The sequence below is a fragment of the Theropithecus gelada genome, chromosome 1, assembly GCF_003255815.1.
Source record: "Theropithecus gelada isolate Dixy chromosome 1, Tgel_1.0, whole genome shotgun sequence".
NCBI lineage: Eukaryota > Metazoa > Chordata > Mammalia > Primates > Cercopithecidae > Theropithecus > Theropithecus gelada.
This window is the reverse complement of record NC_037668.1, coordinates 139163260-139232989: the sequence shown is the minus strand read 5'-3', so window position 1 is coordinate 139232989 and position 69730 is coordinate 139163260. Positions and strand designations below refer to the sequence as shown.

The 69730-nt window shown below is 46.4% G+C and overlaps 1 protein-coding gene across 2 annotated transcripts; it reads right to left on the bottom strand.

Moving 5' to 3' along the window:
- Positions 1 to 9306: 9306 nt before the first annotated feature.
- PARP1 (poly(ADP-ribose) polymerase 1) lies at positions 9307 to 56972 on the bottom strand. Of its 2 annotated transcripts, XM_025369600.1 has the most exons (23): positions 56656 to 56972; positions 50986 to 51151; positions 40963 to 41078; positions 39194 to 39408; positions 37452 to 37551; positions 35114 to 35230; positions 34297 to 34473; positions 31842 to 31989; positions 29872 to 30012; positions 28704 to 28946; positions 28359 to 28427; positions 27931 to 28063; positions 25453 to 25648; positions 22568 to 22696; positions 18884 to 18967; positions 16655 to 16777; positions 15937 to 16065; positions 14444 to 14542; positions 13513 to 13665; positions 12455 to 12582; positions 11610 to 11671; positions 10500 to 10614; positions 9309 to 10154 (listed from the first exon to the last, which is right to left on the bottom strand). In XM_025369600.1, the coding sequence occupies exons 1-23, from the start codon at positions 56773 to 56775 to the stop codon at positions 10073 to 10075; spliced, it is 3045 nt and encodes a 1014-aa protein (XP_025225385.1). In that variant the 5' UTR covers positions 56776 to 56972; the 3' UTR covers positions 9309 to 10072. The 2 variants fall into 2 exon arrangements, with proteins under 2 accessions (XP_025225294.1, XP_025225385.1); XM_025369509.1 differs by having other exon boundaries at positions 9307 to 10614.
- Positions 56973 to 69730: the final 12758 nt, after the last annotated feature.

The following is a 69730-nucleotide window of genomic DNA, read 5'->3' as shown; positions in this document are numbered from 1 at the left end:
CAAAAAAAAAAAAAAAAAAAAAAAAAAAAAATAGAACGAGGGCTGGACATGGTGGCTTACAGCACTTTGGAAGGCTGAGGCGGGAGGATCCCTTGAGTCCAGGAGAGAACAGCGTGGGAAAAATAGTGAGACCCCTCCTGTCCCCCGCATGCTGCACACACTGTCAAGGCTCTTGGATGGAGAAGGCCCCCAGCTGGACTGACTCAAGAGGAAACTTTATGAGAAAGTGACGAAGGCTCTGGGTATCCAAAAGAAGCAGAGGATCAGGTCTGTGGGAAACAGGAAGTAGAAGCAGGAAGTCCTATCTTCTCTCCTCTGAGGTGCGAGGGACATGGCCTCTGGAGAGCTGCTGGGCTCCCCTCTTCCCTTTGATGACTTCTACCAACTCACTGTGCAGAGTCTAACTTGGTCCACCTATGACATCTTAGCTCTAATTTTTTTACCACTGAAGGGCAGGAGTTGATGTTGTTTTTTGAATGGCATTTAAAATCAACTTTTATTTATTAAGGTGTAATTTATCTTCAGTAAACTAAAGTGTGCAACTAAATGGATCTGACATCATAATCGACACGCACATTTCCATCACCCCCGAAAAGAGACCCTGGAGGTGCAACAATTTTTTCTTTGTACAAATTGCCGAGCGTATTGACTGCTGGCTTTGGGTTATGTGAAGGGAGTTGTCACTTGGTTCACTCAATAAGCAGGATTTGTGTAGAGGCCAGGCAAGGAAAGGCCCATCTAAACAGTCATCTGTGTGACCTTGGGCAGGTTAGTCCCGCTGTGCCTGAGGTTCCCATATGTAGACTCAATCATAATGTCCCTCATGGGGTTGGTGTGAGGATCAAATTATTTATTTATTTATTTTTTTTTTTTTGAGACGGAGTCTCGCTCTGTCGCCCGGGCTGGAGTGCAGTGGCCGGATCTCAGCTCACTGCAAGCTCCGCCTCCCGGGTTTACGCCATTCTCCTGCCTCAGCCTCCCAAGTAACTGGGACTACAGGCGCCCGCCATCTCGCCCGGCTAGTTTTTTGTATTTTTTAGTAGAGACGGGGTTTCACCGTGTTCGCCAGGATGGTCTCGATCTTCTGACCTCGTGATCCACCCGTCTCGGCCTCCCAAAGTGCTGGGATTACAGGCTTGAGCCACCGCGCCCGGCCGAGGATCAAATTAAAAAATGTGCAACAGAATGTTAAAATCAAAGTTGTGGCCAGGCACAGTGGCTACACCTGTAATCCCAAAACTTTGGGAGGCTGAGGAGGAGGAGTGCTTGAATCCAGGAGTTCACAACCAGCTGGTCAACATAGTCAGACCCCATGTCTACAAACAATAAAAATAAAAATTAGCCAGGTATGGTGGCATGTGCCTGTAGTCCCAGCTACTGGGGAGGCTGAGGCAGCAGGATCACTTGAGTCCTGGAGATCAAGGCTGCAGTGAGCCAACTTTGTACCACTGCACTGCAGCCTGGGCAACAGGGAAACACCCTGTCTCAAAAAAAAAAAAAAAAAAAAAACCAACAAAAAATCGAAGTTTTAATGGAGACTTCAAGATAAAATATGTGAAAAGGAAACGGTCTGCGAAGAGCGCCATGATTTTTGGGAGCTTCAGCTAGGTGGGGGATATAAAAGGGTACAGAGTGTGGAAAGGGAGGGAGCATTTGCTAAGGCTATCCTAGACCAAGAGCGGAAGGGAGTGATTGTCTCCTTGGAGTTTATTGGTAACTCCTCAGCTGCAGGTGTGGTGGTCCGGGGTCAGTCCCCTCCTCTGGGAGACACAGGACTAACTGCTTTTCGGGGAGCAACTGGAGAGCTGCGTGGGGATTGCCTAGGCTCCCGGAGATGGTCAGGGCCAGGGATGTGTGAGTGAGTCCTGTGGATCAGGTGTGGGAGTCCAGTGGGAGACAGCAGGGTCTTGTCCAATGGAGACCCCAGCAGCAGGAAGCTGGAGTAAGTGACTAATCACTAAGAACTCCACAGGGGGCTACCGTAACAGGCACCTGCCTGGTTTAAGGGAATGCCCTTTGAGGGACCCAGCAGGGACCCCCTGAAAAGCTGATGAACGTACCCTAAGGAAGAGCCAGTGACACATGCCTGCCAGAGCTAAATTAACTGGGTGCTAGTGCAGGGAAGTCCTTTCCTATCCCCCAGCGGCTCCCTCCCTTCACCTTCCCTGAAACTGCCTAGAAAGTAGGACGAGGAGAGGCTGAGAAATGGAGGAGAAAGCAACTTCTTTCCTTTCCTACCGCAGGCCTCCAGCCCAGGCAGAGAGAAACGTTAATGCTAAATCAAGTTGAGACTTGATTGTTACCATGGACTAGACATCCCAGTTACTGAGCTGGAACTGTCTGAATCTGAGAGTCACCAGGGGAAACTGTCTTTTACAGAAGGGAAGGCCTGCAGAATTTTCTTCCAGTGGCAGGGGAAGGTGACTCCTTGAACAATTTTAAAGGACCAGTGGGAGAAAAATAAATGGTTTGTTCACACGTTGTGTTTGTTCAACATAAGGTAGTTAAGACGTGTTTTGTTGAGTGTCCATTAGTTTATCAGAGGTCTCATGCATTTCATCAGTGCTGTCACAAGCCAGGGCCTGCCTGGAGATGATCCCTGCCCCGGGGACCAATGCGGGAGATGCCCAAGAAGACCACACTGCAGTTCACTGGGCTTGCCCTTAGGGAGTTGCTAACCCTGCCCTGGAGATCTGAGGTCATCACAGGCCCTCGGGGCTGGTCCTGGTGTCCTGGGCACCACTGTGGCTGCCCATCCTAAGAGGGAATGGAATTGCCACCAGTATAACTGGAATCCAGTAACTGCTCAGGCAAAAGACTGTGGCCCCAGTCAAGGAAAGCAGGACCATCTCCTGGGCAAAAACATGAGTTCACAGCAAAAAGACAAGCTAGGGAGGAAAAGAATTTGGTTGACAGTGACCGCCGCAGTGTCATCAAAGCCTGGCTGAGCCTGTGAGATTAGCACTAAGTACCGCCACTTAAACTATTCTGGGCAACTGTTTCTATTTCTGTGACGGTTTACATCTTTTTTCGCAAAATCAAAGAATGTTAAGCAGCTGAGGGAGCCTCAGTGATGATCTGCACCTGAAGTTCTAAAGACCTTGAGCTCACGGGCCGCTGAGAATCTGATGGGCTTATGGACCCATTACCCACAAGAGTGCCTGTGTCTCAGCTTCTGTGCACAATTTCTAGGGTATGACATGCTCCCAGGCCACATTCTTCACTCCCTTTGTCCTTGCTGATGGCCTGCACCGTGCCTGTGTCCAGCCTTCTGGCAGCTGTGGGGCACGGGCATGTGCCCCAGCCCCTAGGCAATGAGATGAAAAGAGAGGACTATTGGGAACAATGGAGAAAAGTTTTCCTCCCTGGAAAAGGATGAGGGGGTAACTCTCCTTTCCTGCCTCTGGATGGTGGTGCTAGGTGTCCAATTGCCATCTGGCAACCATGAAAAGAAAAGCCAAGAGAAACAGAGAAGCAGAATTAACCAACCCTGCAAGGGTCAATTTAAAAAAAACTTTTATTAAAAAAAAAATTGAGACAGAGTCTCACTCTGTCGCCTCACCCAGGCTGGAGCACAGTGGCTCACTGGAATCTCTGCCTCCTGGGTTCAAGCGATTCTCCCACCTCAGCCTCTTAAGTAGCTGGGACTACAGGTGCGTACCACCATGCCTGGCTAAATTTTTGTATTTTTAGTAGAGGCGGGGTTTCATTATGTTGGCCAGGCTGGTCTTGAACTTCTGACCTCAGGTGATCCTCCCACTTCAGCCTCCTGAAGTGCTGGGATTACAGGCGTGAGCCACCACACCCGGCCTTGTTCGTTTTTTAGAGTCAGGTTTCGCTCTGTCACCCAGACTGGTGCAGCGATGTGATCACAGCTCACTGCAGGCCAGAACTTCTGGGCTCAAGTGACTGCGATCCTCCCACCACAGCCTCCCTAGCAGCTGGGACTACAGGCACACACCACCATGCCTGGCTAAGTTTTTCAATTTTTGTAGAGACAGGGTTTCATTATGTTGCTGGGCTGGTCTTAAACTCCTGGCCTCTGGCGATCCTCCTGCCTTGGCCTTCCAAAGTGTTGGGATTACAAGTGTGAGCCACAGTGCCTGGCTCCCACTTCTTGAAAAGTGAATGACATATCCTTACTGTTTAAACAGTTACTTTGGCTTTCCTTTTTTTTTTTTTAAGCTGAAAGCAGCTCAACTGACAAACAGATTCCCCGAAGACCACCCAAACCATCTTTTAAGACTTCATGGACCCAGTTTAGGAAGCATGACTAGTCTGGTCTCCTCATTCTACTGTCTTCTCTGGCCACTTCTCCAAGCCACTTTGTGTTGTCCCTGAACTCTTTGGGAGAACTGGGATGAAAGGCAGTCTTCACATATGAAGAATAATGAGGAAGAAAACCTCACAATGGAAAAGACACGTTCTTAACCTGGCTGTCTCAGCCTCTGTTGGGACCTTACATCTCTGAGCCTGTTTCCACATCTGCCTGCTTCACATTAGGTTCACGAGGGACTGCACATGAAAGTGCCAAAGTAGGTTCTTGCTGGCATCTGGCTGATTTCTTCCCAACCACAGTCGTTCCACAGCATGAAGATGTAGCCTGCCACCCACGAGTGGTTCAGAGGATGTTCCAGGAGGCTGAGTTGGCTGCTGCCTTCTTTCACTTTGGCCAGGGGAGCAGTGAGAGCACAGTGCACCCAGGATACTGAGACCCTGCCACCCGCCTGTCATCAGGGAGAAGAGGCAGGAGTTGGTGCCACCATCTGCTTCTTACCACCCTCCATCAACACCCTGCTGGCTTGACTGCCTGCTGGCTCCATAGCTGGGGTTCTTGTTGGTTCACAGAAACAAATCCTTTAAAATTGTATTTCTGGAATCTTATAAAGTGCTAGGCAGACACAGAGATCACAACTCCAAACTTTGTTATTGGCTCTAAACCAAAGTTGTACACTGGCTTATTCAAATCTAAAAAGCCCAGCCTGGTCCCTGGGTATCACATGGCTAAAATTAGCCTGGCCATCTGCTGAGACAGCAGCTGGGCTATTCTGAGCCCCAGCAGGCCTGCCTGAAGTGGAGCTGGGCCTGGGAGTAAGTGCCGGAGAGGCTGGACACTTCACAGTTAAGGGGACCACAGGCAGGGACATGGCGGATGAGGCCACACTGAGGGGAGGCCACACTGAGAGGGAAGGCCAGTGTCATGGTGATGGTTTCACAGCATAGAAAAAGCACAGGATGGTCTGTGTCTTGTTCTCTAGTTTCTCCTCTTACCTAGAGCTTCCTTTTTGGATTCAGACTTAGAGCTTCCTTTTTGGATTCAGACTTAAGCAAAACCACTCCAGGATTTTAGCAACAATGGCTAAGATTTATGGAGCACTTATTAGAGGTCAGGAACAACACGAAGTCCTTCTGGGGAATCAGCACACACACTCTCAAGACAATTCTAAGAGGGAGGTACAAGATCTGGGGGATTCAGAATGGCCTGTTCCTTTTACAGACTCCATGAGAAAGAGGTTTGGTTGAAAGCACCAGACAGGCATGAGCCCTGGCTCAGACAACCCCAAGAATATAGGGATTCCCTCCTGTAGGCCCTGACCCCTGCCTTACTTCATCTCTGGAAAGGACCAAGAGTATCCTCAGAATCCAGAATCCATTGAACTAAAGGGCAAGACATTTAGCGGTACAAATGTGACGTACACATTTATAGGTACCCTATAAGAAAGAACTCAATTTGAGTGTACGTAGAGCCATTGTAACTCATCATCAGAAGCCCTACACTTCGGCTAGACTTGTTCTGTGGCTTAAAACTGCAGCGTCTCGGTTGGGCGGAGTGGCTCATGCCTATAATTCCAGCACTTTGAGAGGCTGAGGTGGGCGGATCACTTGAGGCCAAGAGTCTGAGACCAGCCTGGCCAACATGGTGAAATCCCACTTCTACTAAAAATATGAAAATTTGCCGGGCGTGGTGGAGCATGCCTGTAATCTCAGCTACTAGGGAGGCTGAGGCGGGAGAATTCCCTGAACCGGGGAGACAGAGGTTGCAGTGAGCCGAGATTGCACCACTGTACTCCAGTTTGGCCTGGGCAACAGAGTGAAACTCTGTCTCAACCCCAAAAAAACAAAAAAACAACAAAAACAACAACAACAACAAAAAAGCAAAATCCAAAACCTGCAATGTTTCTGCCCCTCTAACTGGCTGCTTTGGTCTTTTTTTTTCTGTAATTGGTCATGAAGCTATAGTTGACATCTGTGACTTTCCTTTTGGTACCCATTCCTTATTTCCTTTGCCCTCAGCCAGAACCTCAGTTGACTAAAGTGACCCAAGCCTTCATTCCTAAAGGGTCTGAATTTTCCACAGTGCTGTCATTTTTTGGAGTTGCAGTGTTTTTAGTTGCTGTACTTCCCCTTGCCTTTACCACTGGACATGGTGGCACTAAAGACCTGAGAATCTACTGGACTCTAGACATAGTCCTGCTTGTCTCCCTGTGCAGCATCCCACTTTCCCCTTGGTAATGAGGATCACTCACTCCTGCCAGTAAGGTCACCCCTCTCCTCTGCACATTGCTTCAGTGGTACAAGGAGGAGCCCCAAACAGCCAAGTGGTAGCCTCATCTTCTAAGTCAATGAAACCATAATTGTGTCCCCTAGAAGCATCTCTCCCTTATGGACTAAGACCTCCAAACACAAGCCCTGTGAGTGGGGTATCAGATGTGGTAACAGCAAGAGGAACTACTCCCACTTCACCGACTGGTTCCCAGACCCATGTGCTTTGGCTAGGCGGAGACACCAGGTTGGTCTCTGATTTCAACACTCTACTGCATCCGTTAAGATCAAACCCTATCCTTTCAGGATGTTGTCTCACAACTGGCACCATCACGAGCCATTCTACTCTTCATTTAGGCCATTTCTGGGTGATGGGGCATGTGGCAAAACCAGTTAATTCCTAAGTGCAAGCCTGACGCTGAACTCTGCTGCAGAATGAGGTCGCTGATCAGAAGCAAAGCTATACAGAATGCCACAGTGGTGGGTGGCATTGAGTGCTGTGAGTCCACATGACCCACAGGACACACACCAGCTGTCTCTATCACCAGCGCTGTTCCCTAGTCCAGCGGGCAACATTTTTCACATACGGGTTAATTTCGCTGAGGAGGAAGATGTTTACAGGCCACATTTTCTTTACTTTTGAAGTCTCTAAAATATATCTTCTTATAACCTAGATGACCTACTCTAGGGAAAAGTAAAGAGAAATCAGAAAACCAACACTGACCTCTTAAACCACACAAATGGGCATATTTGGCACATGCCAAAGGGAAGCTGCCGTCTAACCTTCCACGCCGAGGCTGAATGGCAGAAGTGAGGGGCAGTGGGATGCTGCTAAGCACTGTACCAGACCTCCCTAAACCCCCATGGCCCCAAATTAGACTCAATTTGGAAGGCCCTGCCTTATGAAATGGTGGAAACACTATGCCTCAAAAAAAAGCAACCACCAATCTCTGAGGAGTCAAAACAGAATTTAAGGGAAAGGCAATGACACCATTGAGAAATGTGAACTCCTAAGGCACCTGGGTGTACTTTATAGAGTGGAATAAAACCAGCCCAACAGGTCAGAGGTGAATGATTCCCAATGTGCAGATCTTAACAGTTAAGATACAAGGTTTCTGAAGGCCAAAGGACAAAGCACAACTTCCAGGCTTTTGGTGTAGTTAAGCTGAGTACATACTATGCAGGCACCGGGGCAAGGCTACCAATTAGATTTCATTCCTAAAAGCAGTACTTGAGGTTTGCCCTGAGGCAAAGTTCCCGGCAAATCATTCTACAGCAGCTTTGCCTTAGTGCTCTGGGATGCTGAAGGAATGGTTCTCCATCTCTTGTGTAGCCAAGAGATAACCACCGATGCAGAATTCATTGGCTAGCACATTGGCTAAAACACTACTGTGTACGTAGTGCATCTTTTATAGATGTATGCATGCACCGCCGTGGAACAGTGTGCTCTGAAATGTCAGCCTAGTAATGCCTTGGGCAACTACTGCTGGCCAAGGGCACTTCCAGGCACAAAGGCAGGAGGAGGGCAGCTCATCAGGAGGGGCAGAGGGCAGTTCCTCTCGCTTCTCTCATGGAGCACCCTGAGTTTCTATGCAAGGTTGGCTTTAATTTTTAAATTAAATTCTCACATTTTAGCTGCTACCCTGAGATAGGACTTGAATTTTTTCTTTTTTTTTTTTTGAGTCGGAGTCTTGCTCTGTCACCACACGTGATCTCAGCTCACTGCAACCTCTGACTCCTGGGTTCAAACGATTCTCCTGTCTCAGCCTCCTGTGTAGCTGGGATTACAGGTGGACACCATGTCCAGCTAATTTTTGTATTTTTAGTGGAGATGGAATTTCATCATGTTGGCCAAGACGGTCTCCATCTCCTGACCTCGTGATCGGCCCACCTTGGCCTCCCAAAGTGTTGGGATTACAGGCATGAGCCACTGCACCTGGCCAGGACTTGAATTTTTTAAAAGCGAACAGAGAAAAGCAGAATGTGTAAACTAAAACATAAAATGCTAATTTCTCTCTTTTGAAAGGAAAATAGATTGAGAAATGTGAAATCTTCCTTAAAAAAAGAAACCAGTTTTGATTACAGGGAACCCATTAAGTAATCACTCCAACCTAAAAATACTTTGTTTAATCAGGTATTGTGAGGGTAATTGCCTTTCTCTGTGCTGATTAAAAAAAAAAAAAAAAAAAAAGGTAGAGTGCAGAATACTCAGAAGCCCAGGAGCCCAAGAGCCTGGATTGCTGGATAATCAGGAGAGAGGGTCTCCAGGTCAAAGGTGCTGGTCTTGAACTCCTGGCCTCAAATGATCCTCCCACCTCAGCCTCCCAAAGCACTGGGATTACAGGTGTGAGCTACTACCTCACTTGTCCCCTTCTGTAAAAGGTCAGAAGTGACATAAGACACTGGCCCTGGCTTTCAGGCAATTGAAATGTAAACCTTTAAGTATGATTCTCAAATGTAGGGTAGTTGTATGAGGCAATGTGGTGTATGAAAGGCAGTCCTCCGGAGAGCAGGATGAGTTGATCACCACAATGCATCTGATAAGTTGGAAAAAAAAAAAAAAAGTGTCTTCCTATGCCTGGTGCTTGTTTTTCTGCCCCTTAGGTGGGGCATTCCCATTGAGCAATGCTGTTTGTTGCCTGGCACGTTCTGGGGTTTCACAGATATGGGTAGAAACAATCCCCCCAAAGTCTCTTGGGACCTTGCACTGTGAAGATTAACCATATCTGTAGTCAGAATGAGAGCAGACACGCAATACACAAATAGAGAAGGCATCTGCATTTTTAATCGAGTATTACTATTAGCCCTTGGATAAGTATATTGGCGGTAGAGTTTTAATTTGGAAGACAAAAGTGCCCATAAGAAAGTCAAGAATTTCAAATGAAACTTTTAATACTACGTATTTCAAGAGCTCCCATGTTCAAGTATTCCTAGAGAAGGAAAGCTCTTTTTGTTTCTAAGTATGAGAAATTGTTAGCGTTCCTTCCTTTGGTCTTCCCACACCCCTCACAAAGAGGCAAACAAAATAAAAAGCGGACAATAAGTGCAAGATAAAAAAGAAAATCTAAATAGTATGAAATTAGTTTTTATTTTTAACTAAAAATAAAATGCTTAACATCTTTCCAAAATCGAAACTAAAGACGAACACTTAGAAAAGAGAGTGGAAACGTATTTTTCCTTCCCTGGGGAAACCAGTAAGGCAGACGTTCTAACGAAGCTTGGTTTTTTCCACAGGACTAGTCTATGCAAACAGAATCTCTCTCCAGCCTTTTCTCTATGTCAGTTTTATCTACCTGGCAAGAAAAAACAAAAACAACCCCCAAACAACCCCTCCCCACAAACACAACACAAAACAAGGGACTTGAAAAGTTGGAGAAAACCTTTAACGCATTTCTGTAAAATCCTTTCTGAGGTGGTTTAGTACAGGCACTATCCATGCGCAACTTAGTTGGCCAGGTGAGTTGGTGCAGAAGCGCTTCAGGTGAATTCATACCAGAGCCACCGGGTGTGAGTCGGCCACCTCTCCCAATTACCACAGGGAGGTCTTAAAATTGAATTTCAGTTTCAGCAGATACTTCAGATTTACCTGAGCAATATCGTAGACAATGTACCTGAGGGGAAGCTTGTTAAGGAGCCAACGGTCATACAACAGAGGGTACATGTGCCTCATCTCCCCCAGGCTGGCAGGACGCTCAGTGCCAGCCTGAAAGTCACTCTAAGTCTTCTTCAGGCAGACTGAGGAGAGGAGATCATCCTCTGGAAACTGGGGGAAGGCTCATACCTTGTTAGCCAGACTATGCACAGGGAGGGACCACGGTAGGGAAACAGTCACCATGGGACAGACTACAGGACAGCCTCTAATCCTTCTCTGCCCTGGGTAATCTGACAGCATGTAAGTGACTCTGTAGCTCGAGAACATCCCTTTGTGCTCACACAGCATACTCAAGAAAGGATACTCATTATATAGTAGACAGGTGTCATTCACACCAGATGAAATCCCGGTCCCAAGAGGAACCTCTACACCATCCAGACTAATACTAGCTGAAGGGTCAGGGGTAGTTTTGCCCAAACCTGAAAAACAGAAGTCACAAGTGACATGAACTGTGAGAGCAGATGTGGCAAAGGTTCCAGGGAGATGAGCTCTATTTGATGTTGAGTCCATGTGGCCTTTTTTTTTCCCTTTTTGAGATGGAGTCTCACTCTGTCGCCCAGGCTGGAGTGCAACAGCATGATCTCAGCTCACTGCAACCTCCGCCTCCCGGATTCAAGCAATTCTCGTGCCTCAGCCTCCTGAGTAGCTGGGATTACAGGCACCTGCCACCATACCCAGCTAATTTTTTGTATTTTAGTAGAGACAGGGTTTCACTACGTTGGCCAGGATGCTCTCGAACTCCTGACCTCAGGTGATCCACCGCACCCAGTCTCATGTGCTCATTTTAAAGACATGCTCTGCTCTATCTTTCTTCAGATATAAAACTAAGGCAATAAATCAAGGTTTCCAGGGCATCAACCTTCACTGAGTTTCATGAGAACAGTGGCAGTACCCTCCATACAGGGTCACATTTTGGCTTAACAGAATTCCAAAGCAGCCACTTCAACCAGGCAGTGGGAAGTTCTAAATCATATGCTGCAAATTCTAGCAATGCAAGATGCTCCAGGCTACAAGATGCTGTAGCTACAAGTTAGGTTAAAGCCCAAACCCATGCACCTGGTTACTGGTGCCTGCACCAAGATTCTCCTGGGGCATCTGTGATACCAGCTGCAGCCACAGAGAGAGAACTGTTTTTAAAAATGAACCTCCTGCTATAGAGCTTGCCTTTTTTTTTTTTTTTTTTTTTTTTTACAAAAATAAACAAAACGAACCTCCAATCACGGTCAGCTGCAGCATATTAACCACCACTACCACCCCCAAACAACAACAACCACACACACACCCCAAAAGGATAAAATGAATCTCCAGCTGTTTGACAGCCAGCCACAAGGCAGCCTTCTCAGGACAGCAAGCCCCCCGTTCTGTGCTGTCCAGGGTGCCTTAGGCTGTAGCAGCAGCTTTGGAAACACTTTACCTTTGACACTGTGCTTGCCCTTGGGTAACTTGCTGATATGTGAAGCGTGCTTCAGTTCATACCTATTCAAAAGAGGACGGGCTCAGAAGAGGCTTTCACACTGTGCTCTCAAAACCAACAGTTTGATTAGGAGAATAAGATCAGATATAGAGATGAGATAAAAGCCCACAAAACCCAGACCACCTTAACTGCTCAGGCTTCCTCCCGAGTTTCTGGAACTGCTCCAGAACCTGAAGCTGCGGTTGCGGCTGAACATAGTCTGTGCCCAGCGATCACTGCTATGGGGCCATTTTCAAGGAAAGGCCCTATATGGAGTGGTGAACGGCAGCTCTGGGTTTCCGTCCACATTCCACAGTCCCCAGACCCCTGGCCGTTTACATGACCCCGTGCTTTTGGTTACAGTTCACAGGACTAGGGTGGATGTCCAAATCAAGCTGGACTAATCAGATCTTTCTCTGTGGAGAATCTGGAAGTGGGATTAAGATTCCAGTTCTATTTGGGTTGGTCTAAGAAAACTGAAACACTGCTGAGTGGAGGAGGAGGCCATGGGGGATCATCCTTTGTGCAACTCAATCTCTCTGCTTCCCAGTCCGTGGAGAGAAGACACTGCCAGCTCTGGAGGCCTGGCTGCGTTCCTGCCCTTGCATTTCCTGAAGTATCCTTGTATCTCCCTTGTTCCCTTAACTTGAATTGGATTCTGTTATTTACAAGAAAAGAATCCTAATTGGCAGGTCCAGTAACTGTAGTGGGGAATTTCCACTCTCCCAGCCAAAGGGAGTTCTGCCTATAGCCCATTCCATCTGTCCCCATGAAATGCCATCGGTCCCAGAGCCAGGTTTACTCACATGTTTCCAAGGGCAACTTCTCCCAACACGATTAAGCCTATCGGGTCTCCCTGAGACGTATGGCAGTAGTTGGCACTCTTGGAGACCATGTCAGCGAAATAGATCCCTTTACCAAACATGTAGCCTGTCTGGAAGGTTGGAAAAGGGACAGCTGAGAATCTTCTGATGGGAAATTAGGAGCAGCTGTTCACTGAGTGCCAACATGAGCAAGCCACCCAGCTAAGTGCTGCGATCCATCACTTCTAATTCTCACAATGCCCATGCTGAGGAAACACCAAAGTTTTAGCTCACAAGCCAGGCTGCTCAGATCCTAGCTCTGCCAGGTGCCAAGGAGCTGCAAGAAGCTACGTAACCTTTCTGGACTCTACTTGCCTCTTTTAAGTGGGGAACATAATCTCATGGAGCTGCTGTGAGGATGGAATGAGCTCATCAATGTTACTTAAACTAGTGCCTGTCAACACCCAAGGAACGCAGGCTGGTATTTTTATTCCCTTTTGTAAGTGAAACACAAGGTTCACAAAGGGTAGGCCATTTGCCCGTTATACACTACTGCACAGCACCAGAGAGAATCATTTAAACCACTCTCCTCCTCGTTCTACAACTGTGAAACTAGAGGCTTGGAAGGCCCTGTCCAGCTGGACCCATCTAGAATCCAGCAGGTGGCATCACGACCCCTCGTGTCTGGGTAAAGCCTTACTTATTTATCACTACGTTTTCCTGCTGAAGACACTGACACTCAAGAGGTGGCCCGGCTGGGAAGTGGTAGAGGTAGGCCTGGACTCAGCTTGGCCTGTAGCCACGTGTCTGTTCTTTGCTCGTCAACACACCCGATTAGCATTTGCAGCAGGCCCTGGCCTGGATGCCCTATCTCCTTTGTTCCAGAAACTGTGTTTGAAACTCCTGACAGGATCAGGGTCAGGAGGATAAAAGGGTGAAGGCCTAAAGAAAGGATGTCTGGCAGAATCCCCCTAAGCCAACTAGGCCTCTTACTCAAAGTTCTTTATGGAGACACCCGCAGAGACAGGTATTGCCCACCCCTCACTAGGCCAGGCACATACCACAGGTGCTTCAGGCGGGGCTATCCGAAGACCCTGGGACAGGATCCCGGCAAAGTTGGTGGTCCTGGACCCGTGCCACAGCAATCTTCGGTTATGAAGCTGCTTAAAGGGCTTGTAGCGCTGGCATTCGCCTTCACGCTCTATCTTAAAGATCTGGTTGTAGTAGTAAACAAAGGGAGGGACAAAAGAAGCCATTTGTTACTCTGGTTGATTGAAAGATAGGACTGGACACAGGAGAAATGACTGGCTGTCCCTAAGGCTAGAAGACTTAAGGTCTGCTGCAATGCAGAAAATGTTTTCCACAAGGCTGGGATGGAAGGTCAAGGTCTGGCCCAGCAGAGCCCAGCCATTGCTAGTTAGTATTACTGTGCAGCAGATGTGCACTTGAGGAACTTTATCTTAGACCTCTGATAATTGTACGTTCTGAGACCAGGTTTGGGGATGGGAAATGTCCTTTAAAACATAATAAAAAGCCATCCCCAAACTACTGTATAAGATGCTAATTTTATAATCTCAGCACTTTGGGAGGCCAAGGCAGGCAGATCACCTGAGGTCAGGAGTTCAAGACCAGCCTGGCCAACACGGTGAATCCCTGCCTCTACTAAAAATACAAAAATTAGCCGGGTGTGGTGGCGCATGCCTGTAATCCCAGCTACTCTGGAGGCTGAGACAGAATCACTTGAACCCGGGAGGCAAAGGTTGCAGTGGGCTGGGATTGTACCACTGCACTCCAGCCTGGGTGACAGAGTGAGACTCCATGCCAAAAAAAAAAAAAAAAAGACTACTAATTTTTCTGCTGAACAAATGAGTCACTTCTTTGGATTATTTAAAGTAAGTAAACTGCTCTTTTCTACCCAGGCCCAGGTTGGAGGAGTGGGCAGGGAAAAGCTGGCAGGACACAGAAGAAAGTGGGGGAAGAAGGGATTCTTACATCGATGACTTCCAAGTCATACGCATTGTGTGTGGTTGCATGAGTGTTCTTAACATACTTCCTGATGATCTCGGCTTCTTCAGAATCTCTGCCAACCACCTGGGTAAACAGAATCTTGGGATTAGCACAAAGGAGACCCCAGGAGAGCTACAGAGGAGGAATGCTCAGGCTCAGTCGATGCACAGCTCAACACCACACTCCTCAAAGGAAGCCAGGCATGACCGAGAGCCTGTGTCCCAGGCCCGTGGGCTGGGCAGATCCTGGGCCAGTGGCTCCACTTTCCTGAGCCTCCACCTCTTCATCTACTTGGGCTCAGGGTTCCTTTTTGTCTTAAAATTCTATGTTTTGGGATATCAGGGAAGCTGGAATATGGGGCTCACTGTCAGTGAGCAGGGCATTTCCAGAACAAGCAACTGGCTCCTGGAAGAGAGTCCAGCTCAGCATGAGTTAAAACACAATGGGCCAGAGGAAGTCACAGCTATGATGTGCAATTAAAATTATCCCTGGCTCAGTGCACAAGCCTAACAAGCAGCTGTCAAATAGCTGACGTAATCTATGCTAAGTAAACCTGAGTATTATAGATGAGACTAGTTATGTTTTATTTTCATATTTATATTCAAAGTTCAGAAAACCTAGGAATGCTGGTCTACCTCACTGTCTTTTAATTAAAAGTCTTCAGAATTGTAAACAGAGAATAAGAATCCCTTCACAAAGAACCACTCCCACAGTTTTCCCATCAGGAAGGTGCTCCAGGGGCAAAACAAGTGACATGTGGCGTCTTACCTGCTTGGACTCACAGATCTACACTTTGTCCTAGGAAAGGAGCAAAGGCTCTTTCTTTAGTGATGTAAACACCTGGTACCAGACTCAACACACTAGCCCACCTGAACCCCTGCAACACTGCAGGGAATGGGCTGAGGACAATAGGGCACATGAGCGTGGAGACAGGCTCAAGGACAGGGCCATCTAGAAGCTGAGGCAAAAATCCCTCCTCTGTTGGTCTAAGCAGGGTGTTCAGAGACTGTGTGCGCCAACACAGGCCACTTTAGCTCCAGAGAAAAATGAACCCAAGCACTGTGTTTTTATTAGAGCTGCCATCAAGCATTTCCACTTCTGAAATGGACATCGGTAATAAGCCCTCTAAAAGTTCACACCACAAGGGTTTAGAAAAACAGAGTTCCTCTCTAGATTAAGGAGGGGGAAAAAAAAAGAACTTTTGGTATGACCCTCAAAAATCAATTTGTATGCCAAGCTGAGGTGCTGGCTTGGAAGGCTGCCTTGCAAGCAAGGTGCATTATCTACATGTGAAATGCCTGGAGGTTCTCAAAGGACCACCAGCAGCAATGTCCGGGAACTTGTTAGAAAAGTAAATTACTGGGCACCAGCCATCTGTGTTTTAACAAGCTTTCCAGGAGATCCTAACACACATGCAAGTATGGGACCGCTGCTCTCAGGATGAGGTTAAATGTTTGAGGAAGGCCTGACCCTGTTACCTTAATGTCAGTTTTGAGCTTCTCATAGTTGACATCGATGGGGTCCTTGCTGCTATCATCAGACCCTCCCCTGAGCAGACTGTAGGCCACCTCGATGTCCAGCAGGTTGTCAAGCATTTCCACCTTGGCCTGGAGGAGCAAAAGCAAGCCCCTGACTTAGATATCATGGTGAGTGAGACAGACTCACCCAGGTGGCAGAGAAAACCTACATGCAGAGAACGTTCAACACAGTGAAGGGCAAACCTTCCTGCTGGTCAGGGCCAGCCTGTTACCTGCTGCACGTAGTGAGCTCTCCTAAGGACTTCCTGGAATGCTAACAAGGCCTTGCGGCCTGGGGGAGTTGAGAGGTGGAAGAACTGTCTTTCCTCTCATACAAGCTGACATTTGGGACCTATAATGAAGGTACTTCAGACAAATGTTTCCTGAGCCAGGAGCTCTCTTAAAAGGCAGAGAGGGAAAATGGGGAGGAAGACGTTGTTATGAGGGAGAGGCTCTCCCTCTCCAACAGCTCTTTCCCCAGTGGATTTGGTGGAACAGAGGCAGGAAAAATGGCTCTGCCTCCATCAGTGTGGGTAGAAACCCACCTTCAAAACAAGGGCAAGGAGGTGGCCCTCCCAGCATCGGCGCTGCCCTCGGGGATCATGACGGGGAGGGACGGTTGCAAGGGAGTCACACCCTCGCCCAGCAGACCTGCAGTCCCTTCTGAACCCTTGCGTACCTGCACACTGTCTGCACTGTTCAGGAGCGGAGGCTTCTTCATCCCAAAGTCATGGGGGATCAGGGTGTAAAAGCGATTTGAGAGATCCAGGATCTGAGAGTCGCTGCTGCCCTGAGACACTGCCTGGAGACGAGGGGACAGAAGGAACACAAGACTGACGAAGCAGCTCCGAGCCCCCGGCCAGGCTTTCCCTTCTAGCAGGTGGGTGCTGCAGCAGGTCCAGAAGTAGCGTGGTATGTGCACATGCCAGGATGCATGGCAAACGACCAGAAGACCACCTTCCTGTTAAAGCTACACCACTGAGCAGCACAGGACCCCTATCCTCTAAAAGCACTGCTCAACACGATGGGCTTCTCCCATGCACTTTCATTTGTACAAAGAACTGTGCAGTTACAGACATCTGAAACCCCGCCACAACTATGCAAAATGTTAACTGTAAAATCTAGGTGGTGGGCTCATGACTACTGCTGTAAAATTTCTTCAACTTTTTGTATGTTTGAAACATTTTCATAATAAAATGTTGGGAGGAAGTTGCCCATTGCTATAAAATTCAGTCAGGCTCCTTGTCTCCACTGACCTTCATTGGCATTAGTTTTTACTGTACCTGGAGGTTGAAGTGGCCAGGCACAGAAAGGCTAAGCAACCCTTACACTTACTGCCAGTGTCAGTTGGTGCTCTATATGTAAAGGGTGTGCAAAAAATGCACAGAGATGAAGAGTGGGGCCATTGGGATTCCAGGAATTTGGCAGACAGCCTAGGTGACCACAAGAAGGTCAAGGGGGTATCAAGTGGCACCCAGCAGGTCTGAAGCCCCACGCCTGCTTCTTGCTGTAACATGGACTTCACCAAGTCGTACAACTTCCATCTGTGCTGCCCAGGTGGCTCTGGAAATGGGTAAGGATGCTATTCCAGCTCTTCTACCTGAAGACTATGGCATGGGAAGAAGCAGGGGCTGAGGAAAGCCTTGCAAGTTCTCAGTCAGTGAGGAATAAGGAGAGACGTTCACTGCTCAGAGCCAGCTGTAACTGGAGTTGACAGATCCGGTTCAGGGCCTTTTCTCCAGCACCAGCCAGAAAGCCCGCTGCCTAGGCCCACTTCTGTTTCCCGTGTGCTTTCCTTCTTTCTATAGGCCAAGCCTGTATCCACCCACAAACATAAGCGGAACCCTCCAGCTTCTCTGGGATGTAGCTGGAAGGTTCCAGGACTGGGAGACCTTGAAAGATGCTCGAAGAATGTTGAAATAACATGAATGAAAGAGGTTTCCATCTGATGACTTCCTAGTAACTGCACAATAAACTCTGCCTAACTCTTAAGGACACATAAAATAAAAACCACAACGCAGGTGACCCTTGAACAATCGATTTGAAGTGTGCAGGTCCACTTATACACAGATGTTTTCAATAAATACAGTTAGCTCTCTACACCTGTGGGCTCTGCAGTTGAGAATTCAACCAAACTCAGATCAAAAATATATTATTCTCAGGCCAGGTGTGGTGGCTCATGCCTGTAATCCCAGCACTTAGGGAGGCTGAGGTGGGCGGATCACTTGAACCCAGGAGTTCGAGACCAGTCTGGCCAACATAGTGAAACCTCACCTCTACTAAAAACACAAAAAATTAGCTGGGCGTGGTGGCGCATGCTTGTAACCTCAGCTACTCGGCATGAGAATCGCTTGAACCTGGGGGCGGAGGTTGCAGTGAGCTGAGATTGTGCCACTGCACTTCAGCCTGGGGGACACAGCGAGACTCTGTCTCAAAAAAGAAAAAGAAAAGAAAAATCCCCCCTCCCACAAAAAAATCTCAGGATGCGAGACCCACAGATGTGCAGGGCCAACTTTTCTCCTCCACGGGTTCTGCAGGGTGGACTGTAGGACTTGAGCATGAGTGAATTTTAGTGACCACAAGGCAGTCCTGGAAGCAATCCTCGAGGATACAGAGGGATGCCTTTACTTTTAAGAGAGAGGGTAACCAACGTCTTCAAGTTTATAGGCAGTTTACTATGCATCTGACAACTGAAAATGTTGCCATTCATTAGTTTTATGATAAACTTTTGTAAGTGGCAGGCACTTGCCATTTATTGAACTAAAAAAAATCTAAACCCTCGTGATATGCAGTTCAGTACTTCCAGTTTCTTAACCTTGAGTAAATGTTACCCCTGGCCACCCCCAGGTCTCGCCCCCTAAGTCAGCCAGGGGAGGTTCCAGGAGGCCCCTAGCGGCCCTGTGCTTACCTGCTGTACCTCACTGAGGATGGAGTACGCAGCCTGGATCTGCCTTTTGCTCAGCTTCCCCAAGGGCATCTTCTGAAGGTCGATCTGAGGAGACAGGGGATTTCGCTCTGAAAGCTGGGGACTGCGCAGTGTGATAGCAGGAGAGCTGGACCGAGCAGCCCACCCTCAGGCCCCCAACAGAAGCAGTCAGGAGCCTGCTGGGATTTCCTGAGGACACCAGTGACCCAAATCCAGAGTTTGTAGCCCCACTCCCCCAATGAGAGATGGTAGTGTGTCTGAAGATTCTTGCTCACTTCCTTTACGGCTCGGCTTAGCCAAGCCATAAGTCATGCTGACCCCCTCGCCCAGTGGCCTTCCCTGGGGTCCCAGAGCCAAGGCGGTTAAGTGCACCCCTCCCTGGGTTCCCAGCTGGAAAAGAACCAAGAGTTTTCAAGTGTTGAACACTATTTTTAAAAAGGACACACTCCTGAACTTACGGACTTACATTCAAATCAATGCTGTCCCTTTCAGATCAGTCACCTCCAACAAATATTGCTACTGCTCATATCTTGGGAACTGCCTGACATCAAGAGAAGCTGCAGCGGAAGAAGCATGAGATCTGCAGCCTTCGTTTTCCATTTGTTAAGTGGGGCCATTTCCTCAAAAGGCACTCATTCCCTTTTGCGAGCAGCCCTGCCTATTTGGCTCAGCCCCTGCGTGGAGACACCTGTGTACCAATGGGCCCCACACTGTATCCTGAGACATCATCTCTGGGGCTTTGCCAATAGACCCTTCTGAGATCCCCGGGGGCTGCGACTGCACCTTTCCATTTCTGCACGTCCAGCACTTCCTGCAGTGCTTGGAACAAAGAACTGAACAAGAATCTTAGAAATGGAACTGCTATGGTGATAAAATTAAATAAAAGGATGTGAAAAGTACTCACAGCTCATCAGGCACTGACCAAAAGCCAGCAGCAACAGCTTCTAATAAAATCCACAAGCCCTGACCTGGGCTTCCCTGTACACTCAATACTGCAAACTCCATCCTAAGGGAAGATCTGATTACTGGCAAGAATTAAGTAGCCACAGCCACATCTGGGGAAGAAGGTGGATAATCTATTTCAAGCCAAGAACAAGGTATAATAAAAGAACAGAGTGACTTTGGTATGGACTCTCAATCAGCTCTGAAAGCAGTTCTCAAGAAGGATTCCCAAAAGAAGTTCTGATGGCACGGCATGGCCAGAGTGAGGGCAGAACTTTGAAGGGCACATTTTCCAAGCTGTATAATTCTGGTGTTTATGTAAAAAAAAGAAAATACCTAGTTTCCCTAATTGTACGCCCCTCAAAACATACGCACAGACTAAAAATAAGAGGTGGGCTCCATCCACACAGGCTGCCCTCGCTACTGGAAAAGAAACTCAGGCACAGCGCTGGATGGTGGGCTGGGAGCAGTGGCTCCACAGCTGCCCAGTTTAGAGAGAAAGAGAAAAGTGGGAGAAATACCTTGGCACTGGGGACCCATGAGCCCCAGCTGCAGCCAGAAGGGGACTCCTAGGGCTGCAGCCTGGAACCCTGCCCTCCGCTGTGTGTCCTGACTACCTGGAGCCCATTCCCTTCTGGACTCAGGATGTGCCCTCCTCACAGGGAGAGTCAGGTTCCCCTGGTGCTAAGGATGAAGCCCTGAGGGCCACTGTGTCTCCTTCTCTACATGGTTACTCCAATTCCACGTGGACCCCGCTGAGGTCAGGAGCGGGCATCCAGCTTTCCACACACTTCCAGCTAGCTGCCTTCTAGCTTGTTTCAGCAAGCAACGCCCATGTCCCTTTTCTTCCTGCTAAACTAGTTACCTGTCCAGTGAAAAACATTAAAATGTCATTTCAGGCTGTGTGCCATGGCTCATGCCTATAATCCCAGCACTTTGGGAGGCTGAGGCAGGTGGATCACCTGAGGTCAGGAGTTCAAGACCAACCTGGCCAAAATGGTGAAACCCCATCTCTACTAAAAATAAAAAAAAAATTAGCCAGGCATAGTGGTGCATGCCTGTAGTCCCAGCTACTCGAGAGGCTGAGGTTGGAGAATTGCTTGAACCCAGGAGGTGGAGGTTACAGTGAGCTGAGATCGTGCCATTGCACCCTAGCCTGGGCAAAAAGAGTGAAACTCCATCTCAAACCAAACCAAACACAAAACAACAACAAAAACAACATTTCACAGGAAAGGACTTGGCTTTGAAAATAGCTGAGAACTTCTAAGAATCACAGATAGACCAAGGTGGGGGAGACTGGAAATGATGTGCAGGACTTCAAAACGTGAATGAAACGAGGCCCTCTTCTCCCTTACCGTAGCACCTCTCAACCTTTCCCTCCCCCTGTCCCTCATTCTCAGTGAGCCCACCCATAAGCTGTTCACACTAGTAGACCTCATAAACAAGTCAGGTGACACAGCGATTTGAACAAGCACAGCGAACAAGCCCTGGCCATTTTTAAAACCCGTTAGAGGATGTAACTCAACACTCCACTCTACAACAGCACAGGCGTGAGCATTCCTGCCACGCTGAGCTCTTGGCTGGGAGATACTGGGTTGGCCCTGATGTCCATGGGGCTTATACTGCCCAGTTTTGACCCCCTGTCCTCCCAGCTCTAAGGCAGGCCAGGAGGCTCTAGGAGGAAGGACTTGGGAAGACAGCAGAACGTGAGCGTGAAGGGAGCAACCCCATGGAGAAGGGTGGAATGCTTTAAGGCTGATCTGAGACTCTCAACCTCCACTGGTTCCTAGGAGCCCAGGACAAAGGGAATAACCATATGCATCGCAGCTGCTTGTTTTTCAGAGCAGCCTGAAGCTTCTGGGTTCATTGGCTAGGGAAGAGGAGAGGGTGTTTGCTGGCCAGGTGGGTCCATCTCTGCTCTGAAGGCCCCCAGGGTCAGTACTTAAGACCTCTGATGCTAGGAGCAGCAAGAACAAGGGGTCCACCCTTTTGCACTCATCTCCCAGAGGGAGAGCGGAGATGAGAAGGAGGACAGACAGGAAACACAGAGCCTCTGGCTGCAGTCTCTGCCATTCTGCCCTGGACAGAAGCATGACTAATCCAACAACCATCACCCCCACCCCACTGCCGACCTTTTAGAGAGTGGTATGAATTTTATCTTATGAATAAGTGTCACAGCAATTTTCTTTTACTCTAAGTGGGCTGTCTTGCACTTCCCATGGTAACTCCAGTTGGTTGGTTTGGTTGGGCCACAAAAGAAGCAAGACTAATACACCCTGCCGCAGCATGAAGAAGGGGAAAAATACAAAGGGTGGGCTGGTCACAGTGGCTCACACTGTATTCCTAGCATTTAGGGAGACCGAGGTGGGTGGATCACTTGAGCTCAGCAGTTGGAGACCAGCTGCTTGGGCAACAACATGGTGAGACTCCATCTCAAAAAAAAAAAAAAAAAAAAAAAAAAGTACAAAGGGGACTAGGGACCAGGGAACAGCTCTCTCCAACACATCACATGCTTCACTGCAAATCAAACAACCCTCTGCAAAAGTGCAACCACTCCAGGCCCCAGCACTCACACAATTTAAGATTGAAGGACAGGTACGAGAAGCTGACAGCCAATGTATTCTGTTTTTGAAACAGAAACAAGAACAGGCAGAGCTCTTCACTAGCTCAGCAAATCATCATCCACAGCAAATGCTCACAGATAAAATGATAAAGCGCAATAACCTCATATTCCACCATGGCTTTCTTCATACTTTCCACATCAAAGATCAGCTTGATGAGGTCCTGAACTGGCTTGGGGAGCTTGGACTTGGTGCCAGGATTTACTGTCAGCTTCTTCACTGCCTCTTCATCCTTCAGGAAAAAAGCACATTACCAAGAGACCCAAATCAACAACTCAACCAAGGTGTCTGTGTCTGTGGGGCCGGGCTGCAGACAAAGGACATAGGCTAGAGTGCCACCAGCAAAAAAAGCTGAGTATTAATCAAAAAGGTATGGAAACAGCAGCCAGGATGAAGGTGCCTGATGCTGTACACGGGTCAGACTCTTCCTGTGCCCGCCCCCGAAGTTTTCTTGGCGGATTCTTATTCTTGTTGCCACTGCAGCATCTGCATGGGCTGACCCACCCTGGGGTTGCTGGTCCCTGCCTGGGAACCTGCCTAGTGCCCACTCATGCCCAACCTGGAAGTGCTGGGCAACTGTAGAGGCAAACCTTGGGGCAATAGGACATGAAACTGAAGGACAAATTATTTCTCTTTTTTTCTTACACTTCCTCACACTAGGGCCAGTTGCAAGACTAAGTTTATATAGCCTTCTCTAAATTCCCAAAGGACCAAGCAACCAGTCCCATGCGCTGCCAGCCAGTCTGACAGTGTTAAAGCACGTCGTAGCATTAACTGTCCGTCCTCCTCCTACATTGCCTAATAAACTATTGAGGCTCCACCCCCACTGTCTGAAGAACCCAGGTTATGTCAAGATCACACTGTACTGAAACTGCTTTAACTCTTTAGACTTGAACTGTATGAGGGCATAGACTGTGCTCTGTCCAGCACAGTGTCCCTAGCAACTAAAACGGAGTTTGGTATTTGGAGTGAAAGGAACTGACATTGGGCTTTGAACCTGGAATCAGACTGGCTTACCCAAGCAGCAGAGAGCTAACTTGTGTTGTTAGTGTTCATGGCTGCTGCTCTCACCTTCATAGTAGACCTACTCTCAGTGTTGAAACACCATCTTAAATGTACTCTGTTATCTTCTGGGTATAACTTCATTGGAAGGCAAAGTATCTATGTGTGCAAAACCCTTATTTAAGTGCATATACCTTATGACCCAGTAACTACTTGTAATGACAACAATCACAGAAGCACATAAATATTTATATGTATATCAGCATCATTACAGCAAACGCCCAGAATCAATCTAAATAACTTCCTGCTAAGTTACTCTGATTCTGATTAATGATGAATTCTAGCCACACATGGGATGGGATTCAATGCAGCCTTAAATAATGCTCTGGATTGGTGCAGCCAGTGGCCACTACAGTAGCCACTGGCCAAACTGAGGCGTGCTGTAGGCACAAAATACACACCAGATTTCAAACACTTAGTAGAGAAAAAGCCAAAAGGGAAATTTTCTCATTAATAATTGTTGGTGCTGATCAGGTGTTAAAATTAGAATATTTTGGATATATGGGGTTAAATAATACCAAGATTAATTTCATTGGCTTCTTGCTTTTTAAAATGTGGCTATAAAAAATTTTAAATGTATTGAAATGGCTTGAATTATAAATTCTATTGGACAGCACTGCTCTAGAAGACATAAGGAAATGTTCCTGGTACATTAGGGCAAAAAGCAGATGGTTGCAACATGGTACATATGGTGGTGGAAAAGGTACATATGCAGTGAAAGCTGACTGAAAGAGATATCTACCATTATTTTAACTGTGGTTAATTCCGGGCAATCTTAATTTTTTGTGCCTTAGTAAATTCTCAAAACATTTTAAAACAAATATTTAACTCAGTAAGGGGCGCTACCGAGTCAGGCCAAATCTGTCCTGAAAGTCTGCTGTCTGAGCCTCATCATTGTATAAGCAAGATGTAAATCCTATTTTTAATATAGAGAGTTCATGAGGCCCTCTGTAAACTAAAAAATTCCCCCTTTCACACATACTAGGCCTCAAAGATTTCGAATTAAAATCTCTACCCACCTACAGGTCTCTCTTTTTGTAAATAAATGTGTTTTCTTTTCCCTGATTAAAAAAGTGATAAATTCCCGTTTTCATAAAGGCAAGCATTTTGCAAAGAAAAAAGACAAAACAGAAAAGTTAAAATGTCAACCAACAGACAAATGAATGCTGTGTGCTAACAGATATAAGGAGACGCCCACAACTACAGATAGAGACAGCACTAGGAAATAATTTGGGACTAATAAAGTGTGACCTAGCAGAGTAGGTCAAGTTACTATAATTCTGTTGACAGACCAGGTCACATGATGGAGGGTCACCACGGGTTCAGATGAAAAGCCTTATCTGGAATCTGTGAATTATGCCCTATTGTTTCAGGAGTAACTGAAAAGACTGTTCCTCCTTGATATCTCAAAGATGCTACCACAGTTCTCATTTAAGCTCTATCTCATACTTCAAGGTGTTGACTGTGTAGAATGGTTTTTCTGCTGTCTACTGAGATGATCATGTGGTTTTTGTCCTTCACTCTATTCATAAATTACATTGATTTTTAAATGTTGAATCAACCTTACATTCCTGGGATAAATCCCACTTGGGAGTGGTGTATAGATCCTCCTATGCTGCTGGATTCGGTTTGTGAGGATTTTGTATCTCTATTCATAGGGTTTCTGCATGTCTATTCACAGGAAATTGCTCTGTAGTTCTCCTGTGCTGCTTTGGCTCTGGTATCAGGGTGGTACTGGCCTTCATGCAATGAGTTGGGAGGTATTTTCTTCTATTTTTGGGGGAGAATTTGTGAAGGACTAGTATTCTTTCAACATTTGGTAGTATGTTTACTATGATGCCATCTGATCCACAATGTGGATTTTCTAGAATAAGGTGTCCCTTCCTACTCCTAGAAGCAGACAGTGTAAGGGCATTATATGGTTACCTGGCCGTAGTCAATCTCCAGGGGGTAGAACTTTTTGGGATACTTTGTGAAATTTTTGGAGTGCCAAGCGTTCCCGGTTTTTTCTTCATATAATTTCATGAAGTGCTCAATGGCATCCTCCTTGGACGGCATCTGTTCCAGTTTGTTGCTACCGATCACCGTCCCCACACGGCCCCAGGACCTGAATATCCAATACCTGTGGTGGGAAGGAGGGTGTCAGATGCACAAGTGTGGGTCAGCTGTCCCATTTCAGGAGAAGTTCCCCTTTCTTGCCATTACATTCAGGTATGGAAGAATTTTACACACCCCAAAAGGACAGTGATTAACACAGAACAAAAGAAACTGCTATAACAATAAAGGGTCTTTATCTTACCTCTCATTAAACTTTCAAATCATATTGACTATAAAAAAATGCCACATAATAGTTTAAACTTGGTTCTGGCAGCCAAGCCTGAGGAGTGAATCCTGGAGTCTGTAGACCTTTGCATAAAAACGATTCTACTCCTCTCCCCAAAGAAATACAAAGTACTGTCTGGAAGTCATGTGTTCAAGGAGACAACCCTTAAAGCTGTACCCTAAAAATAATTAACTTTCAACTCAGATCCGAGGCTAAGATACGATGAAATGAGGGGCGCAGTGGCAATGGCTCCTCAGTTCCGGTGACCTAGAGATGCAGGCTGTCGGCCAGGCACGGTGGCTCACGCCTGTAATCCCAGCACTTTGGGAGGCTGAGATGGGCGTATCACGAGGTCAGGAGATCGAGACCATCCTGGCTAACATGGTGAAACCCTGTCTCTATTAAGAAATACAAAAAGCTAGCTCGGCGAGGTGGCGGGCGCCTGTAGTCCCAGCTACTCGGGAGGCTGAGGCTGGAGAATGGCGTGAACCTGGGAGGCGGAGCTTGCAGTGAGCTGAGATCCGGCCACTGCACTCCAGCCTGGGCGACAGAGCGAGACTCCGTCTCAAAAACAAAAAAAAAAAAAAAAAAAGAGATGCAGGCTGTCATGTTCAAATTCCATCTCAATTGAGGGTGCACATCACACATATCCAGCTGCTGTGCTGCTTAGCTTTGGATGAGCTAATTTTTCATTAACTCAAAGCAGAGTTAATTTTTTAAATTAACTTTAAATTAAATTAACGATGTCCACCAGGCCGAGGGTGGCACTGAAGACCTTCCCACCTTTCTCCAGGACAACTCTGCTTAATTTAAAAGTTTTAAACTCAAAACTTAATTTTCATTTCATAAGAAATACAGATATATCATAAACCCACATACAAGATTTGTGTACATTTTAAAGACAGAACTATAGACTTCAAAGAAAATTGGGGACTCCCTGGCCATTCTCTGGGCTACTGCACGGGGGTATAACAATTCATTCTCTGCTTGGTTTTTCCTGTGAAAAGTTTTGGGAAGCACTACTTGGATCTATGTTGAAAATTTTTTCTGACCCTAACAGCCCACACCACCCTTTCACTTAACACCAGCAAATCTAAGCCACCAGAAAAATGTACACATCCACAATCAACGTTAGAATTTAATAAGAGTTCCTTCCATACGCCTTTCCACTGACACATAAATCCTGTTTTGTGTTGGCTGTACCACAGGGCAATGAACTCACTAGCTAAGGACCACTCTGCCTAGATACATAAGGACAAAAGCCAGCCCACCCTCTCATCACCTCCCAGCTGCTGTACCCCACAATCCAGAATACACCCTTGCCTGTCTCATCATGTTAATAAAAAAAAAGGCCAATCCAAACCTCTTTAGTTACTAGGGAGTTTGAACATTAAAAAGTAAGTTCAACGCTTGCCAACCTTTATTTGCTTCAAAGTTTTAAAACATATGTAAAATTAGAAAATCCTGATTCAAGCAGCTGAAAGAAAAGCCAGCTGGGGCTGGGTGCAGTGGCTCATGCCTGTAATCCCAGCACTTTGGGAGGCTGAGGCGGGAGGATCACTTGAGTCCAGGAGTTTGAGACCAGCCTGGGCAACAGAGTGAGGCCCCTGTCTCCATAAAAAATAAGGCATGGTGGTGTGCACCTATGGTCCCAGTTACTTGGGAGGCTGAGGTGAGAGGATTGCTTGAGCCTGGGAGGTCCAGGCTCCACTGAGCTGTGATTACACCACTGCACTCCAGCCTGGGTAACAGAGTGAGACTGTTTCAAAAAACACAACAAATAGTTGGAAAAACAAACAAACAAACAAAAAAACCCCACCAAACAAAAAGAAAAGCCAGTGGGAGAATACGTGAAACCATACCTTAGGACAACTGTACAAGGACAGCAATGCTACTGGTTAGTAGGTGGCTTCTTTCTCCCCTTTAAAGAAAGGCCTCATGGTTCGTTTTTGATCTCTGTGATTAGATTTCATTCCCTAGGCACTGGGCCTAACGGGTTTCACAAGGCTGATGGCACAGCATTGACTGATGCAGGACGGGCCCATGTCTCTGCACAACCAGGCTACATCTGCAGAACTCACCTGCTTTCCTTGTCGTCCTCCAGAAGCTGCAGCTTGTAATAGGAGTTGGTTCCTTTAACGATGTCCACCAGGCCGAGGGTGGCACTGAAGACCTTCCCACCTTTCTCCAGGACATGCGCAGAGTGTTCCAGTCCTGTCCCGGAGGCAAAGCACCTACAGTTTTCTCTCCCCTTGAGGGGCTAGTGCTCTCAGGGAGAAGGGGTTTGCAGGCCTGAGGTTCATGCCTTTTGGATACACTAACACCACCTTCAGGAGGTTCCCCCTGAAATGTGTGTTCTCAGGACTGGGGGAGCTGGTGAAAGAGGCCTGAGGGGAAAGCCACGACCACACTGCCCCAGGTGTGCTGCAGGCATTCGGATGTGTGCTCCTAGTCTGCTGGTGGGGGGTGGGGCACGTGGCCCACTCGGCTGGCAGTCCTGTTTGCTTACCAGAATCAGGATCCACAGCTGCTCCTCCTTTAAGAGTTAATTTCATTCTCTTTTCAGATTTGTTGATACCTTGGAAGGGAACAGAAAAATGTCAACACGAAGTTAAACGTAACTAAAAAGGGGAAGGTAGAAGGCAAATGAGTCGTTCTCATTCGCATGATCTGTCAACTCGGCATCTATATACACACTCCTCCCACCACCCCAAAGCGCCTGCCATTCTGTTTCCTGCTCTGCAGCACTCAACAGGCCATGTCTGGGACACAAAGGGACAGGTTCTGTGCAGGCCAACCTGGCCACCAATGTCCCCAGCTTTTGGCCCTGGAGGGGGCAGCTTGGGGCCCTCACCTTCCTCCTTGACCTGGCCCTTGCTTTTTTTGGAGAGTGCAGCCCCTGACTTCCCTTTTGGGGCCACAACTTCGACAGGCTCTGCCTTCACCTCTGCCCCCCAAGGGGACAAGATGTGTGCTAAGAACAACTCCTGAAGGCTCTTGGTGGAGGCGGAGACGTCCTGGAGGAAGTCCTCAGACACAACTCGGATGTTGGCTTCCTTTACTTCCTCCATCTTCTTATTCATCTTTTCCACCTCCTCTGTTCAAATTGAAAGGAAAAAAAAATGAAATATAAGTTTAAAACAAAACTGAAACCTCAAATTACTATAGTTATATTTACTGTGTAATTCCAAACCCTCAACATCCACAGCTCTCCTTTGTTTCCAAGTCTAATGCTCCCAAAAGTGTTTTTCATTCAAACGATCATCTTGATCAGCAATATTCCCCCTTTTCTAAGGTATGATGAGCCAGGGCAGCCTTCTCCAAGCCATTCTACAGCACGATGTTAACAGACACTCCAAGGAAAAAACACCCTGATGTCAAATATGTATGGGAAATCCTGTGTTGTATTTCTCTGGTTCCTGAAGACCTACAGTGGTAGTCGGCATAATAGACCCACACAGAAACCTGTTTACCTTTTGTTTCACCCTACCTTTTCCAAACATACTTGAACCATGAACTTCTGTTTTGGCAGAGATCTACGCACATCTTACAGAGCAGTGCGAAGTGATGAGAATACAGGTTGAGCAGTTTCCCTTATCCAAGATGCTTCAGACCAGAAACTTTTCAGACCTTAAAATACTTGCTTCGTATTTACTGACTGAGCATCCCTAATCCAAAACTCTGAAATCTGAAATGCTCCAATGAGCATTTCCTTTGAGCATTACGCTGCCACTCAAAAAGTGTTGACTTTTGAGGCAATTTGTTTGGATTTCGGGACTAGGAAGACTCAACCTGTAGTAGCTTACCGTCTTTAGTTGGGAACATGCAACACATGTGAATCTATAGCACAAAGCAGCGACACTGAGGGCAAATACTCGTTTCCCTTCGTAAAGAACCAGAGCGATGATGATGTTAAGATCCAGTTTTGGAGTGCTGTGATCGACTCTTCCTCACTGACTCGTCATCACAATCATAAGATACAGAAGCATTATCCCTGTTGCACAAATTCAGATTCAACTCACTTTTGGTGCTGATGCACAGGGAAGCCTTATTGGGTGTCCCTGTCAACTTCCCCCCGAGTTTCTCAATCATAGCCTTCACTTCATCCTTGTTCCGGGAGAGCTTCCCAAGAGTCAGGATCTTCATGTTGGATAATGGCTTATCTGGGATGAAAGGAGAGAATCATTCAGCAAGGCCAACTCTGGTGCTGCTCCCCAGTAAGGGGAGGTAGAGGAGCAGGCGAGCCAAGCAGGGAGCTCCTGGGGAAAAGCCTATGAAAATACACTTGCGAGAAAACAGGACGGGACAGCAAGCTGCCACCTGAGCACCTACAGATGTTCCTCAACACAGAAAGGACTGGGCAGGGAGCAAGCCACAAAATGCCACTCCATGGCCAGGCCAGCCTTGCTGGTGTGAGCCGGGCAGCTGGGGATTACCCCAGGTCCGCTCCATGGTCAGGCTAGGAAGGCTGCATCTGCAGATGAGGGACCAGGATGGGAAGAGGGGTAAGGTCACATGAACCCCCAATTCCTTCTGTTATTCTCCCAAACTGCAATTCTTATTAATTAACCCCATTTTAAAATGAGACATGTCCATGACAGTCCCTCAAAGCAGTGGCCAGCACAATCACACTGAGCTGAGCTAACCGATTCTAGGTGAAAAGCAGCTGCCTGGTGTGCACTGACCCAGGCCAGAAAGGCCTGGACAGGGGTGTGCCTTCTGTTCACAGCAAACAACACAGTGCTGGCGACACGTTTCCAGAACTGGAGATGCTGCAAGGAAAAGTCCTCACTGCCTTCCCTGTGAGGGCAAACCACCAGGAAACACTGACAGTTTAACTGAAACTGGTGAGGTCTCCAGAGAACACAATTATTGATTTATGCTGAATTGCAAGTCAGGGGAAAGCAGAGGAGGGAACCCTCCATGGAGGGGTCAGAATGCCAGCCCCCACCTGGCCCTTCATGTGGGCACCTGGACCCAGGCTGCCAGCAGCACAGTGGACTCGGGATGACCACCCACACACACTGCAGTGACCACTGGTCCCCTCTCAGGATATGAAAAGGAGGTCAACAACAGGTTTATATTCAAGGACGGAACCTTCATCCTCCACCCACCAAACTGTGACCTTTGCCATCAGACTATGCCACATGTCTCTGAGTAAATAAGCAGCGGGTCACTTCTCCTGCCAAAAAATACATTGCTCTCACTGTCTTGGTTGGCTTGGGGCATTTCTCACTAGTGCTGATCAGTAACTCCCTCTGCATACAACAGAGACTCGAGCATCACACCAGGGTCGCGATGACTGGTGGGTGCAGGGCGGCCTGGAGAGTGAGGCCTGGGATGCTGCTCTGCAGTGAGGTCAGGCAGGAGACCCTGCGCGGTACTCCAGGTAAGGCTGTCGACCTAGCCTTTCTTAGGAGCCCCTCTCCTAGCCTCCCAGAATAAGTCACTTGTTCTTTTACAATGTTTATTTTATTTTTAGAGAGAGGGTATCACTCTGTCGCCCAGGCTGGAGTGCAATGGTGTGATCATAGCTCAGTGCTATGACCTCCCTTGACCTCCCAGGCTCAAGGGATCCTCTACCTCAGCCTCCTGAGTATCCAGGGCTAAAGGCACATGCTGCTACACCTGGATAATTTTAAACATTTTTGTAGAGATGGGGGGGGGGTCTCGCTACATTGCCCAGGCTGGTCTCGAACTCCTGGCCTCAGCAATTCTTTTGCCTCAGCCTCCCAACGTGCTGGGATTACAGGTGTGAGTCACTGCTCCCAGCCGATACTATGTTCTTAATACCCTCCCACCTTGCTGTGGTTGGGGGTGTAACAAGCCAAGGGAAGAGGCCTATCCCCTGCAGGACAAGGCTTCCCCATGGTGGGGTCAGCAAAGAGAGACCCTTGATGGATACTTTCTTCACCAGCTCCACACCACCAGCAAGTAGTGGGCAAACAATTCCTGCAAAGCAGTTCTAAGACTTGGGCCCTAAGAGCTGTACCTGCTGAAGCAGAGGAGTTCCCAGCAGCAGGCGCCGAGGCTGTGGAGGGTGGGGGCGTGGCCACCACCGGGGCGCTGGTTTCTGGGGGGAATATACGGTCCTGCTTTTTAACCTTCAATTTCTTGAGGTAAGAGATTTCTCGGAATTCCTAAAAAATATTAAGTTGTAGTTAAGAAGCTAGCTCTCCCTTGAAGTAACCACCTCATAGACCAAAAAGGATTTGGCTTGTCCAAATTAAAGAATCTCTTTTTTTCTTCTTATGATAAAGAGTAACAAAAAATAGAAAAATGTGAGGCTTCCAGAATGAAAGACAGTATTATTGCTGCTACAGTACTTATTTCCGGTACTTTTACATTTATGATAGGGGTGGTATTGTGGCTGCTTTAAGAGAAAAATCTTTCCCAGAAAAAACAAAAACACAAACCAGCAGCCAATTTGGTCAGGAACCACCGCTGGAACTGCTGTATGACTATAGCCTCCCTGGCCTCATTCCTGAGTTGTTCCCTTTGAGAGTTAATAGGCCTCTGTGGGATCACATGCCTACTCCAGAACTTCAAGACCCCCAATAGCATACACACTGGGAGATTATTACCCAAAAGGAAATCACAGTATTCGCTTTCCTTTTTAGAAGAAGGAAAAATGAATGCAGAGAGCCCTACGGTATTCACTATAAATTCTTCCATCAGCACAATTCACTCTTCACTCTGAGTGATTTACAAGTGGCCTTGCTCTAAATGGTCACTCAATAAGTATCAAATACATGAAGCTCAGGGAAAGAGCCTGTGCTCCCGGGTCTTCGTCCAATCAAGAAACTGCTCTTTCCATCTATGCCTGTGTTCAGGGAGTCAGCTGGATACAAGAGGTCACAGACTGCTTCCAACACACACTGACCACCTAATATGTGCTACCAACCATAGTTTGGTTAAAAAGACAGTTTCTGCCCTTGAGAAAGTATCTCATTTGTGACTGAGCATCAGCTATAGGAAGGTGAACTTTAACACAGGAGCTAAGCTATGCCAGAGGTGTGCTAAGGTGATGTGAGACAGGGAACGCTAGCATGCACCTGGAGGCAGTTATCTGCTAAGCCCACTGGGAGCTGAAAACACAGGGGACTGCCTAAGCACAGCCATCTGAGTAACACATGTGCCCTACTGCTAGGTACTCCTAAAAAGAATGAGCAAGACTGGCGGTGGGGTGGGGAGAGGGGTATGTGAGAAGGAGGAAAAGGGTGGCAGAAAGAGGCTGCAGATGGCCAGCAGAGCCGCATCACAGAGGGCTCTGAGGACAAGCTACGGAGCTGGCCTTGATTCTGTGGGACAAGTGCCTGGAGGCAACAGTGTCACTGCATGGGCAGCAAGTAGTGCCAGACTGAAAACTTGTCTCACACATGCACATAACCTTTAAAAATGTATATAGATGCTCAAAAATTGATATATAAAATACAAGGGATAGCACATTGCTTACTGCCATCTTACTATTTCCCCATCGAAGATAGTAAAAGAAATACAAATACCACATAAGGGTCTGGAAGATTTGCATACCCAGAAAAATCGGGGAATCAGTATAAGATTTTAAGGGTGGGGAAGTGCTAAGCTCAGATTTATTTTACAGGAAGCACTCAAGTAAAGGCATAGAGAGAAAATTAGGGGGGGATCATGCAATCATGGCAGTGAACAAGTGAGTCAGGGGCTGGTGGAAATGGAGTTCAGTTGTAGGTGTAGAGCAAGTAATGTCGACTGTTACTCGGGTAACGATTCCTGAGGGTGTACTGTGTGCCGCTGTTCCAAGTGCTCCAGCCAGGAGCAGGCAACAGCGAGGGAAGCAGCTTGGTGAGTGGCAGAGCTCTGCACCTACCCAGGCTGCTGGGCCTGGATCCTGCTGAGTCTGAGCGGGCACAGGCGAGGTCCTTGGAGCAGCCAGCCCCACAAAGATACTGCCAGAACCCCACCAGCATGGCTCCAAAGGGGGTTCCCCATGGAGGTATTTTGCGTTGAGAATTCCATAAGCAGTTCCATTAAAAAAAGAGAGAACGTGCAATACTAGGAGATATGTGAACTCTGGATCCAATTCTTCTGCTGGCACTAGGCAAGGAAACGTCCTTGAAAAAAACTTGTATCAGAAAGCAAGAATTACTATCCATTTCTTCCCCATATGTCCCTCAAGCCTAGAACTGTGCCTGGCACATAGGAGGCATTCAATAAATAAAAATTATTCATGGTCTTCGCAAGCAACATTTTACACCAAATGCACAATCCATACTTAGAGGAGCTTTGGTTCTACATTTGTGTAGTTTGCAAACATATAATTTTATATTCTGGTTAACAGGATGACATAGCTGTAAAGAAGTCTGAGGAACAGGGCCCTGCAATCTCAGGGACCTGAAGTATGAACAAGCGCAGAAAGTGGGGCCAGGTTTTTCTCCCAACAGATCCCAGGATCTTCCCCCACCCCTTACCTTTGGGGTTACCCACTCCTTCCGGTTGGGTGTCTGTGTCTTGACCATACACTTGGTCCAAGCAGTGACGTCCCCAGTGCAGTAATAAGCATCACTCTTGAAGACCAGCTGACCCGAGCATTCCTTGCAGGGAAGGAGGGCACCGAACGCCATGCCATCGGCTACTCGGTCCAAGATCTGCAGCCAGTGGAGAAACGTATCAGAGGGCAAATGCGGGACCACAGAAAAGGACACTTACTAATGTGGGATGGAGGAACTTGCACAGATTTCACTCTCCACAAAGAGACTTCTTGCTGTGGGGCTCTTAACACCCCACCCCGCCCTTCGTTTACAAAGGAGCTTGGATTCTTGTAATGTAGGAGACCTTATTTCCAAGTGTTCCTGCAGCTCCCCCATCCCTCAGTGATTGAGAAATGAAGGGAGAGCCCAGAGCATCCACTGGCATTGCACAAAGTACAGTGCCAAGTCAACTCCCAAGAATGACAGCAGAGAAGGGCCAGCTGGGGACACTGATGGGACGCCATCATGCCATCCCTCAGGAGGGGGCTCTCAACTCCACAGGCCTGGCACTCTAGAACAAGCACTAACATGTGGAAGATGTCTAGTGGGGCATGTGAATGCCGGCCCCATCCATCCCAGAAAAATGGTGACCACGATGGTGGTGATGACCGTGCAACACAACCACGATTTATACTCCTTGCAATTAATACCAGCAGGTGTTCACACGGAGGGCCTCCCACACTCCATTGGGACAGTCACTCCACAACGACGGGGTCAGCCTCACATGCGTGTCCCACTTAACACAAAGGCAGCTCACCGCCGACTCCCCAGAAGGCACTTGCTGCTTGTTGAAGATGAGTAGCTCCTTCAGGTCATTAGTCGAACACACTTTCTTTAGCTCGTCCTTGATGTTCCAGATCAGGTCGTTCTGAGCCTATGGACAAGACCCAGTGGCTGAGAGGCCAGCTCTTTTCAAAGGAAGAATTCAACTGGAGGAGGAGCCCCGGTCAAGCTGAGCCTCCAGTTATACCCTGGTGCACCAGTGAGCTGCCACTCCAAACCTGGGTGATCAGCACAGGATTTGACTCCTGGTCATGCTCCTGTGGACACCAAATTAAGCCTGCTGTGTGGTCTCTCAGAGAATACTGTGGAAGGTGAGGAGGAAGCCCTAAGGGTTTGGGGGAGATTGCACCAAGGCTCCTGGAACCAACTCTCAGAAACCAATCCCCAGAGACACAAGGTAAGAGCCTGGAAGTGCTAGGCTGAGCCCAGGGCCCACGTTTATCAGCAACTAGAGGAGGCAGGGTATGGCTGTTCTCCACCAATCTTGGAGTAGGAATGATTCACAAACACTAATTTCCTTGATGGTATATTATATTCAGTATCACAGAGGAATGTATTTAAACTCTTCTGAAAATGGAAGTTTTAATCTTTATTAAAGTGACTACTCTTGGTTGGATGCTTTTACGTGTCATCTCACTTATTCTTTTTCTTTGAGATGGAGTCTCACTCTGTCACCCAGGCTGGAGTGCAGTGGTGAGATCTCAGCTCACTGCAACCTCCACCTTCTGGGTTCAAGCAATTCTCCTGCCTCTGTGTCCTGAGTAGCTGGGATTACAGGTGTGCAACACCACGCCCAGCTAATTTTTGTATTTTTAATAGAAATGGTGTTTCACCATGTTGGCAGGCTAGTCTCAAACTCCTGGCCTCAAGTGATCCGCCTGCCTCAGCCCCCCAAATTGCTGGGATTACAGGCTCGAGCCACTGCGCCTGGCCTCATCTCATTTATTCTCACAACAATCAAGCTTGCTGAGGAAGCTATCAGCCTCTCCATTTTAAAGTCTGAGGGAGTCTCCTCCTTCCCCAGGAAAACAGGCAAGTTATTAACCATCTCTGCTCAGATTCCACCTCTGTAAAATGGAGACAAAAACGCCAGCCCTATCATATCCTATAGGGTTGCTGTTAGTACCAAAGGAGGATTTTAACTCCCCTGGTGAAGCTGCAGGCACACACGTCTGCTCCATTTCCCAGGTTCATTTTTAAGGGCTCTCTCGACATCTCCTCTCCGTTGCACACAGCATATGCCGGGACACCAGGAATGGAGACATGGGAGGATGAGGAAAAGGTCTAGTGGTACAGGGTTAAATGGAAGAAGTACAACAATGTCACCTAGATGACCAAGGGTAGAGAGCCAGCAGACACAGATGTGCCACGGTGGGAACACTGAGGGGCATTTTAATTTTCTGACTCTCTATACATCTCTGACATCAACGGGGAAGAGAGAAGGACACTAACCTCACTGAATGCCCAATGTGAAGTGGCACCACGGTTCTCCTGCAGCCAGTTTTGGTGCATGACAGATGCTTTTTTTACCGTAAGACAACTGAACAAAATGTGTGACTCTTACTTAGCAACTAGAACTATATCAGAAATTGCTTTTAGTTTTAGTACTACTAGTAAAAACTGAATACTCATACAAGAGACACAAGCAGACGGTTCATGGAAATCATGTGCTCAAGGAGAGACCAACTGTTCTCCCCCAATTTCCCAAACACTCAGCATTTTCTGATTAATAATTTTTGCTTTGCTTCAACACATACATAATCAACACAGGGATGAATCTTTCTGGTCAAGGACCACTGATTTAATGGATAGTTTTCTCCTGTCATTATCAGTCATCTGTTCCTTTTTAAAAATGAGAGATCTTCATTTAAAAAATGTAGAGACACTTGATCTCTTCAAGCCATTTGTCTATGCTAAGAATCTTTGGCATCCTTTAATTAAGTATTCAGTTTCCAATGTTTGCAAGTGACCACAAAGGTGCAGGGTGTACAGTAGTGCATAATTTGGCCAAAACATGAATCTCTGGCATCCCAGTAAGAGGCTGGTGAGTGGGAACAGAGCACTCAGCCTTTGCTCAAGCCTGGCTGCAGGTTGGACACCTACAGCCTAATGTGGGTTCTCTTCCAAATAAAAATGGTTTCCTTGGGAGGAGGGAAAACAATCTGGGGAAAAAGTCATGCTATTTAATGACAGCCATCAATTTGCTAAAGTTCTTAATAAGTGGGACACAAGTCCTTGAATTGTCTTCTCAGAAAGAGAAAGAGAATCCAGACAGCAGCATGTTGAAAGGAGACACAGAGCTGAGAACTCACCTTTAGAGCTTTTTCAAGCTTACTATCTTTGTCTTTTTCTTTTTTAGATTTCTTCTTGGCCACTTCATCTACTCCATCCACCTCATCGCCTTTTCTCTTTCTGAAGGAGACACAGGATATGAGAGCCAGAGCCATTAAAAATCTGACACCCAATGACTTGCGGTGATACAGTATCTTAATGTCATTCTATGACTACTCACACTTGTCACTCCCTAATCCCTGCCCCACTCAGTGCCCTTAGGTGATCACTGTCTACTCAGGGAGTACTTGCAACCAAGATGGCAGAAGACACCATCCATTTCAGAACATACTCTCCCAGCCAGGGAGAGGCGCTAGGGTTGTTCCAGGGACTTAGAACAACCCATTACAAGAATCCAGGGCTCAGGCCCCATCTGAGGTAAAAACAAAAACAAAAACAAAAAAAACCACCTACGTATCTCCTGGCCTGGAAGGTTCTAGCAGGGACTAGGCTAGAGGTAAGCCCATGGCTAGGGGGCAGGGATTGCAGAAAGACAAAGCACAAGTCCAGGGGCTAGGCCTTTCGAGCTAAAACACAGAGCAAGGGAAAGAGGCTGCTCACAGAGGTGGGGCCGTACTGCCACATAAAGCCCAGACAAGAAGCGACAGTCAAAGCAGTGCTAACCAGCCTGCCCCAGCTTGCTCAGCAAACATGGCTCTGAGGCTATCACCTGCCCCTAAAACACAGGGGCAGGACAGCCACAGTGGTCTGTCTCAGCTATCTCACAGACCTGAGCACGAACCCTTGCACTTTCCTCAGCCATAAAATAGGGAAAAGAATACCATCTGCCTCACAGAACTCTGGTGACAGGCAAATCAAACAGTCCAAATACAGGGCTCGATACAGTGTCTGGCATACGAAATGTGCTCAACACATTCTGGCGGTTATCATGGCTTAAGTGGGAGCTGATGGACTCCAACACCTATATCACGTGCTACAATGCCCTGTGGGCTTTTTGACCCACGGCCTGATTTTTCAATTTTCTTGCACATTCTAGAGCCCCATGTGTTGCTGCAATGAACAGGCATTGTGAACTGAGATAATGTGTGATGGCTGCTCGATGGTTGCCCAGTCACCGTCCAAGGAACAGGGTGCATACCAGGTTCTACCACACCACCCCTGGTGTACCTGTTAACAAGCAATTCTCCAGACTGAGGCTGAGGGACCAGCAGAGGGTAAACTGGAGAGAGCAAGAGGTGTCCATGTATTTAAGATGCTCACTGATGGTCCTTCCCATTCTAAATTTTAACACCATGCAAAACCCTTATCATCCTTGAACTCTAAGCCAGGAAAATCATCCACTGCCCATCCCCTAACTAAAAATGGTCACAATTCTCCCAGCATTGTTAAGTGATCGACCCAGGCAAAACAAATACTCACCCAGGGAAGGAGGGTGGTCTTTTAAGTATCTAAAGGGCTGTCGTGGAAAAGTGTAGTTAGCCTGTCCATGGAGATCAGATGTTGGAAGGGGAATAGACCACTAGGAAGCAGGTCTCACAGGGCAGAGGGCTCTCGGCAGAGGCCATGGGAATCCCTGGCTGTCCTTCCCTACCCTGTCCTTTGCCCCCAGATCTCTGCTGTCACCGTTCCTAGTTTGCATCTCCGTGGCTTACTGACAGTCAGTGAAGGGAAACAGAGGAGTGATATGGAACCTGTAGAGCCTTCGGGCCTCCCTCAAGCCCCTCACTGAACCCCCAGGGCAACCCCACAGCGCTCCACCCACCCTTCGCTCTTGACTCCTGGGAGCTGCTTCTTTAGGGCTTCTTTATCCTCTGCAGCAAGGAGGCTGAAGCCCTTGAGCTGACTCGCACTGTACTCGGGCCGGAAACCCAGCTCCTCCCTGTTCTTGACAAAGCAGTGTGGGTGGTACCAGCGGTCAATCATGCCTAGCTGTGGCTTCTCCGGGTCCAGCATCTTCTTGGACAGGCGCACCTGGCCCTGCAGGAAAAACCGTATATGGTACCAAGGGAGCAACGAGGAAGGATGGTGAACATGATATGGACAGCCTGTGCTCCAACCAGTGAGGGGCTGCAGGTACAAGTCAAGATCTGCCCACCAACTTGAGGACTCATGGGCTTTTGAGAGGTTTAGCTCTCTCAGGTCATCAAGGATTGTGTGTTACCCTCAAGACTCAGGGTTTCTTAAATTCCAAATGGCTGGCGACCTACCTACCTGTCTGGACATGTGATGAATTGCTAACATTCCCCTTAAGATGCTTCTGTTGACCTGAGGCAGGCATAAAAACACATGGTATGGTGTGCTGGGCAGAGCTAGAGCCTTGCACACCTGCGTGGGCTTCCAATGCAGCATTTTTTTTTTTTTTTTTTTTTGAGATAGGGTCTTGCTTTGTTGCCCAGGCTGGAGTGCAGTGACTTGCTCTCAACTCACTGCAACTTCTGCCTCCCAGGCTTAAGTGACCCTCCCACCTCAGCCTTGCCTGGCTAATTTTTTTGTAGAGATGAGGTCTCACTATGTTGCCTGGGCTGGTCCAGAACTCCTGGACTCAAGCAATACTCCTGCCTCAGCCTACTGCACCACCGCGCCCAGCCCCCAATGCAGCACTTTTGTATTAGCAGGGATTTTCTGTCCATTCCCACCCAGCTACGGCCTCCTTAGTCTCTTTACAGATGACACCCTCTAAGGACTAATAACCCCACAGGCAAGAATTCAGTCCTGCCAGCCTGTGCAGGTCCCCGTCCCCAGGCCTGATATTCCCAGGAGAGTTCCAGGCCCGGGAGGCTCAACCCAGAGAATGCAGCAGGAGGGGCTCCTGACAATACATAAAGCCAGCAACCCAGCAGCACACACCACCTGGCATTCCCCTTGAGGCAAAGAGGATCTTAACATTTGCCTTAAATTTTTGGTGGTTGAAGGTAGCTGGAGAAGATATAGCAATTCCATGTTTTCGTTTTCTAAATACCCATTGGCTCACCTCAATTTTCTGTACAAAACCTCCAGGAGGCAGAAACTTTCAATTAATGCCTCGAATGAATCAATTAATACGTGCATGTCACATTAGAGAAGGGTGAGAAGGCTGCGGGGCACAAGCCTTCCCTTCTACCTGTGTCTCCGTCCATTTTGTCTGACTGGCTGTCAGCCTTCAAGGACTAGAACTGGTGGGAAAGCCTGGTTAACGAAGATCCTCTGATTAAACAGAAAAAGGCTGGAGGCTCATACCAGGGTAAACACACTCCTTACACCTAATTCTACCATAAAACACAGACAGTCTTTCCCCAGCCACTGTTGGATCCAAAAGACACCCCTTTTGTTAATGCTTTCCAAGAGCAGATGCATACATACAAGAGAACTGGACCAGACCTGTCTGGAAGTCACTGTCACATCTGGTCAACACTAAAGTCTTCAGTTTATTTTTAATCACGTGCGTTGAGCTAGCACCCTAAAGCCCCCATTTCTTCTCTTCTCTTGAGACAGACAATGACATCAATGCAAGCAATCCATAAAGTTCAAGGATCTGAGCCCCCAAGACCTTACCTTTTCTATCTTCTCCATACACCCCTTGCATGTGCTTCTGTTGGACTTGGCATACTCTGCTGCAAAGTCACCCAGCGTCTTCTCTGCCTTGCTACCAATTCCATCCTGGCCTTTGCCTGAAGAATCAAACAGACAGCAATGCTCATCTCAACAGCTCCAAAATGCAGCTTAGAGGAGCCCCCTGTCCTCTTCTACTTCCCCAGGATCCTTCCACTAGGATACCTTGTGACTTGGGAGACTATGATTGGTCCATCTCATCTGTCTGTAACAACCATGGTCAGCTAATAGAGCTTCTTTTCTGGAGATAAATGACCCTTCTCCTTAAAAGAGCAGCACATTAGGGGGTGATCTGCTGTCTGACATTCCGTCTCCTCCCCTTCCTCTGGAGGCCCCTCCCGCACTTTAGAAAGCACTTATTAGGTGTTTACCTTAAAAGCCTCGGAAGCATACTGACGTCTCACTAAGCCTCCTAATTTCCATTATACTTTTATTTACCAAAGTGTGGAATTAAAGGAAATATTTTGATATAAGCCAGACACAAGTATATGTAAGAATTAAATATGTGGTAAAGGTATCATTTCAAATTAGTGGGAAAAGGTTGAATTATTCAATGAAGACTTGTGGGGATCACTGGCTAGACATTTGGGACAAAAACTAGATTATTTTCTTATTATAAAAATAAATTCTCAGGCTGAATCAGGTAGTAAGATGCCTAAGACCAGGAATAAGATGAAGCTATCTTCCCATCACTTCTATTCCATATTGTATTGGAGGTTGTAGTAAGTGCATTAAGGAAATTAAAAAAAAAAAAAAACAAAAGGTATAAGTTTGGAAAAGAGTAAGTAAAACCATCTCTCCTTGTAGATGATTCTATTTGATGTTCCTAAGAGATATCTTGAGAAATCTATTTTAAAATCTACTAAATTAAGTGAATTTAGCAAATATGCAGGGCACACTGTCAATATACAAACATACAAATATGTCTAATACTAGCAATAAACATACTGGAAAAGGCAAGTGCACTGTTATTTAAACAGCGTTAAAATACATAAAACACTTAGATAAATTTAACAAAAGACTTGCAAGATCTCTGCACTAAAAGCTCTAAGACTGCTGAAATGAAACAAGACCTAAATAAATGAAGAAATGTATCATGTTCATGGACTGTTAAGATGTCAATTATCTGCAATTTGATCCACGGATCCAGTGAGATGCCTATCAAATTCCCAGCAGCTGTATTTGTAATAGCCCCAAAATGGCAACAACCCCAAAGTCACCAACAGTAAAATGGATAAACAAACGGATATACCCAAACAAAGGACTACTCCCCAGAAATTAAAAGAACTAATGACACACAAGATGACTGGATGAATCTCACAGGCAGTGCGCTGAGTGAAGAAAGCGTGTAAGAGGGTATACAATTCCTTTTCTTCCTGAAATTCTACATCAGGCAAAATTAATATATGGGGAAAGAAATCAGAACAGTGGTTACCTGAGTCAGGGAAAAATGGCTAGCAAAAGTACACGGGAACTTCCCAGGGTGATAGAAATGTCTATAACTCAATGGGGTATATGCCAGATGTGTATAAGCATTTGTCAAAACTCACTAAACTGTATACGTAAGATCTGTGCATGTAACTACTGTAAATCATTTTTAAAATTCCAGATATAATACCAAAGACATATCACAAATGAGAAGACAGACATGACTATACAAACGTTAGTGAAAGATGAAACTTTAATGAGGCAAAAAAATACAACAGACAAAACTAAAAGAAAATGTCAAACTTGGAAAAATATTTGTAACATGTTATGACAAAGAATCAGTATCTTTTACATTTCCTTAAGAAAAAGACAAGGCCAGGCATGGTGCCTCACACCTGTAATCCCAGCACTTTGTGAGGATGAGGCAGGAGGATCACTTGAGCCCAGGAGTTCAAGACCAGCCTGGGCAACATAGAGACTTCCTCCATTTAAGGAAGAAACAAACAAACAAAACAGCCCCCAAAGCAAACCCCAGCATGGTGGCGCATGGCTGTACTCCTAGCTACTTAGGAAGCTAAGGTAAGAAGATTGCTTGAGCCTAGGAGTTCAAGGTTACAGTGAGCTAGGATCGTGCAACTCCACTCTAGCCTTGGGTGACAGAGTGAGACCCTGTCTCCAAAAAAGGAAACACTTAGGAATGGTATGTTAGTAGAGAAATGTGTATATTATATACTGCTGGTATAGCATGTGCAACTGAAGCAACCTTTCTGGAAGGCAATTTGGCACATACATAGAAAGCCTTAAAATTGTTCATCCCTTTGAACAGTAACTGCACATCTTAGAATTAAAGAAATAACTGTACAGGTGCCTGGGATGTACAAGAAGTTTGCAGCAGCTCTATGTGTAATATAACTAAAAGGTTAAAATTCTAGTCTCAAAAGCAAGACAGGGCTGGGTGCGGTAGCTCACACCTGGAGTCCCAGCTGCTCAGCAGGCTGGAGGATTGCTTAAGCCCAGGAGGCCAAGGCTGGGGTGTGGGCTGTGATCATTCCACTGCACTCCAGCCTGGGTGACAGAGCAAGACCGTGTCTCAAAAAAAAGAAAAAAAGAAAAAAAGCAAGACAGACTGGATTTGAATCCTGGCTCAGGAATTTTCTACCAGTACAACCTTGAGTCAGTTACCTAACTTCTCTGTGACTGAACGTCCTCACCTGTAAAACTGACAAAGACCTATTGCAAGGACACAATTAAATTAATATGTCAAGTACTTGGAATACTGCATGAAATTTAGCAAGACCTCACTAAATGACTACTATGCACTTTAATCTGTAACTTTTAACATGAAAAGAGTAAATATCAAGTTGTAAAAGTACTAACAGGTCAACATCACTAGTCGTTAGGGAAATGAAAATCAAAAAACCACAGTGATCTCACACTTCACACACATTAGCATGGCTATATTAAAAAAAAAAAAAGTGTTCATAAGAATGAGGACAAATTGGAATCCCCTTGTCTTGCTGGTGGAAATGGAGGAGCTGTTGTAGAAAACAGGATGGAGGCTTCTCAAAAAATTAAACATGGAATTACCATGATTCGGTGAATTCACTTCTGGGTATATACAGCAGAGAAGTGAAAGCAAGGTCTCTAACATATATCTGTATACCAATGTTCATTATAGCACTAATATTCATTATCATTATTATGAATATTATGAATACCATTCATAATAGCCAAAATGCAGAAACCTGGCCGGGCGCAGTGGCTCACGCCTGTAATCCCAGCCTGGCCCATGTGGTGAAACCTTGTCTCTACCAAAAAATACAAAAAAATTAGGTGGATGTGGTGGTGCATGCCTGTAATCCCAGCTACTCGGGAGGCTGAGGCAGGAGATTTACCTGAACCCAGGAGGTGGAGGCTGCAGTGAGCCGAGATCAGGCCACTGCACTCCAGCCTGGGCAATAGAGTGAGACTCTGTCTCAAAAAAAAAAAAAAAAACCAAAAAACAAAGTGCAGAAACCGCCTAAATGTCCACAGACATACGAATGGGTAAATGAAATATGGTATATTCATGCAATTAATGTTTATTATGTCTTTAAAAAGAAGGAAATTCAGACACATGCTGCAACACGGATGAACCTAGAAGAACTATGCTGAGGGAAGTAAGCCAGACACAAAAAGACAAATAACTGCCTAACTCCACTCACATGAGGTGCTAGAGTTTTAGCTTCACAGAGACAGAAGAAACAGTGGTTACCAGGGACAGGGAGAACAGGCAGTTACTGCTTAATGGATTGGGAGTTTCAGTTTGGGAAGATGAAAAAGTTCTGGAGCTGGATGATGGTAATGTTTGCCTAACAATGTGAATCTACTTCATGCCACTGAACTCTACACTTAAAAATGGTTAAGACAGGTCAGGCACAGTGGCTCATGCCTATGATCCCAGCACTTTGGGAGGCCAAGGAGGGTGGATCACCTGAGGTCAGGAGTTCAAGACCAGCCTGGCCAACATAGTGAAACCCTGTCTCTACCAAAAATATAAAAATTAGTCAGACGTGGTGGCGCACACCGGTAATCCCAGTTACTTGGGAGGCTGAGGCAGGAGAATCGCCTGAACCCGGGAGACAGAGGATATAGTGAGCCATGATTGTACCACTGTACTCCAGCTTGGGCGACAGAGCAAGACCCTGTCTTAAAAAAAAAAAAAAAAAAAAAAAGTAAAAAAAATTTTTTTGTTATGCCTATTTTGCCACCAAAAAAAAAAAAAAAAAAATCAACTAAGGAAAGTGATACTTAGAGTAGGATCTCAATTCTGCAGGAAAGAAAATCACACACACTCACAAGCAAATTAGTATTTTCTAAGGAGATATCCTACATGTTAATAAGTCATTTGTGAATTAGAGGATTTGGGATGAATTAAACTTTTCATATATTTAAAAATAGTAAGTTAGGCTCTCTGGATGAAAAGTCCCTGGACAATCAGTAGGTAGTATCCTAACTGTATGGTTATGATAGTTTCACAAAAAGACATATTTTCAGTAAAATTATTATGCCTTCTCATATTATAAAATTATACTTAAGTCAGCCTGGCCAATACAGCGAAACTCCATCTCTACTAAAAATACCCAGCCAGGTGTGGTGGCACACACCTGTAATCCCAGCAACCCAGGAGGCAGAGGTTGCAGTGAGCCGAGATGGCACCACAGCACTCCAGCCTGGGTGACAGAGATTATCTATCTATCTATCTATGTACTTAGGTATATTTAAATTATAACTAGATATAACACATCTATGCCCCTAAACCTACAACTTTCCCTATCCTGAACACAAAAGAGAAAACAGCCACAGAACAAGAAAAACGTCAGCCAGGTGTATTTGCTCATGCCTGTAATCCCTGCGCTTTGGGAGGCAGAGGTGAGATTGTTTGAAGCCAGGAGTTTGAGACCAGCCTGGGGAACATAGCAAGATCCCTTGGGCAACATGGTGAGACTCTATCTCTATTTAAAAAAAAAAAAAAAAAAAAAGTTAAAAAATTAATTGGGCATCTGTAGTCCTAGCTTCTTCAGAGGCTGAAGTGGGAGGATTGCTTGAGCCCAGGAGTTAGAGACTGCCAGTACATTCCAGCCTAGGCAACAGAATGAGACCTGCCCTCTGCTAAAACTGGCATACTCACCCTCTGAACCCTTTCTTACAAATTTATTTACTTTTTAAAACTCTCAATTCTGAGCCGTTACTAATCTATTTGCAGCAAGCAGCTGGTCAGACATACCAACAGCTACAAGGAGCAGCTGCAAGAAGGACAGACAGTGATACGGTTTGGATCTGTGCCCCCACCCAAATCTCCTATCAAATTATAATCTCGAATGTTGGAGGTGGGGCCTGGTGGGAGGTGACTGGATCACAGGACAGATTTCTGCCTTGGTGCTGCGTCACGATACTTTTGAGTTCTCCTGAGATCTGGTTGTTTAAAAACGTGTAGCACCTCCCCTCTCACTCTCTTCCTCCTGCTCCGGCCATGTGAACTGCCGGCTTCTCCTTTGCCTTCTGCCATGACAGTAAAGACAGTAACAAGGTTGGAGGGCTGATACTACCCAACCTAAAGAGTTACTATGAAGCCCCAGCAGTCAACACAGTGTGGTACTGGCAAAAGGATAAGTAGATCAGTGGGACAGAACAGGGAGCCCAGAAACAAAGCCACACAAGCACAGTCCACTGATCTGTGACAAAAAAGTAACGGCAAAAATGGGAGAAAAGATGGCTTTTTCAACAAGCGGAGCTGTAACAACTGGACATCCACATGTGAAAAAAAAAAAAAGGAATCTAGACACAGACCTTACACCCTTCACAAAACGTAAAATGGATCACAGATCTAAATGTAAGACACAAAACTGTTAAACTTCTAGAAGAAAATCTAGATGACTTCGGGTCTGGTGATGACTTTTTACAAACAACACCAAAAGCCCAATCCATTGAAGAAGTAACTGATTAACTAGACTTCATAAAATTAAAAACTTCTGCTCTGAGGAAGACCAGCCACACACTGAGAAAAAATATTTTCAAAAGACATAAGATAAAGGGCTGTTATCCAAAATATACCAAGAACTCTTAGGAATCAACAGTAAGAAAACAATCTGATTTTAAAAAGAGCAAAACCAGGAGTTTGAGACTAGTCTGGGAAACAAGGTGAGGCCCTGTCCCTACAAAAAACTTTAAAAAATTAGCCAGGCATGGTGGTGCACACCTGAAGTCCCAGCTATTCAAGAGGCTGAGGTGGGAGACCGAGGTCAAAGTTGCAGTGAACTGTGATCACACCACTGCACTCTAGCCTGGGCGACAAAGCAAGACACTCTTAAAGAAAAAAAAGTGGGGGCGGGGGCAGGCAAAAGACATTTCACCAAAGATATACAGATGGTAAATAAACATATGAGAAGATGTTCAAGATAATTACAGTATTAGAAAAATAAAAATTAAAACAACAATAAAATACTATACATCTATTAGAATGGCCAAAATGCAAAACACTGACAACACCAAATGCTGGCAAAGATGTACGATGATACGAATTCTCATCCATTGTTGGTGGAATGCAAAATGATTCAGCTTTTTGGAAGACAGCTTGGCAGTTTCTTACAAAACTAAATATACTCTCATCACATGATCCAGCAACTGTACTCCTTGATTACCCAAAGGAGATGAAACTTATGTCGCCAGAAAAACCTGCACATGGATGTTTCTAGCAGCTTTGTTCATAATTGCCAAAACTTGGAAGCAACCAAGATGTCCTTCAGCAGGTCAATGAATAAACAAACTGGTAATCCAGACAGTGGAATATTATTCGGTAATAAAACGACAAGACATGGGGGAATCTTTTTTTCGAGGTAGAGTCCAGCTCTGTTGCCAGGCTGGAGTGCAGTGGCGCCATCTTGGCTCACTGCAACCTCTGCTTCCCGGGTCAAGCAATTCTCCTGTCTCAGCCTCCCGAGTAGCTGGGACTACAGGCGCACACCACCACGCCTGGCTAATTTTTGTATTTTTAATACAGACAGGGTTTCACCATACTGGCCAGGCTGGTCTCAAACTCCTGACCTGGTAATCCACCCGCCTCAGCCTCCCAAAGTGCTGGGATTACAGGTATGAGCCACCATGCCTGGCCCGACATGGAGGAATCTTAAGAGCACATTACTAGCGAGAGAAGCCAATCTGAAAAGGCTACCTTCTGTATGATTCCAACTATATTATATTCTGGAAAAGGAAAAACGATGGAGAAAGCAAAAAGATCAGTGGTTACTAGAGGTTAGAGAGGAGGGAGGAATGACTAGGCAAAGCACAGAGGATTTCCCAGGCAGTGAAAGGACTCTGAAGGCTACCATAAAGGTGCATGCATGCCAAAGTACATTTGTTAAAACTGACAGGATGTACAACACCAAGAGTGAGCCTCATGTAAAGTACAGACCTCGAGGGATAACGATGTGTCAATGTAGCTCATCAGTTATAACTATGGACCACTCTGGTGGCATTGTTGATTGTGGACAAGTCTGTGTATGCGTGGGGTGGGGAGGACTATATGGAAACTCTGTACTCTGCTCAATTTTGCTGTGGACCTAAAACTGCTGTAAGAAAAAAGTCTATATACAGGAGAATGGTGTGAACTTGGGAGGCAGAGCTTGCAGTGAGCTGAGATCGCGCCACTGCACCCCAGGCCTGGGCGACAGAGCAAGACTCCGTCTCAAAAAAAAAAAAAAAAAAAAAGTCTATATATAAAAAAAGGTTAAACAGACAATGGAACAGAAATTTCTAAAAGGACCCCAAAATACAGAAATTTTGTACATGACACAAGACACCTCTGGAATCAATGGGTGAGATGAATAAGTCAATAAACAAAGTAGGGGTCGGGAGCGGTGGCTCATGCCTGTAATCCCAGCACTTTGAGAGGCCGAGGAGGGCGGATCACAAGGTCAGGAGTTCAAGACCAGCCTGGCCAACATGGTGAAACCCCATCTCTACTAAAAATACAAAAAATTAGCCAGGCATGGTGGCAGGCACCACGCTACTCAGGAGGCTGAGGCAGGAGAATTCGCTTGAACCCAGGAGGTGGAAGTTGCAGTGAGACAAGACCATGCCATAGCACTCCAGCCTGGGCAACAGAGACTCCATTTCAAAAACAAACAACAATAACAAAAAAACAAAGTAGGGAAACTAGATCATTATTTGGAAAAAAATAAAACTGGAGTCATGCCTCACACCACATCAGCACACACCGGGAAAACTTCCAAATAGAGTAAACATTTAGATGTTAAAAGAAACAAGGAACTATAAAATTACACGTACTGGACGTAGTTCATCTGTATCCCCAGGCTGGGCTACTTGACAGTGGCTGCTGGTGCTATAGCCTTTTCCCTAGCACTGTCACTACCTCAGGGTAAGGGCCACATGCTGGCATACCGACCCTGTAGTGACCACCACAGTAACAAACACAGCACTGTCACCAACAGGCCAACTCAAAACCAGGGACTCTGAGTCCTCCCGCCACTTCCAGATCTAGAGGCAGCTCTGGCTGCAGGGTGTGACTGTGCAGAGGCCAGTAGCACAATCTGGAAGTGCAGAGAACGCACCTCAGGCAAGCAAAAACCAGTAAGAAACAAGAGACAGAACCAATGGATAATGCCGCTCCCTTCCTCCTGCTCCGAGGGGCTTTTCTGAACTTGGTGGCAAAGGACTTGTGTGAGGGCATCCTGCATGACCAAGCCATTGGCTGTTTCTCATGAAGCCGTGGCCAGCTTGACAACATATGGCAGGCACTGTGCTTGCCCTCCTGCCTCCCCTTCCTTCCTCTCTCTTGCTGCCCTAGGATTACATCTCCTAATAAAGCTTTTAATAGCTTTGCTTTATGCTCTGCTCTCTATGTCACCTGACATGACCTGTACTAAGACATGGGAGAAGACATAAAAGGAGAAAACTGTGGAGACAGTAAAAAGGGCAGTGGTTGCTGGGAATTAGGAGGGATAAACAGGGGATTTTTAGAGCGGTGAAAGTGATGCAGGGCAGGCCAGCCCTAAATTGGGGCTTGGCCTGGGAGGGTCCTTGGCTTCGCTCTGGACAGAATTTAAGAGCGAGCTGGTGGTAGAAGCAAGCAGCTTTATTGCGGCAGCAGTGTTATGGCTCTGTGACTGCTCCTGCAGAGCAGGGCTAGCCCATAGGCAGTGTGCTGAGGGCAGCAGCTCAAAGGCAGTTCTGTGGTCATATTTACACCCACTTTTAATTATATGCAAATTAAGGGGCAGATTATGCAGACATGTTAAGAAATGGGGTGGTAACTTTTAGGTCATCAGACTGTTGTCACAGAAAGGGGTGGTAACCTCTGGGTATTGCCATGGCAATGGTAAACTGATATGGCACACTGGTGGGTGTTTTATGGAAACCTGCTTCGTCCCTGTCCCTGCTTTAGTTAGTCCTCGGTTTGGTTTGGTGCCTGAGCCCTGCCTCCTACCTCATTCCCCTCTCAGAGATGAGCTATTCTTCCTTAATCTTAAGGGGGCTGCAGGTCTGAAATTACTCTGTCTGATACTATAACAGCAGATGCATGTCATCACATAATTGTCCAAACCCATAGAATGTACAGCATCAGGAGTTTCTGGACTCTGGGCAATAATGATGTGTCAATGTAGGTTCCTCAATTATAGCAAATGTACTACTCTGGTGGGAGATGTTGACAAGGAAGAGCCTGTGTGGTAGGAGGGGGAGCGGGTATTGGAAACTCTTTGTTCTTTGCTTACTTTTGCCATGAACAAAAATAAAGTCTATTAAAAACAAAACAACTTTAAGGGCTATATTCCAAGCATCTGGAAAAATAAAACACCAAATATCATGCAACAGATGATGCTGAGTCCAGGAGGTGTTGCTGAAATAACATGGGCACCATACGCTTGATCTGCACATGTGGGAGAAGGCAAGCTGGGGGAGGTTTGCTTTGCTATCTGAGAAGAGGACCCCTGGGAGCTTCAGGGTGGGGGCTGAATGCCCATGCTGCCCATTTGTACACACCTGTCACTCCTCCAGCTTCCGCTGTCTTCTTGACTTTCTGCTGGTCATCCCACCGAAGCTCAGAGAACCCATCCACCTCCACGTCAGGGTGCCGGATGGAATGGCCCACCTTCCAGAAGCAGGAGAAGTGGTACCAGTGTGGGACTTTTCCATCAAACATGGGCGACTAGAAGGAGGACAAACAGAGGGAGGTAAGTGAGCAGTTAACTTTTGGCTTAAAACCACTAGATGTTGACCTCAACCCCAGTCCCAGTCCCAGGCCCAGCCGTGACAGCTGGGACAGAAGGACAGCACATGAAACCTTCGAAGGACAGCACATGAAACCTTTGTTCTCCTATCTGTGAAAGGAGGACAGCCTCCGCTCTCACATGAAGAGCTGCAGCGTCCTTCTCACGATCTTCCCCAAGGCTCAGAGGACTGTAGCCCATTGTTCTTGAGCTCATTCTCTTAGGACACAAACACAGCCACAAGAAAGGTAGCCTTTTACCACTGAGCTCTGCCCCACGTCCCTTTTCACCACACACCACTACATTGAGTGGTGAGCTGCCTCATGGTCTAGTGAAACACACAGAAGACACCTGTGCAGACTCACAATCCTGCAGCATCTGCTGGGAATGGCCAGACAACTGCTCCAGGCACGCCTGGACTCAAAGGGCCTGTGTGCCCCAGAAAAGGGCTCTTTAAGTGCCTCTGCAGTTAAGAATAATGAGGAACAAGACCCAGATAATGAGCAAAGCAGAAAAAGTGTGTCAGAAAAAAACTGTCAAGTTCGCAGCAGCCACACAGATGTGAGTGGAATCAATGGAGGTCTGTGAGGCAACCGTGACAGTGGATGGTTCGGTTCGGGGCAGCATGCCTGGAGCTGGAGTCAGCTGCTCACTGGCCTTCGCGGGGGCAGTTTCCCAGGTGCAGGACCTGGGAAGTCTGGCCACAGGGAACACAGTTCTCCTCTGCAGGTGGTTTGCTTCCCACTAGGCCTTTCATTGTGACAGGGCCAGGTTCTGCTCCCAGGCCTCCAGCACGGTCTGGCTTTTTTTTTGAGACTGAGTCTTGCTCTGTCGCCCAGGTTGGAGTGCAGTGGTGGGATCTCGGCTCACTGAAAGCTCCGCCTCCTGGGTTCATGCCATTCTCCTGCCTCGGCCTCCTGAGTAGCTGGGACTACAGGCACATGCCACCTACGCCTGGCTAATTTTTGTACTGTTAGTAGCAATGGGGTTTCACCACGTTGGCCAGGCTGGTCTCGAACTTCTGACCTCGTGACCCGCCCACCTTGGCTTCCCGAAGTGCTGGGATTACAGGCATAAGCCACTGCACCCAGTCCTGGCTTTACAGAGTGGACGGTGACAGCGACTGGGAAGAAGGGGAAGACACAGCCTGTAGTGTGGGTCCCTGAGCCTTTCATAAATCATCCTGTGTAATCCCACAATCTGCCTCTGGGTGGGAACCAGCACTTTCATTCACAGATGGAGACAGCGGGGTTGGAAATCCTTGCCTGGGGGGTTGGGAGTCACAGAGGCAGCAAATGAATGATTTGACACCATGGTTCCTCCCACCACACTCCACTGCCCGGCAGGAAGAGCTACTTAAAAATATACCAACTGTGATCTGACTACAGCAAGGGAAGTCCCAAACATCTGCTTTTACAGAATATAAAGCTAAACGTCACACAGATGCAGTAAGAGTATTAAAACAGCATTAAAAGTAAATGTGCTGAATTTTTAGGATGCAGTTGTGGGGACAGGGAAAATACTCTGGAAAAGCAATGATAAGGTGCCCCACTCCCTCTCTCCACTGTGAGTGGCCTCTTTCTGGATGTGATGTATTAAAATGCACAGCTAAGACTATGGCAGCGCAAGGACTCCTCAACATCAGCTTTCCCCTGGGTCTGGAATGCTCCCCGCCCTGTTCAGAGCATTCCCTCAGGTCCCCCAGGGCCCCTTCCACAGCTCCCCTTGCTCACTAAGAACTATGCATTTGGTGATTGTTTCATAAGGGGCAAGATGCCTATCTTGTTATTCTCTAGCAACATCTGTCACAGAGGGCATGCAGTGTTTGCTTAGGGCTTCAAGTCAGATGGAAAAAAAAAAAAAAGGAAGGATGGGGTAATTCCTGCTGCAGAAGAGACAGCAAATGGCATTTCTAAGAGCAGACTCATGTTCCAGCTCTCAAACATTCCACCAGATCTCAACTAGGCTGCTGATACAGATCCTAAGCATCTGGCTATCATGGAACATTTGCAGTGGCCTCGTCCTGGCTCTGCCTGCTTGTCTACCCCTTGTCTACCCTTCCTGTACAATGTTCTGGTTACCCTTGTATAAAAGGGCACAGGTAATGGCTATGGCACTTCTTCCTGGCTGTGCCAGGGGCCCCAGACCTGCTGCCCTTTGGTCTGGGTGCTGTCTCCCCCAACCACCGGCACAGTGCTGGATAACCTAGAGGTGCTGCCCAATGGTGCAATCACAGCACAAGCTTAGAGGACAAAGGGCCTCGGCAGAAGAACCCTTGACCAAAGCAATGCTTTGCCCTAAAACTTAGGACTGAGAATGATGTGGCAGAAAGACATCAGACCAAGGTCACGAGACTATCGACTCCATTTGTTAGCTGCACAGCTCAGGCAAGGTACAGAATCTTTCTGAGCACCTAACATACCAGGGTCCTCACCCAACCAGCAGCTGGTGAACTGGGTTCCCTTCTGTGCAGAACAGGCCATGCTACCTGTCCACCTACGCCACAGAGAGAATGAACTGACCTCGCTGCATGCCTCCGGGTGCTCAAACCCTCCCAGGACAGAGCAACTCAAAGGTCTATCGCCACCCTCCTCCCACCAAAAAGCTGGAGGGCCCAGCTCATCCCTCCCAAGATGCCCCAGGCATGAGGGCTAAAGTATCAGGTATCAGATACTCAGAGAACAATACTCCCATATAAATGCAAAAGAAGGTATTTAAATTCAAGCAAGTGAAAAGGCTTCTTTCCTTTTGGTCTTCACCAGCTCAGCCTACCAGACCAACTTTAAATTCTGAATTAAAACTCTGAATCCACCCTCAATCACAATTACAGAAAAATCAGTTACTTTTAATAATAAAGAGTTTCTTTCACTATCAAGTATGCCAAAGGAAAGCCCAGAATGTTGTTATTACTATTTATTTTTTTTCAGACAGGGTCTGGGTCTGTCGCCCAGGCTGGAGTGCAGTGGCATTATCTCGGTTCGCTGCAACCTCCACCTCCCAGGCTCAAGCAATCTTCCAGCTTCAGCCTCCAGAGTAGCTGGGACTTAAAGGCATGAACCGGCATGAACCACCACGCCCCGCTAATCATTGCATTTGTTTGTAGAGACGAGGTTTGAGCTTGTTGGCCAGGCTGGTCTTGAACCGCTGAGCTTAAGTGATCTGCCTACCCAAGCATCCCAAAGTGCTGAGATTACAAGCGTGTGCCACCGAGCCTGGCCCCAGAATGTTAAACTTGATCAGGTTCAGCTTCCTCCATCCTGCCTCCCCCACAGCTAAGCCTCCTCTAACTTCCTCCACAGCCGTGTTGTTCTAGCCTCAACACACTGTCTGAACTTGGGTTTTCTGTCTTTCCACTAGAACACGGTACTCTGCCCACCTGTTACGGCCCGTGGATGTCCCTTTCTCGGAATAACATTTAAAAATGCATAATAAAAAGGCTCGCAAATGGTCAGTCATGGTGGCTCACGCCTGTAATCCTAGCACTTTACAGGGCTAAGGTGGGTGGATCACTTGAGCTCAGGAGTTTGAGACCAGCCTGGGCAACATAGTGAGACCCCATCTCAAAAAACAAAACAAACAAAAAAGTTCGAAAAGGAAACATATTCAAATAATTATCAAAACATTTGAAAGGTAATTTGCGTACAGTAACCTGTGAGCTTCAAAGTTTTAAATAACAAGATCTAGTACTGCCTCTAACAACTGTGATTTTTGTAGCAATGAGAATAAATTATATTTTGAGAAACTCCCAACTGTAAAGTGAAAAGATCTGTAATTACCACTGGTGAAAAAAATCATAGGGACTGCTAATATGCCTTTGCTTTGCTGCTTACATTTATGATTAGAGGAAATAATGAATTTTATCTATAGGTTAGTGGAGATGGAGATATCAATTTTTTCTTATCTAAACCCATGGACCTCTTGCGTTCTATCTACCATCCTACGGACCCTGGGGTTAAGAGCTCCTGCACCAGGAGTGAGAACTTCATAAGAACAGGCTGCCTTATATATTTAAGGTAAGTTCTAGGTTCCTTAGTGGGAAACACGGCTCTTCAAATTGTAGGTCCTGTCTACTTCCCTATCCTCATCTTTCTGCTCCATTTCTGTGAATTAACGCCTCCTAATCAACCTTCCACCCTAAGGTGGGTCATCTTGGACTCCTAGGCACACAATGCCTGGAGCACAGTTCCATCAGGTGGCATCCATCCCCTCTGTACGGCAATGTTTGTTTACCAGTCAATTCCCGTTTAACCAAACTGGAAATTCCTAAAGGTGGATTCTGTGTCCTTAAAACCTAACAGAGTGCTTAGAACTTAACAAATATCTACCAAATAAGCACTGTGTGCCACGTACTGACTTAGGTATGCCCCGAGGACACCGAGATGACAGACATATTGTGAAATAAGATAACGGAAGTACACCTGGCACTTGGGTATCCACTCGGTAAATGTCGCCCTCCCTTGTATTCTTTAAGTCCTGAAAATCCACTGAGGGCTATCTGGTCATTCCTAAAACACATTACAGCTCATGGTAGGGAGGAAAATCAAGCTACCTTGACCATGAGCACTAAGCTTGGGTAATGTGTTGGAAGCGAGGAGGAACAGGGCAGGTGAGAACCAGAATTATTCATACAAAGGCAGACATCAGCAAACTGGAAGCTGGAGGCAGGAGCCCCTGGGAGATGACAGGGGCCTTCAAGCCCACCACCTCACAGAAGCCTCAGGAAATCTCAAAAGGGGATCGATCCTCAATCTATCAAAAAGCCCACATGAGAAACCCCCCTGGAGCCACTCTTACTCAAACCAGACAGCTGCAAGTGCACCGAGAAGGCGTCTGTGAACCTGGAAAATTTGGGGAAAATGTTATTTTAAAGCACAGATTAGGCTCAAAGTGAATGCACTGTACAGAAATGACACCTCTCTGCATAGTTTTGCCTAATTAAAATGAAAAATGAGGGTGAGCGTTAAAATGACGTGTTGAAATGACGGCCAAAAATAGGTTTAAAAAAAAAAAATCCCCACATGCCAGTCGCCACCATCCACGTAGGACAAAAATCTTCCAGAACAAGATAGGTCAAAATCAGATTAGCTTAAAGAGACCATGCACAATTCCCCCCCACCCCCAATCCCTGAGGCGAACGGCAATAATAAAACACCACCACCAAGAAAGGAGGAGAGAAGCGGCTTCTCGTTTACACAAAGCGAAAAGGCAGCACCAGCTGCAGACTGTATTTCCCGGGCTTTTCCTGCAACATCAGCAAAACCTTCCGGAAGGGTCGGCCGGGCCGCTCGGCGGAGGAGGGGCGGCCACGGCCCCACAGGCCCCAAGTGCCGCTCCGAGGGCCCAGGTCCGCTCGCTCCCCGGGCCCGCACTCCCCGAGCCTTCCCGGACACAGTTAACCCGGGGCGCCGCGTACCCGCCCCGCCGCCCGCACAGCGGCCCGCACCTGCACCATGATGGCCATCCGGAGCGAGTCCTTGGGGATGCTCTCGCTGCATTTCTTGCAAGAGGCGCGCCCGCTCTTGGCGTACTCGACTCGGTAGAGCTTATCCGAAGACTCCGCCATCTCCCCTAGCTGCAGCCAAAGCTCCGGGAGCCCGACGCCACGACCTGGAAACACGCCGCCGCCTCGCCGCCTAGCCGCCCCGCGTGCGCTCACCCAGCCGCAGGCGCCTGAGCGTCCAGAGCCGCCACCGAGCACACCGCACCGGCCACCGCGGTTCCCCGATAGATTGCTGATGCCTGGCAGCGGGAACGCCCACGGAGCCCACGTCCACGGGGCGGGGCCTGCGGCGCTCGCGCCCCCTGCCGGCCGGGGGGCGGAGTTTCCCGGGCTCCTGCGGGTGGAGCTCTACGGCCCGCTACCCTGGGGGCCTAGGCGGGGCTTGGACTGAGCTAGTAGCTCTTTGGAGGACCCGGCGCCACCCCTTTGATCGTTCTGTCCCAGGAAGTCTTACCTGTTTTCATAACTAATTATACCCCCAACCCCTCCACCTTTTATTTTTGAGACTGAGTCTCACTGCGCTGGAGTGCAGCGGCGCGATCATGGCTCACTGCAGTCTGGAACTCCTGAGCCCAGCGATCCTCCCACCTCAGCCTCCCAAGTAGCTGGGACTACAGGCGTGCACCACCACAACTGGCTAATTTTAAAAAAAAAATTGTTTTTTTAGGGATAGAGTCTCGCCAAGTTGGCTAGACTGGTCTCAAACTCCTGGCTATAAGTGATCTTCGAGCCTCAGCCTCCTAAAGTGCTGGGATCACAGGAGTGAACTACCAAGCCAGCCCCAAACTCTTTTTATAAGTGTGTCCTCTCTCCCCTGAGGGCAGCTGGGTCCGGGAATAGCAGGCCCCCCTAGGGAATATAGTTGATCGGCCCTAGGTGGACCCTGCAGTGTTAGGTCAACCCCCCTGGCTTGGACGGGCATTCCAACCTGCCATCCATACACCGTCGGGACAAAATACCAACTGAAACCTAGCATTTCCTTTATTATGAATTTGACTACAAATCCCAGGAGTATTAGAAGTACTTGTGACTTTGTGGGCAATAGTCATCACAGATGTTTTCATGTTACTTTACAGTTATTTTGGTGATAACTCAAAATATTATTAAGCTCATCACTACTCAAAATTGTGGTAATGACTAGACCTGTTGCTACCAGATATTTTCTCTCTCTCTCTGTGTGTGTGTGTGTGTGTGTGTGTGTGTGTGTATAAAGAAAGAGATGGGGCATCTCTCCATGTTGCCCAGGCTGGTCTTGAACCCCTGGCCTCAAGCAATCCTCCCACCTTGGCCTCCCAAAGTGCTGGGATTACAGGGATGAGCCACTGCAGCTGGCCTAGATCATGTTGTTTAATATGGAACTATACTTTAAAATACAGTTTATTAAAATTGGTTTCTTTTCTAATCCTATGCTTTTTTTTTTTTTTTTTTCATTTCAAAGATTGTAACATGAGTGTGCTGCATTTGAAAATATTCAATTCTGGTGTAGAGGATAAGAAAAATAAGCAGATGAATAAAACTCATAAAAAGTGTTAACCATAGAGAAGAAGCTAGTAGCTTAAGAGATAAGGATGTTGAGTAAGCAAGAAGGTTGTGAGACATAGGCTGAATCCTAAAAGTTAGTAATCAGTAAGATACATTGAAGGTAGGCTGGGCACAGTGGCTCATACCTATAATCCTAGCACTTTGGGAGGCTGAGGTGGGTGGATCCCTTGAGCCTAGGAGTTCAAGACCATCCTGGGCAACATTACAAAACCTCATCTCTACAAAAATTAGCTGGGGGTGGTGGCAGGTGCCTATAGTCCCAGCTACTCGGGAGGCTGAGGTGGGAGGATCACCTGAGCCCTGAAGGTTGAGGCTGTGGTGAGCCGTGATAGTGCCACTGCACTCCAGCCTTGGTGACAGTGTGACCCTGTCTCAAAAAAAAAAAAAAAAAGATATTTTGAAGGTAAACAGAATAAATGGAAAATATGATGGAACAAATAAGAGTTTTACTTAGAGAATGACCAAGTCAAAAGGCATGATCATGCCATCTCTGGGTTGATAACTATATCATCCCTAAATGGCCACTCATTGTTGATAAGATTTTGGTCCCATCCTGGCACCCATATGCTCTGCCCCAAAAATGCAGCTAAAATTCAGGTCTGTTCAGCAGGCTGATTGGTGAGCTGCAGCTGTGGCTGAGTGTGCTTGCACCCGTGTCTAACAGCGCAGTGTGAGTTGCTCCAGTACCCTTTGTTGAGCCACCTTGAGCATCCTCAACTCTGTCAGTGGGACTGATGTCCAACTTTGTCAGTGCTGCTGATGCGGCAGAGAGTGGGAAAACATATCAATATTAGCCAGGCGCAGTGGCTCACACCTGTCATCCCAGTGCTTTGGGAGGCTGAGGCGGGTGGATCACCTAAGGTCAGGAGTTCAAGACCAGCCTGGTCAACATGGTGAAACCCCATCTCTACTAAGAATACAAGTATTAGCTGGGCGTCGTGGTGCACGCCTGTAATCCCAGCTACTTGGGAGGCTGAGGCAGGAGAATCACTTGAACTCGGGAGGCAAAGGTTGCAGTGAGCCGAGATCATGCCATTGCACTCCAGCCTGGGCAGCATAGTGAGACTCTGTCTCAAAAACAGAAGAGAAGAGAAGAGGAGAGCGAGGAGAGGAGAGGAGAGGAGAGGAGAGAATTGCCTAATTCTAGGTTCTGGTGGTGTGGTCCATCTGCCTTGCCTATACCCTATCCTGTGTATGTTATCCACCCCATCGAGTTCTTGCTGTAAGCGGTTTTAAACTGATTCCATAAACCCTGCAATTCAAGCATTATAATTTGGTCTGTGAGGCTTTCTGTTTTGTAACTTCTGGGATAGTTTGCCTGATAATGTATCTAGAAGCTATTATTGCCTTAAGATAGGTTCCTCCACAATATTTATTCTGGAAAGGGCTTCATGGACCACCAAAAAGGTCCTAGGTACACTCACAAAAGGTTAAGAATTCCTGCCCTAGAACCTAAGGAAAGCCAACTATCACCTACTGCCTTCTCAACATTTCAGTTTGAATGGCTCATATGCATCTCCATTTATGTCCAAAACTGCCCTAGTGCTTCCCATCTCAAGAAATGGCCCACTAGGCCGGGCGCGGTGGCTCAAGCCTGTAATCCCAGCACTTTGGGAGGCCGAGACGGGCGGATCACAAGGTCAGGAGATCGAGACCATCCTGGCTAACACGGCGAAACCCCGTCTCTACTAAAAACACAAAAAATTAGCCGGGCGAGGTGGCGGCGCCTGTGGTCCCAGCTACTCGGGAGGCTGAGGCAGGAGAATGGCAGGAACCCGGGAGGCGGAGCTTGCAGTGAGCTGAGATCTGGCCACTGCACTCCAGCCTGGGCGACAGAGCGAGACTCCGTCTAAAAAAAAAAAAAAAAAAAAAAAAAAAAAGAAATGGCCCACCATTCTCTGCATTACTTAGGCCAAATTCTTTGTAGTCAACTTGACTCTTCTCTTTTGCCCCATGTTCAATCCATCCCCAAATTCTAACTTCCTGACTTTAATCCTTTCTCATGGCCCGCTGCCATTCTTTTTGGTGGCTCTGTATCCCTCACCAGAATGTAAGCTCCATGAGGGCAGGAGCTTGTGTCTGTTTTGCTGCAATATCCTCAGTGCCTGGAACAGTGCCAAGCACTCATCAATATTTATTGAATGAATGACTGAATCCCACAGTTGGCCCTCCTTCACACAGCCCAACAGTTTAATTAATAATGTTACTTCGCATTTGTATATAACTAACTTATACTGTGTACCAACAAGAACCTTAAATTTGAAATTCCCATGCTGATTTATAACCCCTATAGTATACCAGGCAAAGTTGCTGGCTGTTGAAAATACCACCATGACAGGGTTATCTAAAGAATTACTTGATAATTCTTGTTAATAATATAAAAACGAAAAAAGAACACCATCATGCAGTTTTCAAATAAATCTTATATGGCTTTACATTTCAATTTTTTTCTTTAAAAGGAGTGAGCTGTGTCCAGGTAGGTTAAATGATTTATAGACAAGAGAAAAAAAAAAAAGCTGCGGTAGAACCACCTTATTTGTCATTATCATCGACTTCATTTTTTATTTTCCTTACCTTCTTTGTCTTTCTCCGCTTTTTTTTTTCTTCTTGCTTTCTTCGGCCTTGACAACATCATTTTTGCCGCATCAGCTTTCCTTTCACTGGATATGCAGCATTCTGCTCTTGGTACTTTTCCTTCAGTCAGGAAGCCTTCTTTTCGGGCTGCTTGCCATCTGCAGCGTGGTCACTCATGTCCCTCCCAGGTTCTTGGCATCACTGCCAGTGGACAGACCAGGATCTCCTTTGATTTGAGGGCAGTACTCAGAACACAAAGTGAAAGGCCAAAGGAGGCCTTTCGGGTGCATTAGAATCTCTGAATTTCTGTTTTACTTCTCTTTTAGGAGGGATATAAGTTTTCATTTCTTTTTCATAAAGGGCCTTGAATACTCTTGGCCATACCTCCAATTTCCTTCTCTTTAGCAAGTAAGGTTTTCCATCTTTCTGAACATGTTAGTGAACATTCTGAGAAGATGAATGACGCGTCTGGTTGCTTCTCCTGTAACCTGGCAAGTGTGCGCAGAATGCCTGTGATGACATTTTGCCCCTGGGATCATTGGGCTCTTCTTTGCCCATGTTTAGTTATTTTTGCTCAGTGAGGCACAGAATCACTCAGTGTTCATTCGGCCCTCACTTACCTTGGCAGTGTCTCTAGGTAGGTATTCTTTCCCCCTTTCTTTTCACAGATATTGAGGTAGGTATTTTTTAACCTGGTTTTCAGATAACAACATGAACCTGGAAAGATTTAGTGTGGCCAGGTGCAGTGGCTCACACCTGTAATCCCAGCACTTTGGGAGGCTGAGACAGGAGGATAGCTTCAAGCCAGCAGTTGTAGACCTGTCTGGGGTCTGGGTTTGAGATGACCATATAGTGACACTGAGACCCTATCTCCTTTTTTTTTTTTGAGACGGAGTCTCGCTCTGTCCCCCTGGCTGGAGTGCAATGGTGCGATGTCGGCTCACTGCAAGCTCTGCCTCCCGGGTTCACGCCATGACCTTATCTCCTTTTTTTTGAGACGGGGTCTCACTTTGTCACCTACACTGGAGTGCCGTGGCTTGATCATGACTCACTGCAGCCTCTGCCTCCCTGGGCTCAGATGATCCTCTAGAGTAGCTGAGAGATTACAAGTGCCCACCACCACCCCAGGCTGATTTTTTATATTTTTTGTAGAGACAGGGTTTCACCATGTTGCCCAGGCTGGTCTTGAACTCCTGGGCTCAAGTGATCTGCCCGCCTCAGCCTCCCCAAGTGCTGGGACTACAGGCATGAGCCACCATGCCTGGCCAAAGATTCCATCTCTATTTAAGAATAATAAATTTTTAAAAGAAAGTCCTGGTGAATTGCTTATACTTTGGTCATTAGACCTCGTCTGCTGCCTTGGCACCTGACCATTCCCCTTACTGTCATGGCCCTGACCATCTCATCGGTCATCTAACCATCATCCTTCTTTCCGTCTTCCAACCCATCCATTGCTAAAGTTCTATTTCTGTTCTGTCTTTTTTTTTTTTCTGGACGGAGTCTCACTCTGTCACCCAGGCTGGAATGCTGTGGTACAATCTTGGCTTAGTGCAACCTCTGCTGCCTGGGTTCAAGTGATTCTCTTGCCTCAGCCTTCCGAGTAGCTGGGATTACAGGCATGCACCACCACACCCAGCTAATTTTTGTATTTTTAGTAGAGACGGGTTTTCACCATGTTGTTCAGGCTGGTCTTGAACTCCTGTCCTCGGGTGATCCACTTGCCTCAGCCTCCCAAAATTGTAGGATTACAGGCATGGGCCACCACACCTAAAGTTCTATTTCTTAAAAATAAATTTGATCATGACTTCTACTCTATTTAAAACCCTCTATTGAACTCCTGTAATAAACTTAAAGGTTATATATGATAGAAACTTAGCTGAAAGAAGATAAACCAAAAGGGAAATGCATTGGAAGGATACCAGGGTATCTCTCATAGAATGGAAAGAAGAGATAAAAAAATTATAGGAATAGCCAAACTAAAATGCAGATGGACTATAGAGACAACGGGGCCCAGGACTCAGATACCTCTAGGACTCTCTGTTCTTCTTGTCTCTGCTTCTTTCTGGAGCTTCTTTCTCTCTCATAGGAGACTAGCTTCTGTCAAACAGGACAGAGATCGAGGCCACCAATGTTTCCTGACTACTAGATGGGGTCTTTTTCCCTCCCTCAGTTTTACTTAAGACATTCCAGATTAGAATTCTGATGAAATCAATATGGATGAGATGCTCATGCCCGGTCCAATCAACAGCGGCCAAGTGGTACAGCCATATGAGAACATGGGGCTTCATGAAAGACAACCATGTAGATGGGGATGTGGGTGCTGGAAGAAAGAAGGGGCTAGACAGACAGTAGCCACTCTGCTTTGCATAATCAGAGACAGACAGCTGGTGGACTGACGGCCAAATTCGCCCCATAGCATTGTCTAGAACAGGTTTTAATTTTTTTTGAATTATTTGTCAGTGTTCTAAAATCAGAATTTTTCTCATAAAAGTCTAGATTTCTGTTTTTACTTGAAAAACCTTCAAATGTGGGAACAATGGGCTTCTGCATTCTCACCAACAATTGGTTGGAGCTAAATGGGATGCTTATTTAAAGGGGGGTAATCAGTGGTTACTGTCCTCCAACTTCTTGCTGCTTCCCTGCTGTAGTTATCTATTGTTGCATAATAAACCTCTCAAAATGAAGTCATGTTTCTGTGGGTTGACCAGGCTCAGTGAAGTGGATCTTACTCAGGGTCTCAGGTGGCTGCAGTCACAGGTGGTTGGGACTGGAGTAATCTCAAAGGCCTCCTTTGGTGGTTGAAACTGGCAAGGACCTCAGCTGAGGCTGTCACTGAAACACCTGCCTGTGGCCTCTCCATGTGGTCTGTGCTGTCTCAGAGCATGGCAGCTATCTTCTCCTTCCTCTCCACTCAGTGATGCAGGGCAGGCGAGGCCAAAATTGGGGCTTAGCTTGGGAGGGTTTTTGGCTTTGCCCAGGAAAGAAATCAATGGCAAGCTGATGCTGTGAGACAGCAACTTTTATTGAAGCAGCAGTGTACAGCAACAGCAGAGGGACTGCTCCTTGTGTGAGAGAGGGCTACTGATTAGCTAGTGTGCCCATAGTAGCAATTCAGAGGCAGTTCTGCAGTCATATTTATATCCACTTTTAATTACATGCAAATTAAGGAGCAGATTATGCAGAAATTTCTAGGAAAATGGTGGTAACTTCTGGGTGGTCAGGTCATTGCTATGGAAAGGGGCAGTAATTTCCCGGTATTGCCATGGTGATGGTAAATGGACATGGCACCCTGGTGGATGTGTCCTATGGAAAGACGCTTCCACCCACTCCCTGTTTTAGCTAGTTCTCAACTTGGTCTAGTGTCCGAGCCCCGCCTCTGGAGTAGAGTCCTTCCTCTTACCTCACTAGGACAGAATCAGTCTCCGTGCTCTGTGCCTTCACTTTTCAAGTTACTTTGCTGGGAGCCCAGGAGTTTGAGACCAGCCTGGGCAACTTTTCTGGGAGCTGTTTTCATTTTCAGTTAAGAAAATGGAGACAGGAAGAGATACACTGATATGCACAAAGCCGTCCAGCAGTGAAGTCAGGGTGACAGCTGAGCCTCTGCCTTTCCCTGTTTGCAGAGCCTCCCTCTAAGTCGATCTCTTGTCCTGCTCCTCATTCTCTGGGCTGAAAGCCTGGCTGCCTCCTTGGCAACTTCCTTGCACTGCAGTCAGCTGCATCCAGAGCTGGCCCCTCTTCCTTGGCAGAAACTATGTTTACTCAATTTTTTTTTTTTTTTTTTTTGAGATGGAGTTTTGCTCTTGTTGCCCAGGCTGGAGTATAATGGTATGATCTCAGCTCAACCCAACCTCTGCCTCCTGGGTTCAAGTGAGTCTCCTGCCTCAGCCTCCTGAATAGCTGAGATTACAGGCATGCGCCACCATGCCTGGCTAATTTTTGCATTTTTAGTAGAGACGGGGTTTCTCCATGTTGGTCAGGCTGGTCTTGAACTCCCGACCTTAGGTGGTCTGCCTGCCTCAGCCTCCCAAAGTGCTGGGATTACAGGTATGAGCCACCGCGCCTGGCCTGTTTACTCATTTTTTTTTTTCTCTTGATGCCTGACATTTCCTTGACCCTCAAAAAATGTGTATTTAATTAAATCCCTGTTTTTCAAGCATCCTCAATTTTCTCTGAATTTTGTAGTTGTCTATGGCTCCCAGTGTCTATTGCCCCAAAAGAAACCTCAGTTCCTGGTATGGTGGGTGGAAGAGGGGCTGAGCAGGAGCAAGGAAATATGACCTCACAGGCTCGCTGTCTCTTGGGACCCCCCTGCCCAGAGGGCCCTCATGGAACTCCTGAGCTCAAATACTGCTGTCCTGGGATGCACATGTGTGAGAGAGACAGAGACAGAGACAGAGAGACTGAATTTTCTTGTGGGTTCCCTTGGATAAAAGTAAACAAACAAACAAAAATTTAAAGAACACAGGCATAAGTGAAAACCTTCCTTCCCCTCAATCCCTTCCCATCCCCATACCCTGGAGGTCATCACTTTTCCCTGTTTATAGTTTGGCTTCTCTTCTGCTGGATTCCTTCTCTCTCTCTACACACACACATGCACATGTACAAAATTTGAGATCACACTGTGTACATATTGAACCTTGAGTTTTTTTCTTTAGCATCTCAGAGATATCTATCTATTCCTGTCAGCATACAGGATACTTTATTCCTTTTAACAACTACAGGCCAATTCATGATATAGATGAACCATACTTGTATTGGTTTGATGATTTGTTTGGAGGTATGATAACATTACTTCTATTTGTTTCATCTAGACTGAGTTTTCATATTTCACAAGTGATATACAAATACATCCTTTTTGTGCATTTCCATCTGTGTTGTCTGATACAGTAGCCACTAGCCACATGTGACTATTGAGCACTGGAAATGTGTCTAGTTTGAATGGAGATGTGCTGTAAGTCAAATGCACATTGGATTTTGAAAACTTAGTATGAAAAGAAGAAATAAAAATCTCGTTAGTAATTTGTTTATATTGATTGCATGTTGAAATGATAATATTTTGGAAATACTGGATTAAAATATATTATTAAACTTATTTTTACCTCTTTCTTTCTTTCCTTCCTTCCTTCCTTCCTTCTTTTGAGACAGAGTCTCACTGTGTTGCCCAGGCTGAAGTGCAGTGGCACGATCTTGGCTCGTGGGTTTAAGTGATTCTCTTGCCTCAGCCTCCTGAGTAGCTGGGTCTACAGGCGCGTGCCACCACACCCGGCTAATTATTATATTTTTAGTAGAGACTGGGTTTCACCGTATTGGCCAGGCTGGTCTCGAACTCCTGATCTCAAGTGATCTGCCTGCCTAGGCCTCCCAAAGTGCTGGGATTACAAGCATGAGCCACTGCACCCAGCCAATTTTACCTATTTTTTTACTTTTTAAATGTGGCTAATAGAAAATTATAAATTACATGTGTGTTTTGTATTATATTTCTTTGGGATGAGCTGATTTAGATAATACAAAAGTATACAGAATAAAAGATGAAAGTTCTACTTCATTGTCCACCTATGCCTCCATTTCTGAGTTGTCACTTATTTTTATTTATTTTTTTCTAATATGTGTATTTAAGGCTATATTCTCTATCCTGACTTCTGCTTTGGTTGCATTCTTCAGATTTTATATGCATATGGTGCTTTTGTTTGTTTTTGACAACGATTATTGTTTTCCATCAGTACTTTAATTACAAATAAAGTTACTTGTACTTAAGTAATGCATGACTAACTTTTGGTTATTAAAATAAAGACAGTGAACTCTTCCTGTTTCTCCATAACCACAATCATTTTCCAGTACTCATTATTTTGGATATTGGCATTGTTACCTACCCACTTGAGGACAGAAATAAAAATACTAACATCTGAATAATAGGAATACTAGAAAGAGAAAAATATTAATGGAGAGAAGGAAATACTTCAATAAATAATTGAGATACATTTCTCAAAAAAATTTTTTTTTAAAAAGAGAAAGACCTTCAGTTGAAAGGACCATAAAAATTCAGACAGAAAAGAAGAGGAAAAACCCACCCACAGACTCATTATACAGTATTACAAGAATTTCAAAGATAAAGAGAAAATTGCCGGACGAGGTGTGTCATGCCTGTAATCCAGCACTTTGGGAGGCTGAGGTGGGCGGATCTTGAGGTCAGGAGATGAAGACCATCCTGGCCAACATGGTGAAACCCTGTTTCTGCTAAAAATACAAAAATTAGCCAGGGGTTATGGCATGTGCCTGTAGTCCCAGCTACTCAGGAGGCTGAGGCAGGAGAATTGCTTGAACCCAGGGGGTGGAGGCTGCAGTGAGCCAAGATCACGCCACTGCGTTCCAGCCTGGTGACAGAGCAAAAAAAAAAAAAAAAAAGAATATTTTAAAAACTTACAGAGAGAAAGTACAGATTGTAATGAGGAACAAGAACCAATTTGACATCAAATTTTTCAACAGGGAAATTGTGTTGTATTGATGAGAAGGAATTCAGAGATATATTCCAAAATATACCTTTTAACAGGAGAAGAAAAAGATATCAACTGGCTGGGTGCCATGGCTCACGCCTGTAATCCTGGCACTTTGGGAGGCCGAGGCAGGTGAATCACTTGAGGTCAGGAGTTCGAGACCAGCCTGGTAACATGGTAAAAACCCATCTCTACTAGAAATACAAAAATTAGCTGGGCATGGTGGCAGGCATCTGTAGTCCTAGCTACTTGGGAGGCTGAGGCATGAGAATCCCTTGAACCTGGGAGGCAGAGGTTGCAGTGAGCTGAGATCACGTCACTGCATTCCAGTCTGGGTAATGGAGTGAGACTCTATTTCAAAAAAAAAAAAGGAAAGAAAAAGACATCAAGATTGACTAGCAAATTAACACATTGAGGAGAAACAGCACAGGTCAGTCAGATCTTAATGGGAGAAAGAAACAAAATATGAAGAAAGCAGGCAGGCCTTGGAATGGCTTAGGTATATTAGCCACAAAAAAGGAGGGGTTCAAGAACGCAGTGGGAGATAAATGAGGTTTAGTAGGGTGGAAATGACACATATTTACTCTCTTGGTTGCCTTGGTAATGTTATAATTAGACCAAACACTAATGAAGCAAGCACCAATTTTGGGGAGCCACAAATCATTCAGAGCGCTTCAACTTAGAGAAATGTCTGAGGAGGAGTTTGGAAGGGTTTGAACCACAAACGTGTGAGGACACATGAGAAAGAATGTGAACTGTGTTTAAAATGGAATATAAGTCTATTTAATCAAAAGAGTTTCCATAAAAGGAAACATTTATAAATTGTATTTCATCAAAATTAAATACTTGTGTTCTTCAAAAGACACTGTTAAGAAACTTAAGAGGCAAGCTACAGACTGGGAGAATGTATTTGCAACAGGTATATCTGATAAAGAACTTGAATCCAGCTTATATAAAAAACTTCTACAAATCAATAATAAACAATCTAATAAAAAATGGGCAAAACACTTGAATGGGCACCTCATGAAAGAAAATATACAAGTAACCCATAAGTACATGAAAAGAGCTTAACACCATAAATCAGCAGACAAATGCAAATTAAAACCATGTTGAAATACTATTTCATAACCACTAGAATGGCTAAAAAGACTGACAATACCAAGAGTTGGTGAGGTCGTGGAGGAATCAAAGCTCTCTTCTACATTGTGGGATTATGAAATGGTACAACTACTTTGAAGAACAGTTTGGCTGCTTTTTTTTTTTTTTTTGAAACAGAGTTGTGCTCTGTTGCCCAGGCTGAAGTGTTGTAGTGCAATCTCTCCTCACTGCAACCTCTACCTCCTGGGCTCAAGCCTTCCTCCCACCTCAGCCTCCAGAGTAACTAGGACTAAAGGTGTGTGCCACCATGTCTAAGTTTTGTATTTTTTGTAGACATGGAGTTTTGCCATGTTGCCCAGGCTGTTCTCAATCTCCTGGGTTCGAGCGACCTGCCCTCTGCAGCCTCCCAGTGTTGGGTTTACAGAAGTAAACAACTACGCCGGGCTTGACAGCTTATAAAGTTATATGTATATCTATTCCATCATCCAGGAATTCCATTCCGAGGTACTCAAGAGAAATGAAAATATATTCCATGAAAAGACTGTAAAGAGTGGCTGGGTGAGGTGGCTCATGCCTGTAATCGCAGCACTTTGGGAAGCCAAGGAGGGTGGATCACTTGAGGCCAGGAGTTTGAGACCAGCCTGGCCTACATGGTGAAACCCTGTCTCTACTAAGAATACAAAAATTACCTGAGTGTGGTGGCAGGTGCCTGTAATCCCAGCTACTTGGGAAGCTAAGACAGGAAAATCACTTGAACCCAGGAGACAGAGGTTGCAGTGAACCAAGATCACGGCACTCCACTCCAACCTGGGTGACAGAGTGAGACTCTGTCTCAAAAAAAAAAAAAAAAAAAAAACAACAAAAACAGAAACAAAAACAACAACAACAACAAAAAATACTGTAACGAATCATAGCAACTTCATTTATGGTAGCCAAACACTTGAAACAACCCAAATATTCATCAAAAGGATAATGGATAAGCACACTGCAGTGAGGTCTCACAATGGACTACACCTCAACAATAGAAAGGAATGAACTACTTATATGCTGCAACATGGACAGATATTGCAAACATTATATTGAGTAAAAGCAGCCAAATATAAAACATTAATACTGTACGACTCTAGTGATAGAATCCAGACAGTATTTGGGGGTGGAAGGAAAGACTTTCTATAGGAAAGCGCATGTGGTAACTTTTTGGGGCAATGGAAATGTTCTATATCTTGTTTTGGGTTGTGATAACTTGGGTTTTACAGTTTTTAAGAGTCACCAAACTGAACACTTAAGATCTGTGTATTTTACTGTAGTAAATT

Coding starts and splice junctions, on each gene's coding strand:
- PARP1 (XM_025369509.1), bottom strand. CDS start 56,775: ATGGCGGAGTCTTCGGATAAGCTCTACCGAGTCGAGTACGCCAAGAGC. Junction 39,409..40,962: donor GTATGGAGAAGATAGAAAAG/GTAAGGTCTTGG, acceptor TTTTTCCTGCAG/GGCCAGGTGCGCCTGTCCAA. Junction 10,615..11,609: donor GGGCAAGCACAGTGTCAAAG/GTAAAGTGTTTC, acceptor TCTGTTTTTCAG/GTTTGGGCAAAACTACCCCT.